Here is a 71,618-nt window from a genome sequence, read left to right as displayed (position 1 = left end):
TATGTGTTAGTGGAAGCATCTGCTAATTCACACATTCATTTAGTCAGCACGTACTTCTTGGGGGCCTACTAAGTGCCTCTCACTAGTGGTGGAGCCAGAAGATCAGAGGAAAACTTCATTCATCTGTACAAAGAAGGTCATTTTTTGCCAGGATTCATGGGGAGGCAGTGAGGTAGCATATGTAATTAATCAGAGCCATTATTCTTACTCTTGGTGGTGGTTTCTCACCAACAGAAATGTTGCTTATGATTTCCTGAAGACCACTGCGAAAATGTGTTTGAGAAACTTCACTGAGTCTCCACTTAGCTCGCTTAGAGATGATTTCAGTTCAGTCGCTCAGTCATGTCTGACTCTTTGCGACCCCATGGACTACAGCATGCCAGGCCTCCCTGTCCATCACCAACTCCTGGAGCTTGCTCAAACTCATGTCCATCGAGTTGGTGATGCCATCCAACAATCTCATCCTTTGTCTTCCACTTCTCCTCCCCCTTTCGATCTTTCCTAGCATCGGGGTCTTTTCAAATGAGTCAGTTCTTTGCATCAGGTGGCCAAAGTATTGGAGTTTCAGCTTCAGCATCACTCCTTCCAATGAATAGTCAGTACTGATTTCCTTTAGGATTGACTAGTTTGATCTCCTTGCAGTCCAAGGGACTCTCAAGAGTCTTCTCCAACACCACAGTTCAAAAGCATCAATTCTTTGGCACTCAGCTTTCTTTATAGTCCAACTCTCACATCCATACATGACTACTGGAAAAACCATAACTTTGACTAGATGGACCTTTGTTGGCATGTACTGTTAAAAGAGAAAAACTGGTTCTGCTCTCATATTTCTCCCCTTATCAGCTCAGCCATTGTCCACTTTCTTTCCTCAAACTGATCATAATTCAGGGCCATCCAAAAGGGTCTAGGCACATGTAACTGTGGACATAAGGCCAATCTGCACACAGATGGTAATTGCAGGGTTTAGGGGTGTCTTTCATAGGGTTTGGGGTGGCAAGACTGAGGTCAGTGCCCTTCTCGTCACCCTATGACAGACTTTCCCTGTCCCCCTGAAGAGGAAGCCCCTCACTCCTCTGGCCCCTCCCCGCCCCCCGACATGTTTATTGTTTTCTCCATCTGACCCTGCCCCTCGGTGTGGTTTCTTTATCTGTCTCCGTGACGTGGTGGTGGTTCCTAAGCCAGCCTTCTAACCCTGGGGTCCTCCACAGCACCTAGCACATAGTAAATGCTCAGTAAATTTGTACTGTATGAAAGATGAGGAAGGAAGGGAGCGAGACATCGCTTCTGCTGATGCTTGTCTTGCCTGAGTAAAGGTCCATATTATGTGTTGTCTTGGGGAGTGTTTTCCATCGCTATTATTCCTTCCTGTTTCTTCTCTCACCTGGGTCTCACTCCACTTCTGACACCTGCTGTTCCATAGACTGGACTTTATACTAAGGTCTCCAGGTAAGAAGTGATGCTTCCACTCCATAAATGCCAAATCATGGCAGCTCGAATGAAATGGTTTGTAGCTCTGCCCCTGGAGGAAGCTCAGAAAGACTGAAATGCTAATTGCATCGTGGGTCCCCTGTTACACGAATAGCATCCTTCCCAGCAGCACTGGAGGCCAAGGGAAGGGGCGTATTGGGCCCTGGAAGGGTGGGGGATGGCTCAGGGATCCTCATGGGCCTGTCACTTGAGAAGTGGGACTGGAAAGGACACAGCAGGTGTGGGCAGCGGAGAGCTGGTGACTGTTGTGAGAATGCAAAAGGGAACCATCTTAGCTTGAAGGACCTCACCTGGAACCTCCCTGGAACTGAAGGCCACTAGCAGTGTTCCTCTGAGGTGGGAAGAATAGAATCTGTTTTTAATACCCCTTACCATCTGTCTGAATGAAGAGGAGGTGGACTTGGAGGGGCTGTCATAAACTCTTCCAGAATCTAGAACATCCCCCTGACCGTTCCTCTGGGACGGCTTCTCTCCACCTCCAGTCATGTGGCTCTGGAGGAAACAGAGGTGACAGGGCCATGTGACTAAGTAAAGCCAATCACAGAACCTCGTGCCCCTGACAGGATAGTTGGCCCAGGGCTGAACATATGATCTGAGTTGGGCTACTCATATCCATCCCAGGAACCCTGATGCTCTCTGTGCTTCTTTCTGTACTGGCTAGATGCTTTAGGGATGTGAAGCCCTGGGGCAGGCAGCTGCAGAGTCCTTCAGCAGGAGTAGAAGCCTGAGGGAAGGAAGCTGTCAGGCTAAGAGAAGCAGAGAGTAGAGAACGAGTAGAGGGCAGGAGAGAAAGACCGACCGACGACTTCTAATTTCTCAGGTCCAGTCGTTGAGATCTTTGCATCTACTCTGGCTCCTGTGTCCCAAATCCACAGTGTCCTTCCAATAAGCCTCCCCTTTCCTTGAAGCCAGTTGGAGTTAGGCTCCTCTCACTTGTGCTTCAGGCTTGAGTCTATATCCTTCCCAATTATGATGCACCTCCTCGACCCAAAGAGAGGCAGCCATTTGTATTAGCTTCACTGAGATGAAATCCTTTATTCTTTACTGAGGATAGGGCTTGCAGAGCACCAAATACAGTTCACCAGCATCCCTGGTGGGATGGCACTGCATATGAGTGTGTTTGGAGTGGGCCTGACTGATTCCTGAAGCAGCCAGCATTTACACTGTAGGAGCCAGGCTGATCCTGTAGTTTCTCTGATTAAAAGCTGAGAAGTATGCTCTCAGGAAGACAGTACCCAGGAGCCAGGTCTCTGAGGGGGCTTATGAGCTCTGTGCCTCCTTGAAAGCTGATAAAGCAGAGGTCCTGAGAAATCTGGGAGAGACAGAAATACACACCAGTCAGCCTGAGCAGTTACCTGCCACCACCTCCATACCCAGAGCAGGCAGCTCTTCCAGTTTTTTTCCCTCCTTTGGGAAGAATCAAGTGGCTCTTTCAGTAGCTTCAGAGATGGGGGTTACGAGAACAAGAAGGGATAAAACATGTGATTAGCATGACAGAGGGGGGTGGGTAGCAAGGAGTGGGAGTTTTGGATTATTGTACAGAAACTAATATATAGAGGATGTATAATCAGCTAAGTCCTAATATATAATACTGGATTCTGTATTCAATACCCTGTGATAAAATCTGTAATGGAAAAGAATATGAAAAAGAATATGTGTACACACACACACACACACACACACACATCAGGTCCCATTGCACCCAGGGATCATGGCATCTGGTCCCATCACTTCATGGCAAATAGATGGAGAAACAGTGGAAACAGTGGCAAATTTTATTTTGGGGGGGCTCCAAAATCACTGCAGATGGTGACCGCAGCCATGGAATTAAAAGATGTTTACTCCTTGGAAGAAAAGTTATAATCTAGACAGCATATTAAAAAGTAGAGACATTACTTTGCCAACAAAGTTCCGTCTAGTCGAGACTATGGTTTTCCAGTGGTCATGTATGGATATGAGAGTTGGACTATAAAGAAAGCTGAGCACTGAAGAATTGATGCTTTTGAACTGTGGTGTTGGAGAAGACTCTTGAGAGTCCCTTGGACTGCAAGGAGATCCAACCCGTCAATCCTAAGGGAAATCAGTCCTGAATATTCATTGGAAGGACTGATGGTGAAGCTGAAACTCCAATACTCTGGCCACCTGATGCAAAGAGCTGACTCCTCTGATGCTAGGAAAGATTGAAGAGAGGAGAAGGGGATGACAGAAGATGAGAAGATGCGCACTCAGCTCAGTGCGCATGAGTTTGAGTAAACTCTGGGGAGTTGGTAATGGACATGGAAGCCTGGCGTGCTGCAGTCCATGGGGCCACAAAGCGTCAGACATGACTGAGAGACTGAACTGAGCTGAACTGATACACACACACACACGCATAAAACAGTGAGAGCAGAAAGTAGCATAATATTGTAAAGTAACAATACTTCAATTAATTTAAAAAGAAAAAAACCAAGAATGGCCCATAGTTCCCCTCACACTCTGCTATTTCATTGCTTCTGACCCCAACTCTTTTCTGTGCAGAGAATCCCTCTTCTTTTCCCCATTGCCCACAGCCCTTTCTTTCTTTCTTTTTTTTAAAAATTAATTTTGTATTGGAGTATAGCCAATTGACAATATTATGATAGTTTCAGGTGGACTGCAAATGAACTCAGCCATACATATACAGGTACCCATTCTTCCTCAGATTCCCCTCCCATCCAGGCTGCCATGTAACAGTGAGCAGAGTTCCCTGTGCTACACAGTAGGTCATTGTTGATTGCCCATTTTAAATATAGCAGTGTACTCAACCCATTGTTGATACTATTCTCAGGCCTTCTAGGGAGACTCCCTTAACCTACACTCACCATCTTTGGCCACTTCAGGCTGGGTTGAGCGACTTACCCTGGTTCTGCAGCCCTCATCACCCCTAATCTGCCCCTGTCCCCCTTTGCACAGCCCCCAGGGGGCCATTTGCATAGAATCCAGTATGATTTGCCTCAACCCAAGCGGGCTTCCTCATGCAATTACTGCAATTCCCTCTCTTCCCCAAAGCCTCCTTTGAGCCCATCGGCCTGCTCTGAACTCCCACAGGGGGCTGACATGAAGCCTCCACCATGTGCCGGGGCTGAGCAGTCACTGTGCTCCTTTATTCACCTTAGCATCCCCAGGTTCCCCAACTCACCAAGTGTGAAGTTTCAGTGAAGTTCTAGGGTAAGCATGTAATTTACGATCCCAACCTGGACACCTTGGAGATAGGAAGGGAGACAGTTAAACTCTATGGTGGGACAGAACACTAGGACTGTCCCTGGTCACCCCGCTCGTCACCTGTTCTATTTCAGGGATTGCTAGAGCTGACTTTCCGTGTTCCTGCATCTGAGGGCTCTGGTTGAAATGAAGCTCTGTGAGGGCTGAGGCCCTTAGTGTTTCCCTCTCCTTGTGACTCCCACCATGCCGGTACAGGATGGTGTCTCCATAGTTATTTCAGGAAGATGAATGTCCCAGACTGCCCTTTACTCTCAGGAGGTTAGTTTTGCGGGAGGCACTGGCCCAGCCAATGCCTGTGCTCAGCCAGTACCCACCCTCATAGTCCCCACAGCTATGGTTATGTTAGAGTTACCCACTCCTATTTTTTTCATTTGTAAGACCTGCTGAATTCTGTACGATTATACTTCGGAACCTCTACCTTAGTATTAGACAGAAGTCATCTTTCCATAAAAATTTCCACTCAATTATGTCCATACTGACTCGACTTCTACCTTTTCTGGAGAAGTTTTACACTCTATTTAGTAGCAGCTGCAATGAGGTGACTGGGCCTGAAGAGGGCTCCCTCCTCTCAGCAGCAGTCGGAAGATCAGTTAGTTCAGTTCAGTTCAGTTGTTCAGTCATGTCTGACTCTTTGCGACCCCATGAATCGTAGCCTGCCAGCCCTCTCTGTCCATCACCAACTCCCGGAGTTCACTCAGACTCATGTCCATCGAGTCGGTGATGCCATCAGCCGTCTCATCCTCTGTCATCCCCTTCTCCTCCTGCCCCCAATCCCTCCCACCATCAGGGTCTTTTCCAGCGAGAACTCTTCTCATGAGGTACTGGAGTTTTAGCTTTAGCATCAGTCCTTCCAAAGAACACCCAGGACTGATCTCCTTCAGAATAGACTGGTTGGATCTCCTTGCAGTCCAAGGGACTCTCAAAGGTTCTTGCAAATTCCAGATTTGCGAACCAGCTCCTAGTGTTGTCCCCTCACCTCTTGGGTGTAGTATTGAGGAGACACTGGGTAGTCAATGCTGTAGATGGTGAAGACAACAGGAGGCAGGGTCTTGGTATTGTTACATGATATCATTTGCTGTAGCGAAAGAAGGAGGTTGGCCCAGGTGATCCTTGGTATGTGGGGAGCTGGGAATTACCCTGTGGCATGACCCTTCACCTGGTCATCCTGGTTGGGCCTGGGGTTGATGTGCCTCTGGATGTTGCTGACCGGGTCACTTGGGCCAACCAGCAATGGGCTCCCGGTACCCACAAAGGCCTGCCATCCATCAGAAGAAGCAATAACCGTTCCATTTATTATTTATTTATGGAGATGCTGAGAGAAAATGGGAAAAATCGGCACCAGGGTCACTCTGAAGTCTCCCCTGTGACTGCCCCCTCCCTGAATGTCTCCCGAGCAGCCCTTCAGCTCTTGCCCTGACTCCACTTTCCTTTTCTCTGGTCACATCACGTTTTTGTTTTTGTTTTCTCTCTCTCTCTCTTTTTTTTTTTTTTAAATTTTTATTTTTACTTTATTTTACTTTACAATACTGTATTGGTTTTGCCATACATTGACATGAATCCACCACAGGGGTACATGAGTTCCCAAACATGAACCCCCCTCCCACCTCCCTCCCCATAACATCTCTCTGGGTCATCACCGTGCACCAGCCCCAAGCATGCTGTATCCTGCGTTGGACATAGACTGGCGATTCGATTCTTACATGATAGTATACATGTTACAATACCATTCTCCCAAATCATCCCACCCTCTCCCTCTCCCTCTGAGTCCAAAAGTCCGTTATACACATCTGTGTCTTTTTTGCTGCCTTGCATACAGGGTCGTCATTGCCATCTTTCTAAATTCCATATATATGTGTTAGTATACTGTATCGGTGTTTTTCTTTCTGGCTTACTTCACTCTGTATAATCGGCTCCAGTTTCATCCATCTCATCAGAACTGATTCAAATGTATTCTTTTTAACGGCTGAGTAATACTCCATTGTGTATATGTACCACAGCTTTCTTATCCATTCATCTGCTGATGGACATCTAGGTTGTTTCCATGTCCTGGCTATTATAAACAGTGCTGCGATGAACTGGGGTACATTGGGGTACATGTGTCTCTTTCAATCCTGGTTTCCTTGGTGTGTATGCCCAGCAGTGGGATTGCTGGGTCATAAGGTAGTTCTATTTACAATTTTTAAAGGAATCTCCACACTGTTCTCCAAAGTGGCTGTACTAGTTTGCATTCCCACCAACAGTGTAGGAGGGTTCCCTTTCTCCACACCCTCTCCAGCATTTATTGCTTGCAGATTTTTGGATCGCAGCCATTCTGACTGGTGTGAAGTGGTACCTCATTGTGGTTTTGATGTGCATTTCTCTAATAATGAGTGATGTTGAGCATCTTTTCATGTGTTTGTTAGCCATCCGTATGTCTTCTTTGGAGAAATGTCTATTTAGTTCTTTGGCCCATTTTTTGATTGGGTCGTGTATTTTTCTGGAATTGAGCTGCATAAGTTGCTTGTATATTTTTGAGATTAGTTGTTTGTCAGTTGTTTCATTTGCTATTATTTTCTCCCATTCAGAAGGCTGTCTTTTCACCTTGCTTATATTTTCCTTTGTTGTGCAGAAGCTTTTAATTTTAATTAGATCCCATTTGTTTATTTTTGCTTTTATTTCCAGAATTCTGGGAGGTGGATCATAGAGGATCCTGCTGTGATTTATGTCGGAGAGTGTTTTGCCTATGTTCTCCTCTAGGAGTTTTATAGTCTCTGGTCTTACATTTAGATCTTTAATCCATTTTGAGTTTATTTTTGTGTGTGGTGTTAGAAAGTGATCTAGTTTCATTCTTTTACAAGTGGTTGACCAGTTTTCCCAGCACCACTTGTTAAAGAGATTGTCTTTACTCCATTGTATATTCTTGCCTCCTTTGTCAAAGATAAGGTGTCCATATGTGTGTGGATTTATCTCTGGGCTTTCTATTTTGTTCCATTGATCTATATGTCTGTCTTTGTGCCAGTACCATACTGTCTTGATGACTGTGGCTTTGTAGTAGAGCCTGAAGTCAGGCAAGTTGATTCCTCCAGTTCCATTCTTCTTTCTCAAGATTGCTTTGGCTATTCAAGGTTTTTTGTATTTCCATCCAAATCTTGATATTATTTTTTCTAGTTCTGTGAAAAATATGGCTGGTAGCTTGGTAGGGATTGCATTGAATTTGTAAATTGCTTTGGGCAGTATACTCATTTTCACTATATTGATTCTTCCGATCCATGAACATGGTATATTTCTCCATCTATTAGTGTCCTCTTTGATTTCTTTCATCAGTGTTTTATAGTTTTCTATATATAGGTCTTTAGTTTCTTTAGGTAGATATATTCCTAAGTATTTTATTCTTTTCGTTGCAATGGTGAATGGAATTTTTTCCTTAATTTCTTTTTCTACTTTCTCGTTATTAGTGTATAGAAATGCAAGGGATTTCTGTGTGTTGATTTTATATCCTGCAACTTTACTATATTCATTGATTAGCTCTAGTAATTTTCTGGTGGAATCTTTAGAGTTTTCTATGTAGAGGATCATGTCATCTGCAAACAGTGAAAGTTTTACTTCTTTTTTTCCAATTTGGATTCCTTTTATTTCTTTTTCTGCTCTGATTGCTGTGGCCAAAACTTCCAGAACTATGTTGAATAGTAGTGGTGAAAGTGGGCACCCTTGTCTTGTTCCTGACTTTAGGGGAAATGCTTTCAATTTTTTACCATTGAGGATAATGTTTGCTGTGGGTTTGTCATATATAGCTTTTATTATGTTGAGGTATGTTCCTTCTATTCCTGCTTTCTGGAGAGTTTTTTTTTTTTTTTTTTTTTTACCATAAATGGATGTTGAATTTTGTCAAAGGCCTTCTCTGCATCTATTGAGATAATCACATGGCTTTTATTTTTCAATTTGTTAATGTGGTGAATTACATCGATTGATTTGTGGATATTGAAGAATCCTTGCATCCCTGGGATAAAGCCCACTTGGTCATGGTGTATGATCTTTTTAATGTGTTGTTGGATTCTGATTGCTAGAATTTTGTTGAGGATTTTTGCATCTATGTTCATCAGTGATATTGGCCTGTAGTTTTCTTTTTTCACATCACGTTTTTGACTTCCTTTCAGTTCTTGAATGCACACTGTATTGTACCTCCGGGCCTGGGCTTGTGCTGGAGCCCTTCCTAGAAGACCCCTCATCCTCTTTGTCTAGCTAATTTCTCTGCATCTTCCAGGTTCCTAGTTAATTGTCACATTGCCAGGAAAGCCTTCACCCCAGATGAGATCAGGTTCCTGTCCTAGTCACTCTCTGCAGGCACTTTCTCAAGTCTAGCTTGTACCAAAACAATAATTCAGTGTGTGTGTGAGTCGTTTCATATACATCTGCCTTAGCAGATGCAAGGGCAAGTTGTATCCTCAGTGTCTTCCTCTAGAGCCAGACACACAGTGGATGCATAATATATGTTTGCTGAATGAATGAAGAACACCCAGAGACATGTATCTGGTGTGTCATCAATGATGGGTCAACCCACACAGTGAAGATGGAGGTCTCCAGGCAGCAGATACTCAGAGTGGTGGTGGGGGAGACACAGGCGGCTCTTGGAGAGCATGTCTCCCAGCACTGCCCCCTCACTGGGCTTAGACACTGAAGCTCTGGCCAGGGGATGCCTGAGCTAGCCCAAGGGACTCCAAAGGACAAGAAAGCTTTTGTCTGAGGATATCATACAGAATCCCATCAAATTTTGCCCTTCCTTTCAAGGCCACTCCTGGGTCCTAGTTTCCTGATTCTCTCTGTCACAGGAGAGAATGTGTGCTTAGTTTGGGTGGTAAGTAGCATTGGTTAGGTGGGGTGTCTCTTTGTATATGTTGCTTTCAGGTCTCAAGACTGAGGCCAACTTCTCTCCACTGCTGGGTAACTTCTCCCTGAGGAGACCAGTTTTCCTGGTTTGTCTAGGACTTTCTCAGTTTTTCAACTGGCGATTCTGTGTACTGAGAACCTCCAAGGTCTTGGGTAGCCCTGATCAGTAGGTAATCTTATCACAACCCTGTTTAGGCTGATGAAATTCCCCCTGATCCTCTTTTTAGCACAACATAGGTTTCTCAGTCCACGGTCCCCACCTCATAGCATAGGGATGCAGCCCTCCTCCAGGCGCCCAGGACTCTTTGGACCCTTTCAGGACCCTGGTCAGAGACCTGGTTAGGTTCCAGGGAGCAACTATGAATCTGTGGGTGATGCGTATCTATGTTTGTGTCTCTGTGTATATGTGTGTTTATATCTGTGTGCCTATAAGTGTGTTTATGTGTGTCTCTATGTGTGGAGCATATGTTTGTTTGTGACTGTGCATGCAGTTATGTGTGTCTGCATGTGTACACATGCACGTGTGGGAGCATCACTTGGGGTGGCCCTCAGAGGGAGAGGCTTACCAGCCCATGAGCATATGCCAGGAGCAGGCTTGGGTCATAGGTGCCCACTTGAGATCTCCCTTGTAATAGGCATGATCCACCCCACCAAACATGACTACACTGCTGTTCTCTGGCCATCTGAAAAGAGAAGGAAGAAGGGGACTGGTTGGAGGAGAGTAATGCCAGGCACTGTCTGAGGGCTGTGCTTCTCTACAAATCAGAGGCACTACTACAGTCCCCATTTTAAAGATGTAGAAACTGAGGCTCTGAGGGATTGAGTACCTGACCCAGGTCAGTCACTGTCTAATAAGTGCCACAGAAGAGGTTCAAAGCTGAGCAGCCTGGCCTGGCTCTGACCACCCAACCTTCTGAAGAGTGCCTGGTCCTCTCCAGCGACCTGACTGCTGAGATACACTCTCAGAGGACAACATGCTTGAGGGGTCAGGCTTCCTCCTTATCTAGCTTGTGATTTTTCAGGAAAGCCAAAGCCAGAGGGCGCTTTGAGTGTGGGGATTCAGGCACACCCACAATTGGCTTCACTTGCTTGTGACCAGTGCTGCCCATGGGGCTCACAACTGAGCGGGCTCCCCATCTCTGCTATCCTTGTCTTGAAATTCCTAATATGTTTGACCAAAAGGTCTCATATGTTCATTTTGCACTGGCTTCTACTAATTCTGTCGCTTGTCCTGGACTCCCTGTGAAATGTTAGTGACAAGGGAAACATTCTTGCCATCTCTATCTGTGTTTCCATATCAAATCCATCAGCAAATCCTGCTGCCTTTTCTTCAAACCCATATCCTGACACCTTCCATTGCTATCATTCTTACTTCCACTCCTCTGGACCAAACTACTGTCCTTGAACTCATGAGCATGGTTGTGTTCCAATAAAACTTTATTGACAAAAACCCAATAGTGGGGCCAGATGTGATCCTTGAGACACAGTTCTCCTAGGCTAGACTGTTTCTCAGGAATATTCTGGATCCGGTGGTCTATAATTTTTCATGCAACTGAAAGCATCTTATAACTAATTTATAGAGAGGGCTTGTCCAGTTCAGACTTATGAGCTCAAGTAGAAAGCAAAAACAGGCTGAGAAATGGCTATGATTCCTCAGGTTATCCAGGATGATTGTGGTCCCTTTGACAGTGAGTCTGTACTGTTAATCTCTTCCTTGAAGCGTGGCTGAAAAGTTAAACTAAAATAAAAGTGATGAGATTCTTGCAAACTTGGAGACAAACACTCTTAATAATGTGAAAAGTGTAAATGCTATGGGCCATGCCACACATCCATGATCTTTTGTGGTCTTCCTTGACACGTCATGTAAGTGCATTGCTGTCCTCAGTTGGAAAGGAGATTGCTAAGAGGAAAAGAGTTCAAATGGCAAAATGAACACTTTAGGGGCAGCCCAGCGACGTGTGAGTGACTTTAGGTAGTGGGATGGATGGCAAAGATCAGGGGCGCCTTCGATGCCAGTCTGTGTCAAAGATCTAGGCTAGAGCATTATTACAATTACAGTTTCAGTATTGGAAGAAATGTGATGCATGCATCAACAAGACACTTTATATCATCCAACAAACATATAAGGAGAGCCCTGTGTGCTGGGGTCTGGGTAGGATGCTGGAAAGTCAAAGTTGAGTAAGACACAGGTGGTCCTTATCTTCAGGGAGCTGGCAGTCTAAGGCAGTTCTCACAAACTCATGGCCTAGAAGGCAAGAAAAATGATAGAAGTGCATCCTGGACAGCCAGCATCACAGGTGCTACCCCTGGGGCAGCCTCTCCTCAGCTCCAGCTAGTGGTTGCCATGCTGGAAAGCAGGCTGATTGGCCCAGTTTAGAGAGAAGTCAGAAGTCTGAATGTTTATGTACAACCATCTGATTTTAAATGTTAGCAACTAACTTCTTTTTAAAAAAATTCCAAAGAGCATAATGAGAGCCAAATCTCCAACAGCTGTGTGCTGGATTCAGGCTTAAGGCTGTGCAGGCTTTTAGTTCTTGGATAGAGGTGGGAGTAGAGAGGGGACAGGGAGGGGGTTCAGTTGAATAGGAGTATGACAGGCTGTGTATTGTTTAACATATGCAGAGCGCATCATGAGAAATGCTAGGCTGGATGAATCATGAGCTGGAATCACGATTGCTGGGAGAAATATCAATAACCTCAGATACGCAGATGATACTACCCTTATGGCAGAAAGCGAAGAGGAACTGAAGAGGCTCTTGATGAAAGTGAAAGAGGAGAGTAAAAAATTTGGCTTAAAGATCAACATTCAAAAAACTAAGATCACAGAATCTGGTCCCAGCACTTCATGGCAAATAGATGGGGAAACAATGGAAAACATGAGAGATTTTATTTTGGGAGCACGAAAATCAATGCAGATGTGACTGCAGCCATGAAATTAAAGGACGTTTGCTCCTTGGAAGAAAAACTATGACCAACTTGGACAGGATATTAAAAAACAGAGATATAACTTTACCGACAAAGGGCCATCTAGTAAAAGCTATGGTTTTTCCAATAGTCATGTATGGATGTGAGAGTTGGACCATAAAGAAAGCTGAGGGCCGAAGAATTGATGTTTTTGAACTGTGGTGTTGGAGAAGACTCTTGAGAGTCCCTTGGACTGCAAGGAGATCCAATCAGTCAATTCTAAAGGAAATCAGTCCTGAATATTCACTGGAAGGACTGATGTTGAAGCTGAAGCTCCAATCTTTTGGCCACCTGATGAGAAGAACTGACTCATTGGAAAAGACCCTGATGCTGGGAAAGACTGAAAGCAGGAGGAGAAGGGGAGATAGAGGATGAGATGGTTGTATGGTGTCACCAACTCGATGGCCATGAGTTTGAGTAAGCTCAGGGAGTTGGTGATGGACAGGGGAGCCTGGCGTGCTGCAGTCCATGGGGTTGGAAAGAGTCGGACACGGCTGAGCGACTGAACTGAACTGAGGAAAGCTCCAGGATGCACATGTCTGGTGAGGTTGCTGCACTGTTTTCCACGTGCTCTGCAAACCTGGAATCATGCTGTTTCATATTCTGTTCTTTTCTCTCAGTGTCCTATTGGAAGGATTTCCCATAACATTAAATACAATTATCAGGTAGTTCGTTGTGTGATGGCCTATTTATGCTGTGGACTCTTTATGCTCAATGAATTTTGGGAAGTCCTAGATATTGCCTTTTGTGGGAGATTCTGAGGATTTCATTCTTGCTTATTTATATTTACTGGTGCTTCTGCTCATTGCTTTAAAATAAACGTTAGAAGCAAAATTGCTGTGACAAAGGTCATAAGTATGTTTAGGACAAAACATCTCCAAAAAGATTTAATAAAGTTATACTCTTAAAGAAGTGTTCAAGACTTACCTTTTCGCTATTTTTCCCTGCCTATTCTCTTACTGAAGTCTACAAATTCCAGCTGATTTCATGGCAGTACCCATGCTGAGACCATCTGTGTCTCCCAATATGAATACAGCAGTGTGGTCTGGTGGGAGCATCTACTAGAGCACCCATTTATTTGCTTATTTATTTTTCTCTTATCTGGGTCTCCCTCAGCCTCTGACCCCTAGCCCCTAGCCAGGCTCTCTATGTCGGATCTCTAGGTGGGACAAAGTGATGGTTTCACTTGCAAGTGTCAAACCATGGCAGCTCAAACCGAATGGTGTGTAGCTCTGCCTCTGAAGGAAGCTCAGACAGGCTGAACGCTCTGTGCATCCTGGGTTCTCCTTTTACACGAATGCTTCCTCCCCAGCAGCACTGGGGGCCAAAGGAAGGGGTGTGCTTTGCCCTGGAGGAGGAGGCTGGCTCAGGGATCCACACGGCCCAACACTTGGCAAATGGGACTGGAAAGGACACAGTTGGTGTGGGTGGCAGAGAGCTGGTGATTGGGGTTGAAGGAAAATAGGAATCATCTCAACTTGAAGGGCCTTACAGAGATCCCCCTATGGCAGAAATTCACTGCCAATGTTCCTCTGAGATGCGGAGGATGGATAGAAGCCATTTTTATTACCCCTTACCATCCCTCTGAAAGCAGGCTTCCCCGATGACTCAAGAGTTAAAGAATTCACCTGAAATGCAGGAAATATGGATTTGATCCCTGGGTTGGGAAGATCCCCGGGAGAAGGAAATGGCCCCTTCCAGTATTCTTGCCTGGAGAATCCCATGGACAGAGGAGCCTGGAGGCAGGGGGGGTGGGGGGCTACAGTTCATGGGGTCGTATAGAGTCAGATGTGACTGAGCATGCAGGCACAACAGCCCTATCCCTCTGGATGGGGAATGGTGGAGTTGGTGGTGCAGTCATAAACACTTCCATGGTCTAGAACATCTTCCTGTCACTGGATCCCCAGTGTCCTTCCAATAAGTCCCCCTTTCCTTGAAGCCAGTTGGAATTGGGCTCCTCTCACTTGTGGTTCAGACTTGGTTCCTGCTCCTTCCTAATCATTATACCCTCCCAGACCCAAACAGAGACACCCATCTGTTTTTGCACCATTAAGAGGGAAACTGTTTATTCTTCTTTTTTAACCATTTATTAATTATTATTATTATTTTTTACTTTATCATGTTGAAACTGTTTATTCTTTACTGAGAACAGGGCCTTGCAGATCATCAGACACAGTTCCTCAGCATCCCTGGATGGGATGGCCCTACCTGGGTGTGTGTGTTTGGAGTGGGCCTGAGTGATTCCTGTAGCAGTGCAGATTTATGCTGCGGGAGCCAGGTCAATCCTGTTTTTACTCCAATCAAAAACTGAGAAATATGCTCTCAGGAAGACGTCACCCAGGACCCAGGTCTCCAAGGGGACCATGTTCTCTGTGCCCCCTTGAAAGCTGCTAAAGCGGAGGCTCTTGGGAATCTGGGGGAGACAGACATACATACCAGTCAGTCTAAGCCCTTACCTGCCATCCCCCTCAATATCCAGAGCAGACAGCTTTTCCATTTTTTCCCTCCTGTGGGGAGAATCAAGTGGCTCTCACAGCAGCTGCAGAAGTGGGGGTTACAGGAACAAGAAGGGCCAAAACATGTGGTTGTCAGGACGAGGGGAGGAGAGGATTGGAAGTTTGGGATTATCAGATTCAAACAAATATAGAGAGGATGGTTAAGCAACAAAGTCCTACTGTATAGCACAGGGAACTGTGTTCAGTAGCCCATGATACACTGTAATGGAAAAGAACATGAAAAAGAATGTGTATATATTTGTACATACATAAAACTGAGTGACTTTGATGTTCTGCAGAAATTAACACATTGTGAAGCAGCTATACTTCAAAATACTTTAAAGAAAAAGAACAAGAATGTCCCATAATTCCCCTCACACTCTTCTGTTTCTTTCCTTCCAACTCCTGCTTGCTCTGTGCTCTGCAGAAAATGCCTATTCTTCTCACCCTTCCCCGCAAGCCATTCTTTTTCTAAAAGATTTTGATTTTGTATCACAGTGTAGCCAGTTAACAGTATTGTGACACTTTCAGGTGGACAGCAAAGGGACTCAGCCATACATCTACATGTATCCATTCTCCCCTGGGCTCCCCTCCCATCCAGGATATTACATAACATCAAGCGGAGTTCCATGTTCAACACAGTAGGTAATTGTTGGTTATCCACTTTAAATAGCAGCGCCCACAACCTGCCCTATATATTGTACTTAGGCCCACTGGGAAGCCTCCTTGGGCCCATACTCATCCTCTTTGGCCACTCCAGACTAGGTTGAGTGATTTCCCCTGGTGCCCCCCTGATCTGTAGCCCTCACCACCCTTAATCTGCCTCCAGATCCCTTTTGCACCAACCATTCCATGCAACGGATTGCATGGAATTCGGTGTAGATATCCCTCAATCCAAGCAGGCTTCTTCACTCATCCATGAGGCTGGGGGTTTAGCATTACTGAAATTCCCTCTCTTCCTCAATGCCTTTTTTTGAGCCTATCAGCCTATTTTGAGAAAGGAAGGAAGACTGTCAATAACTAGGGTGGGCCAGCACACAGGGACCATCCCCAGTCACTCCCCCTTGTCACCTGTCTATTTCGAGGGTTGCTAGAGCTGACTTTCTGTGTTCATCCATCTGAGGGCTTCGGTTGAACTGAAGCTCTTTGAGGTCTGAGGATCTTAGAGTTCCCCTTCCCTTTTTCCTCGACACTGCTGGCATGGGGTGGTGTCTCTCTATTTATTTCAGAATGATGTATCTACCAGACTGCCCTTTACTCTCAAGTGGTTGATTTGTGGGAGGCACTGGCCCAGCCACAGAGCTCAGCAGCATCTTCAATGGTGTAGCTTGACCTGCAGGGGGCGCCCTCCTCCCAGCAGCACCCCAAGGTTTCCAGCAAGTCCTAGATTTGGGAACCAGCCCCCAGGGATGAACCCTCACCTTCTGGATGTAGTATTTAGGGGACACTGGGAAGTCAGTGCCATGGATGGTGAAGATAACAGGAGGCAGGTTCGTGGCACCATTACATGACATCATTTGCTGTAAGAAAAAGAGGGAGAGTGGTTGGCCCAGGTGATCCTTGGTGTTTGGAGAGCCCAAGAATGACCCTGTGGCATGACCCTTCACCTCGCTATCCCCGATGGGACTGGGGTTGATGCGCCTCTGAATGCTGCTGACCACATCAGTTGAGCCAGTCAGCAATGAGCTCCCAGTATCCACAATGGCCTGACAAGCAATAACCTTTCCGTTCATGGAGACGCTGAGAGACAGAGGGACAAAGCAGGCACCAGGGTCACTCTGAAATCTCTTCAATAACTGCCCCCTGCCTGCCTGTCTCCTGAAGAGACATTCAGTTCTTGCCCTGACTCTGTTTACCTTTATTCTGGTCACATCACCTTTTGGACTTCCTTTCAGTTCTTGAATAAACTGGCTGTTTTGTGTCTCAGGACCTGTGCTGGTGCCCTTCCTAGAAGACCCTCATCCCCTTTCTATAGTTAATTTCTCCTTATCTTCCAGGTCCCAGACTGTCACTTTTTCAGGGAAGTCTTCACCCCAGACTAGATTGAGCACCTGTCTTGCTCACTCTCTGTAGGTCCTTCCCCATGTCTAGCATGTACCAAAGTGGTAATTCACTACTGGACTACCGTGTGAGTCATTTCATCTACGTCTCTGTCACTAGATGTGAAGGCGAGTTGTATCCTTAGAGCCTTCCTCAGGTGCCCAGCACACAACGGATGCATGAAGTATGTTTGTTGAATGAGGAACATTCAGAGACCTGTATGCGGTGTCTCACCAATGATGGGTCAGCCCATAGAGTGAAGATGGAGGTTCCTGGGGGCAGTAGGTGTTCTGAGTGGTGGCAGGGGAGACACAGGCTGGCCTGGGAGTGGTTGTCTCCCAGCACCACCTCCTCACCTGGCTCAGACACTGAGGCCCCTGCCAGGGGAGCGTGAGCAGACCCAGGGGCCTCCAAAGGACAGGAAAGCTTTTGTCTGAGGGTATCATGCAGAATCTCATCTATTATTGCCCCTTGTTATCAGGCCACTCCTGGATCCCAGCTTCCTGATTCAGTCACAGCTGCTGCCCCACTGTGTGCCTGGTTTGGGTGGTTGGTAAGTAGCATTGTTTAGGTGGTGTGTCTCTTTTTATGAATTGTTTTAAGTCTCAAGACTGCAGCTAACCTGTCTCCACTGCTGGGTAGCTTCTCCCTGAGTAGATCAGTTTTCCCAGACTTTCAGGACTTTTTCAGTTTTCAGCTGGCAATTCTGTGTACTGAGAGCACTCTAGGTCCTGGGTAGCTCTGGTCAGTAGGTCATCTTAACACAACCCTGTTCAGGCTGGTGAAATTCCCCCTGATCCTCTTTTCACCATACTGTAGGGTCTTCTAACATTGTTCCCCACCTTGCACAGGAATGCATCCCTCCCCCAGCTGCTCAGACATCTCTGGATCCCTTCGGGACCCTGGTCAGAGGCCTGGACAGGAGGTCTGAGGCAATTATGTGTATATGTAGGTGATGTGTGTATCTATATTTGTGTGTTTGTGTTCGTGCATATCTGTGTGCTGTGTGTTTATATCTGCACCTATGAGTGTGTTTATATGTGTCTCGAATGTGTTTTTATGTATGTTTGTGGGTGGAGCCAGTGTCTGTGTGTGACTATGTGTGTCTGTGCGTGCACTTGTGTGTGTCTGTCTGTGTGCATGTGTGGAAGCGTCATTGGGGTGACCCTCAGAGGGAGAGGCTCACCGATCCATCATTATCTGCCAGTAGCGTGGTTGAATCACTGGTATCCACTTAAGATCTCCGTGGAAGTAGGAATTGTTGACTCCACCAAACATTACCATGCTGGCGATATCCGGCTGGCTGAATAGAGAAGGATGAGGGGCTTGTTGGAAGAGAGTAACACCAGGCACTGTCTGTGGGCTGTGCTTCTTCACCCATCAGAGGCACTACTATGGTTTTTTTTTTTTTTCTTGTTCTCTTCTAATCTAGCCATGTAAAGTTATATATTTATTTTTTGTTGTGCATATTGTTTTAGTGAATACAATAAAAGCTCATAAATTGTACATATGCAGAAATTGAGGTTCAGATGGACTGAGTACCTGACCAAGGTTGGTCCCCATATACTGAGTGCCAAGGAAGAAGTTCAAAGTTGGGCAGCCTAACCTGGTTCCACCACCCAATCTTTCCACCCAATCTTATGAGGAAGGCCAGGTCCCCTCCAGCCACCTGAGTGCTCAGATATACCCTCAGAGGTCTCCATGCTGGTGTGGTCTGGCTTTCTCTTTGTCTAATCTATAATTATTCTGGAAAGCCAAGGCCCGAGGGAGCTAAGGGCATGGTTTCAATTTAACTTCACTTGCCTGTGATCAGTGCTGTCCATGGGGCTTACAGCTGAGCAGACCTCCAACTCTACTATCCCTGTCTTAAAATTCCGAATGTTTTGAACAAGGGGTTCCACATTTTCACTTTGGACTGGCTCTTGCAAACTCTGTAGCTTGTCCTGGGCCTCTGGTGAAATGTTACTGAGGAAGGAAACGTTTTCTCCATCCCACTCCTTCCTTCCATATCAAATTTATCAGCAACTCTTGTTACCTTTTCCTCCAATATCCAGTATCCTGACACCTATTGCTTTCTCTTTTATCTCTACCCACCACCCCCCTCCAACCTGGACAAAATTACTGTCCTTGAGCCCAACAGCACGGTTGTGTTTCAGTGAAACTTTATTGACAAAACCCAGTGGTGGGGCCAGATGTGATCCTGGGGCCACAGTTCTCGTAGGCTAGACTATCTCTCAGAAATATTCTGGATCTGGTGGTCTATAACTTTTCATGCAACTGCAAGCATCTTACAGCTAATTTAGAGAGAAGACTTGTCCAGCTCAGACTTACCTGCTCAAGTAGAAGGCAAAGACAGGCTGAGAAATGACTCTTCGGTTATTCAGGTTGTTGAAGACAGGGCTGGTCCTATCAATGGGAAGGCTGGGGTAGGCCAAGCCCAGGATGCTGTCATAAGGCCCATATTCCATGGCCTCACTGGACAGATTTGTGCTCAGGCCAAATGCTTGCCACACGGTAACAAGGTCCCTGACCTGTGGGAAGACAGAGTTCCCACATAAAGGTCTGGGAAGTGGGATTGGGTTGGAGTGCAGATCATTAGCATCTCAGAGAAAAACTGAAGCCTGGCTGTACCCTGGCTGGACCTAAGACGGTTAGACAAAGCTGGGACAGGAATTCAGGTTCCATTTGTGTGATGCTGTATATTTTAACAACATGAGCTTCTCCTGAAAACACCATCTGAGTGAGTCAAATTGACCTCAGCCTTCTGTACAGGTGGGGCAACCAAGACTCAGGACAGGACCGAATGGTTCCTGCCTGAGCATGCAGTGAATAGAGAGCAGGCTAGTCTTCTCTTTGGCATCACTATGATGTGATGACAGAAATGGACGGAATTCATTGCAATGCATTGTGGATTCTGTATCTCTCCAGGAAGACCGAAGCCCATTATACAATGTCACTGGCAGGGTTCTTATGAAAATTCGGCCTGGGAAAGAGGCTTTTGCTGATGTGTATACCTGTGTGTGTATGAGAGGAAGAGAGACAGAGAGACACAGGAAGAGTATACTAGACACTTATGGGGAGGCAGGCCATAGTTTTTATTAGTCTCAAAGGTCCCCTGGAGTGAGATCCCATTTATCAGGCCCCTTCCACAGCTGTGACCCCTGCTTTACCTGCCTGGATACCTGAAGCCCTGTACTGTCCAGGGGCACCAGGTCAGTTTTATGCTCTCCCCCAAACCCATACCTACTTTAGCCCTGAAGGACAGCCAAGCTCCATCACTTGAAAAATGTGTGACCTGGTCAGGGCCCTGACTCACTGCACCTCACGTGCCTTATCCTTATCATGGAGCTAATAATAGTACCTCCTTCCTGGTGTTGTTTCAGGATCAAACAAGTTATTAGCATGAATGTACCCTGTAGAGTCTGAGAATATAAAAGTGGGTGCTTTATTATCCCCTCTTTCTGCTCCAGCAGAATGAACTCTGAGCTGCTCGTGGGTAAAGGAGCTATAAATCCACATGTCAAGCCACTCTCTGAGTTAGTTGTTCTGGGAGTTTGTGTGTCGGCAGGGGAGCTGTCTCAGGGACAGGACCCTCCTGGGCAGATGGCCACTAGGGGATTTGGGGATGGACAGTCTCTGCCAGCTAGTCCTGCATCTGTTTTGCAGGCAGCAGTTGCTCCCAGGGCCAGCCCTGACTAAGCCCCTGGTTCCCACATTACCCAAACAATGTCAGAGCCAAGATAGCCACTCATTCTCCCAGAGCCAAAGCTGAGGTTGATTGTCTTCCTCATGTCCTGGAAGGTGCTGGACTGACTAGGGTTGAATTTGCTATTCGTAGCTGCTGACACAAGAGATGCATATCTGTCAGGTGCCAAGGATAGAGAAGGGGGTGGGAAGGGCAGGACAAGATGGGTGGGGGGAGCAGGTACTCACAGCAGCTGGAACTTTGGCAGTAGACAGAGAGCACCCACAAGTCAGATGAGCCGGTGTCAAAGACAAACTGGGACTGTTGAGGGGGTGTTCCAATGGTGATGTTGCCAATGTAGGCCATCTGCAGGGGCTGGGGAGGGGAAGTTAGTGCAGGCCAGTCTTCCTGATCACCCCTGATTCCCAGAGTACTTCTTCCCTCTGGGCAATCCAGGTCTCCAGAAATCACTTTCCAACCATTCCTCCTCACAGCCTCTGCTCAGATAAGTTGCTGCATTTGAGACGCTCTTCAGTTTCTTCTTCAAGACCCAGACTGAGGGCCTCCTTCTCCAGGTGGGCCTCCTAGGTCACTCCAGGCCACTCCCTCTAAACTCAGACCATGTCCTGTCAGCTATGCGCAGGTGGCCCTTTCATTTGACATGTATTCAATTTTTGTCTCTCTCTCAGCCTGGTCTGTGCATTCTTGAAGAAGAGATAAGACTCTTAACAACAACAACAACAACAACAGAAGCAATAACTATAGTCTTGGACTTTTATGGCCTCACATGTCTTTGGGGCTCAGCAACTTTTTTCTGGTATCATTCCTGGATTTGCAGAGGGTAACCTTTCTCTGCCTGAGGATTCACACTTGTTTGCAGTTGGCTATCTTTTGATTGGGCTAGTCATGGCTCACTCTTCATCTTAACTCAATAGTTCACTTTGTTCAGAAAGAACAATCTCCCCCAATCTAATGTCTTGGCACAGAAATGGATGTTGACCTGCCACCTGGTCATTTCTGGGTCCAGTCACCACAGACCAAGAGTTGAGGATGAGAGTGCCTTTTCCTCTGGGAATGGGGTCCTGTTCCCCACTGTTCCTGCCTCCTGCAGGAGCCCCAGCCCCAACATCCCACCTGGCACCTCCAGATGAGCCCCAGTGCTAGGCCAGAGCACCAGAGGGCGCTGTGGAGCACCATCCTCCCAACACTCACGTTCAAGATGTTCCTCAGGGGATGAGATGAGAAACTCTAGTAAAGACCAGAATTGTCGGACAGACTGTAAGATTTTGCCTGCAGGAAATTTTTTGTCAGGATTTTTACCCTGAAGATTTTATGCAGGGCCTGCTTCTTCTTTACAGGGATTCTTTTATTGAGCATGGGGAAAAGGAAACAAAGAAGGGTTAGCAATCAGCTGTCTGTATTATAGTATGACTGCCACACCTGGCATTGTAATGGCACTGTGTATTTTCCAAGCATTCTTATGAGTGTCATCTTTATACCAGAATGCTGTGCAAAGAAATGTCAAAAACCTAGGTCTGCATACAGTTTCTATTGTGTAATCTTGAGTAAACCAGATGACTATTTGGCGCCTACGTGGATAAAGACACAAATAAATACACCCAGAATAGGAGAGAGAGCAGAGACAAGCCCCTGAGGCAAATTCAGGAGAAATGGGCTTCCACAGCACCACACCTAGAGTTGCACGGGCTGTGCAGTGAACAATTGCAGGGAGTGGTGTTCTTGCATAGATCCTAATGTGACTGGCACCCCCAGAGCTGTGCAACCCTGCAGGCCTACCTCAAGACGCTTTTGCCCCTCAGTGCCCATGACAAGGTTCTCATCAATGGGTGAGAGTTGATCTTTGGACTGCCAGAGAATTACTTTCTCTCCTAACCCTGATGGGTATAAGGATAAGAGGATGACAAGAGAAATCCCAGAAAGAGAGATGATGCCACTAACTGTCCCCATGCTTACTTGACTATGCACTCCAGGAGGGCCACCAGCCCAAGCAGCACAAGCCACTTCATGCTTCATGAAGTGAAGGACCTTCACCAGGTCCTTCATGCTCCAAGGACCCAGGGAAGATTAAGTCCTGAGCTTGCAGTGGTGAATGCAAGCTGCTAATTATATGTGCTCTGACTTGCCCTAATTTGCCCCTTTAGGCCACTAATGGCTCTGATAAGGTCATGTGTGCGTGCTCAGTCATTTCGACTCTTTGCAACCCCATGGACTCTTCAGGCTCCTCTGTCCACGGAATTTTCCAGCCAAGAATGCTGGAGTGGGTTGCCATTTTGTCCTCCAGAGGATCTTCCCGACCCAAGGATCAAACTTGGATCTCTTACATTGCAGGCAGATTCTTTACCACTTCACCACCGGAATTCCCATAAAATGTTTACCTCTGTCAGTCTCTGCACATGGGATTTGGAAAATTCTCAGATTACAGAGATTTCTGCTGTAATCTCTTCCTTGAGGCTTGGCTGAAAAATTCAGCTAAACTAAGAATGGGGAGACTCTTGCCAACTTGGAGACAAAATACTGCTAAGAATGTGATAAACAGAAGTGCTGGGTGCCATACGCTATACATTCGCGATCTCATGCGGTCATTCTAGAAACGCCATGAAATGTGCATGGCTGTGCTCAGTTGGGGAGGAGATTGCTAGGAGGAAAAGAGATCAAACAGCAAAGTGAAGACTTTAGGAGCAGCCCAGTGACATATGCACTTCCCTGGTGGCTTAGACGGTAAAGCGTCTGTCTACAATGCGGGAGAGCTGGGTTCGATCCCTGGGTTGGGAAGATCCCCTGGAGAAGGAAATGGCAATCCACTCCAGTACTATTGCCTGGAAAATCCCATGGACAGAGGATAGGCTACAGTCCACGGGGTCGCAAAGAGTCGGACATGACTGAGCGACTTTCCTTTCCTTCCAGTAACATATGAGTGGCTTTGGGTAGTGGGACATTGGCACAGATCAGGGGCACATTTGCTGCCAGTCTATCTCAAAGATCTAGGCTGGAGCAGTATTGCCATCACATGGTTTTAGTATTGGAAGAAAGGTGATGCAGGCATCCACAAGATACTTTATATCACCCACCAAACATATAAGGAGAGCCCTGTGTGCTGGAGTCTGGGTAGGATGCTAGAAAGTCAAAGTCCAGTAACACACAGGTGATCCGTATCTTCAGGGGCTAGCAGTCTAGGTCCGTTCTCACAGATTTATGGCCTAGGAGGCAAGAGAAATGAATGGAAGGGCTGGGTAGATATTCTGGACACTGGGCAGCACAGGTTCCACTGGGTGAAGCCTTGCCTCTGCTCCAACCAGGGACTGCCACACTGGAAAGCAGGCTGGTTGGCCAAGTTTCCAAGAGAAGTCAGAAGCAAATTTATGTATTATCTCCTGATTTTTAAATGTTAGCAACTAAACTTTTTTTTCCCAGAAACTATAATGTGAACCAGTTCTCCAATAAATGTGCATGCATTGTTCATTTGAAGGGATTCAAAAGCTGGAGGGATTCAGCCTTCAGACTGTGCGGATTTTTATTTCTCGCCTAGAGGTGTGAGTACAGAGAGGACAGAGGGGGGATCCAAGTCAAGTTGGTTGACTGAGTAAGAGACGGAATACATATTAACTATGTCAGTTTTTCTTCCGTTTGTGAAGAAAGATCAGCAGTGTCATATAAACCAGTGAATTTAATAATATCCATTTGCTAAGGACAAATGGATAGAATTCTGTCATGCCTTGAAACATTTTAACTGCTAAACCAAACATAGAAAGATAATTTTGAAGTGTTTTTATCAATCAAAGAGGACCAAAAAAAAAAAAAAAAAAACCAAATCACGCAGAGCTCCTGCTCAGCCTGAGATGAACAGGGCTGCTTGTTAAACTGTTGTTTCAGCCAAAGTAAAGACAATGGTGCCTCATGGCTCCTCCCAGGAGTCCCAGGGCCTGGGTGTTCCTGCTTGAGATCTAGCCAGGTCTGACTGTGACCCTTGGGTAGAATATCAAGAGGCTCCCCCGTCACCAGGTGTGTATAGATAGGGTGCTATGTCTTAACCCATATTTGTGCACATTGTTTACATTTATTATTGGTTGTTCAATCTCCACAGAGTGGATTTGACAGCATCTAACAAATGACACACACATATGCCCTTAACTCAACAATTCTACTTCTAGGGATCTGTTCCAAAGATACGCTGGCAAAAGTAGAAATCACCATATGCACAAGCTATTCACTACAACAACTGTTTTTTTTTTTTTTTTAATTTATTTATTTTAGTTGGGGGCTAATTACTTTATAATATTGTAGTGGTTTTTGCCATACATTGATATGAATCAGCCATGGGTTTACATGTGTTCCCCATCCTGAACCATTTGTAAATGCAAAAGATTACAAACATACCGTAAGTGACCATTTGAGGGGACTGTGGAATAAGGCACAGTGCATCCCAACACCTGGGTAGGATGTGGGTGGAGGGAGGAGTGGGATGGGTAATTTCTTCAGGGTACACTGTTCAGTTTTTTAACAAACCAGGCCAAAAAAGTGCTTATAATTTGTTATTTTTACATACACATAAGTCTATTTTCAATAATAAAGAGGGCAAGAATAAGTCAAAAACTACTAAAAATATAATTTATGGATGAGGGGCAGAGAAGGAAGTAATTTTTCTTATTTTATAGTTTGAATTTGCAACAATGTATATGTGTTACAGGATCAAAAAATAGATAAACACATCAGTAGAAGCTGAGAACAAACTAAGACTAAAGAGCCTAATTGTATCAAGTTGATGACATAATTGCCCAGAACAAAAGATTACCTTAGTAAGTGGCTTTAAAATGCAGAATTTTGACTCTGTATTCAGAGTGGAATGTCTTCTAAGGACAAAGAGAAACAAAAACATGCCCCCGCACCCAAAATAAAACCAAAAACAAAAAAGCAAAGAAATTTGAGACTGTATCCAACACCTTATTGTTGGTGATATTGCTTCTGCTATTGTGAAAGTATTGCATGTGCGTTATAGGTTAAAGCAAGCAAGTAATTGATATGGGGAGGGTGGTGGAAGAGGGGTTCAGGGTTGGGAACTCATGTACACCTGTGGTGGATTCATGTCAATGTATGGCAAAACCAATACAGTATTGTAAAGTAAAAAAATAAAATTTAAATAAAAAAAAGAAAAAAAAAGCTAATATTATTCTAAAGTAAGACAATCAGTGGATAGAGGAAAGAGGTTCAAGTATAAAACAAAAAAGCTTAAGTAAAACCTTGCAGTCTTAAAACTTGAAAGCTTAAGTTTGTAACATTTAATTATTTTCTTTTTTAGTACTTCATCACTCTGATGGTTAAAAAACCTACTAGCAATGGCAGCTTGCTTATAGTGATTATCCTGAGGTCTAACTTGTGACCTCTAAATACCATTTTCCACCAGAGGATCTATGGATTCTTGAGGAGATGGCTGATTTGGACTGGGTCAAGAACTGTACAAGATAAGGCTGGGAATCTTGAAGGGCCAGAAAGTTGAGCCTTCAAAGACCAGCAAGGGCTGGACAAAAAGTTTAGTAATCCATATGAAGAGGCTAAAACTGGGACAATTTTAGCATCAGATCAAACCAGCTGAAATAAATTAAATATATAAAAAGCCAGGAGATCCAAATGCTAATAGATAACATCTAATTTGTCACAGTGACACATTGCTAGGGCACCAATTCACCAATATGGACACTGAGAAAGGGAAGTAATCATCAACATTTATGCTATTTTTGTTTATAGGAAGCATATTTCATGTAACTACAGTTAAAAGAATGATCTTTAATTGAAGAATTTTAGGAATTAAATTCAGAAGGAGTGGTAGAAACATAAATCCTCTGTTTTGCAACATCCTGATGAATCAGTGGATCTAGGCAAAGGTCATCAATGGATGCTAAAACCATAAGATGAAAGGCTGAAGTGTTTTACAATGAATGCATGAGGTTGGCACCATCAGGACCTGCTGCATCTCAGCATCTGTCATAGGAGCAGGGGAAATTATGAGCCTCTTGAAGTGGTGCCATAAGAAATATATGGAAATACATATAAAATATTTCAATAAAACTTGTTGAACTCAAGTCTAGATCTAACTCCCAGTTTTCAGGGAATTACATAGATAAAGGAACAGAGAAGCAATCCTCTAAACTAGCGGTCCCCAGCTTTTTCGACACTAGAGACTGGTTTTCTGGAAGACAATTTTTCTACAGGTGGTGGTGGAGGGGAGTGGTTTCTGGATGATTCAGGGGTATTGCATTTGTTGTGTACTTTATTTCTATTATTACATTGTGATACATAATGAAATAATTATGCAACTCATCTTAATGAAGAGTCAGTGGGAGCCCTGAGCTTGTTTTCCTGGAACAAGAGTGTCCCATCTGGGGGACGGGAGAGTGATGGGGAGCAGCTGTAAATACAGATGAAGTCTCACTCCTGCTGTGCAGCCCGGTTCTCAATAGGTCAAAGACCCCTACTGGTCCTTGGTAGTGGTGTTGCAGACCCTGCTCGAAACCCTTGTAAAATTCTATAAGACAAACAACTCCACCTCCTCCCACCTTTTAAACAAATAAGTGGCATAAAAAAGAAGGGGGAGATTACAGAGAGCAGAGTGTCAGGCCTAGAGTGAGTGGAGGAGGGCAGTGGCCAGTGGCTGGGCACAGAGGGATGAGCCAGAGGGCCAGAGCTAGTGCTGAGCAACCACCAGTACAGGCACAAGTACAGCGGGAACTAGGTACCAGCAGGAGGAGTAAGGAGCGGTAGCCGGTTCAGGCAGGTGACATCACGGACGAGAAGGTATTCACCAAGGAGGTGGACAAGTGGATCGAGCAGCTGTCCGCATCCCAGGTCAAGAGCCTCTGCAAGAAGGCTAAAGAAATGCTGACAAAAAAAAAAAAAAAAGTCCAGTGTACAAGAAGTTTGATGTCCAGTCACCATCTGCAGAGATGTGAATGGGCAATTTCATGATCTCGTGGAACTGTTTAGAATTGGTGGTAAATCACCTGATACAAATTACTTGTTTATGGGTGATTATGCTAACAGGGGGTATTATTTGGTGGAAACAGTTACTCTGCTTGTAGGTCTTGTGATTCCTTATCAGTGAACGTATCACCATTATACAAGGAAATCATGAGAGGAGGAGACAGATTACATAAGTGTGTGGTTTCTATGATGAATATTTCAGGAAATATGGAAATGCACATGTCTGAAAATATTTTACAGATCTTTTTGACCATCTTCCTCTCACTGCCTCAGTGGCTGGGCAGATATTCTGTCTACATGGTGGCCTCTCACCATCCATAGATACAGTGGATCACATCAGAGCTCTTGATCACCTATGAGAAGTTCCCCATGAGGGTCCAATGTATCACTTGGTGTGGTCAGATTCAGAGGGACCATGGAGGTTGGGGTATATCTCCTCAAGGAGCTAACTACACCTTTGGGCAGGATATTTCTGAGACATTTAATCATGCCTATGGCCTCATGTTGGTGTGTAGAGCTCATTGGCTGGTGATGGAGGGATATAACTGGTGCTTTGCCTGAAATGCAGTAACAATTTTCAGTGCTCCAAACTATTGTTATCGTTGTGGTAACCAAGCTGCAATCTTGGAACATGATGGTACTCTAAAATACTCTTTCTTGCAGATTGACCCAGCCCCTCACAGAGGCAGGCCACATGTTGCTCATTTCCCTGTAATGAAAATTTAAACTTGTGCAGCCATGAACCATATATCGATCTAATGGATATAGGAAAAGCGATAGTAACTCCACAAGTGTCAGAGGATAGTTCATGTTCAAAAAAACTTGTTTTCACAGGGACCAAAAAGATGTGCCATATAAAAATACAAAACCTCTTGTCTTCAACAGCTGTGACCACTTTAGAGTGAACCAGTTCATCGCATGCTGAAGCGACATTGTTGGTCAAGAGACTAGTCTCTGGTGTAGCACTATTTGTAGTTCCTTTGCTTTCTCTGAGGGACTGCAGATAAAAAGAGGTAAACATGAACACTTCATGAATACAGTTTAACTTCCATTTAGCTATAGCTTTATTCAGCATGACTGTAGAAAAGAATAGTAGCAAATAATCACTGGAGCTTAATGCACATTTAAAAAAATAAGTACCAAGCCCTCCCCTCTACTCGTGACTTTTGAAACTGTTCTGCTTATTTTCAGGGATAGCATTTAACTTAATATTGTAAAGTAATTAGCCTTCAATTAAAATAAATAAGTTTAAATTTAAAAAATTGTATGATTTGTCTGCCCTCAGCTTATTTTCCCTTTTCAAATCTCAGCTTCATGTTGTTCTTTGTTACTGTCAGAACCTGTTGATTTGCAGTGTTTTCCATGATCAATTTGTGGACCAAGAACTGAAAAAGTAAAATTTGAATTGTATCAATGGGCAAGACTGGTGCTGTTTATTTTTTTAAAAAAATTATTTATTTTAATTGGAGAGTAATTACTTTACAATATTGTATTGGTTTAGGCATACATCAACATGAATCCACCACAGGTGTACGCATGTTCCCCATTCTGAACCCCCCTCCCACCTCCCTCCCTGTACCATCCCTCTGGGTCATCCCAGTGCACCAGTCCCAAGCATCCTGTATCCTGCATTGAACCTGGGCTAGTGATTCGTTTCTTATATGATATTATACATGTTTCAATGCCATTCTCCCAAATCATCCCACCCTCCTCTCTCCCAGAGTCCAAAAGACTGTTCTATACATCTGTGTCCCTTTTGCTGTCTTGCATAGAGGGTTATCATTACCATCTTTCTAAATTCCATATATATGTGTTAGTATACTGTATTGGTGTTTTTCTTTCTGGCTTACTTCACTCTGTATAATAGGCTCCAGTTTCATCCACCTCATTAGAACTGATCCAAACGTATTCTTTTTAATGGCTGAGTAATACTCCATTGTGTATATGTACCACAGCTTTCTTACCCATTCATCTGCTGATGGACATCTAGGTTGCTTCCATGTCCTGGCTATTATAAACAGTGCTGCAATGAACATTGGGGTACACATGTCTCTTGTGAGACAGAAAAAGAGACACAGATATATAGAACAGTCTTTTGGACTCTGTGGGAGAGGGAGAGGGTGGGATGATTTGGGAGAATGGCATTGAAACATGTATAATATCATATATGAAATGAATCGCCAGTCCAGGTTTGATGCATGATACTGGATGCTTGGGGCTGGTGCACTGAGACGACCCAGAGTGATGGTACAGGGAGGCAGGAGAGAGAGGGGTTCAGGATGGGGAATGTGGATTCATGTTGATGTACGGCAAAACCAATACAATATTGTAAAGTAATTAACCTCCAATTAAAATGAATAAATTTATATTAAAAAAAGACCTGTGTAGTTTGGAGGGATTGCATTGTGTCCACCCCCAAATTCAGATGTGGAATGCACAACTCCTGATGTGATGGTATTGGGAGTCAGGGCCTCTGGAAGGTAATTTGGTTGAAATTTTGGTTGGGGGCTTCTCTGGTGGTTCAGATGGTAAAGAATCTTCCTGCAATGCAGGAGACCTAGGTTAAGTTCCTGGGTCAGGAAGATCCCCTGGAGAAGGAAATGGCCATCTACTCCAGTATTCTTGCCTGGAGAAGTCCGTGGACAGAGGGGCCTGGTGGGCTACAGTTCATGGGGTTGCAAAGAGTTGGACATGGCTGAGTGACTAACATACACTTGGTTGAGATGAGGTCTTAATGGTGGGGCCCTCTGATTTGATCAGTGCCTTTATTAGAAGAGCCACCCAAGAGCTTCCTCAATCTCTTCTTCTTTGTCTTTCATTCTTCCTCCCTCTGCCTCCCTCCTTACCTCCTGCCCCGTCCACCACCATGTGTGAGGACACAGTAATATAGGAACTGTCTCTGAGCGCAGAAGAAAGGTCCTAAGAATGCAGTTGGCCAGCACCTTAATCTTGGACATGTAGCCTCCTGGCTACGACAGACTAACTGAATAGTGTTGTAGTTCTTGATGCTATGTGAAGAAATACAGGGTTCTTGTTACTATTCTTTTTTATTTTGTGATGTTTGAAATCTTTTTGCAATCTGCAGTTTACAGATTGTTTGTTCTCCTGTCATATGATCACCATCCACCCCTTCCCTCCTCCCCTACCGCTAAGGTGCTTGGTCATCTGTCAGGGAATGTTTAACAGGAGGATTCCTATGTGCTGTTTCTCATAAATCCTCTGTTCCTTATCAGTTTCTGTTGCCAGAAACCAGTGGAATGGCATGGCGCTCCCAGGACTGAGGTCATAGTATGAGACAGGCTTGAATCTCCTTCAGTAAACATTCTCCTTACGACAACACTGCTTAGTCTCCATCCTCTTTCTTGAGATATGGATTGTCTCCTGACCTTGTGATAATTATTAATCCCTTGTTCCCTTGGTAAGGGTTACTGTATGTTTGGTTTTCTGATCTTTATCATTGTCGAAAGAAATTTCTTATACAACAGCCTATATATACTCACAGAAAGATCATTAAAGCACCTTTGCTCCATCAGAGCTTGGGTCCCTGTGTGTTTCTTTCTCTCTCTCTCACCCTCCCTCTGGCTCTCTCTTTCACTTTCTCATTGTCAACTCCAGACCACCAGGCTCCGTTCCATTAAAGGACCCAAGAGTCATTCAGTTGGGACTTTGATGAGCCAGGTCAGGGCCTGGAGGTAGAGGAATGAGGATACTTTTAGAAAGAACGAACTGGGCATCCTCTCCCCAGTTTCCTTAGTGCCATCTGCAGGTGAGAGCAGGGCCTGGGTAAGGAGGGAGGGAAGGCGTGGAGCTGCAGGGATATTTAGAAGGGAAGAGGAATTCCCAACCCACTAATCAAGAGGAGGGCAGCTTGCTTAGGACCCAGGAGGGAAGGAAGAGGCACTGGGAAAAGAATGGTGCCAACCAGAGGGCCAGACCTGAGTCTTCTGGTTAACCTTGCTGGAGGTCACATCCTTCCTGCTGGAATTCCTGCTCTGGACATGGAAGGGATAGAGCTGACTTCACTGCTAACTCTTTTTCAGGAAACCCCTGGCTGAGGGGTGTTGGTAGGGCTAAGAGAAGTCTGGATGCAAAGGATATGTTCCCTCCTGGATGCTCAAAACAGAGCTTGTAGCTTTGAAGTCCTTGAGAGGAGATGCAACCAGTCATGTTCTTTGAGTACTTTGCTTTATGGATCTGGTTGGGGGAAAAGGACAGACAAACAGGGCAAGGCTGGGCATCCCTGTGTCCAAAGTACTTATGAATGGACTTCCAGACCCAAGACTACAGGGTCAGGTGCTGATGCTGATCTCAGGCCTTTGGAGAAGGAGTAGAGAAAAGAGATTTTGTCCAGAGAGCAGAGCCATCAGGGGGCCACAGGATCACACAGGGCAAAATGAGACAAGAGCGATTGCTTGTTTCTTTGCTCTATCTGTTCCCTGGAGTTTCCACCCTTGAGGACAAGCATACAGAGATGGTCAGTCACTGGTGGTGCCCCTGAGACCTGATGCCCCTGGTAATAACTATCTTGCCTACATGGCCCCAAGGCCCAGAGCTGACTCAGCCCTGTGTCTGCTCCAGGGTTTCTCTTCTGGGAAGGATGAGATGGCTCATTGGTGGTATCTCACTAGTGAAGTATGTGATGAGGTCAGTGTGGGTGACATGTGGCTGAGTTCCAAGTGTGGAAGGAAGATTGGAGGTGGAAAAGTAGCCATTTATTAAGCTTGGTTACCTTGGGCCTTTGCAGTGGGTGTTTCCCTTTCTGTAATGTTCTTCTCCCAACTCTTTACATGGCTGGTTCCTTCTCAATATTCAACATCATCTCAAATGTCTTTCCCCTCAGGGAAGCCTTCCCTTGCCACTCCACTGTCCCAAGCACAGGGCCTGATTCATTCAAGGAGACCTTAGACACTGATTGCATTTCCCTACATGCTTTTCAGGAGCACCTTGAGAGTTTGAGATTGTCCCCAATTTACAGATGAGGAAACTGAAATGAGAGTGGTTAAGCATCTCCTCTCACACGCTAGTAAAGTAATGCTCAAAATTCTCTAAGCCAGACTTCAGCAATATGTGAACCTTGAACTTCCAGATGTTCAAGCTGGTTTTAGAAAAGGCAGAGGAACCAGAGATCAAATTGCCAACATCCACTGGATCATGGAAAAAGCAAGAGAGTTCCAGAAAAACATCTATTTCTGCTTTATTGACTATGCCAAAGCCTTTGACTGTGTGGATCACAATAAACTGTGGAAAATTCTGAAAGAGATGGCAATACCAGACCACCTGACCTGCCTCTTGAGAAATGCAGGTCAGGAGGCAACAGTTAGAACTGGACATGGAACAACAGACTGGTTCCAAATCGGGAAAGGAGTACGTCAAGGCTGTATATAGTCACCCTGCTTATTTAACTTCTATGCAGAGTACATCATGATAAACGCTGGGCTGGAAGAAGCACAAGCTGGAATCAGGATTGCCTGGAGAAATATCAATCACCTCAGATATGCAGATGACACCACCCTTATGGCAGAAAGTGAAGAGGAGCTAAAAAGCCTCTTGATGAAAGTGAAAGAGGAGAGTGAAACAGTTGGCTTAAAGCTCAACATTCAGAAAACGAAGATCATGGCATCTGGTCCCATCACTTCATGGGAAATAGATGGGAAACAGTGGAAACAGTGTCAGACTTTATTTTGGGGGCTCCAAAATCACTGCAGATGGTGACTGCAGCCATGAAATTAAAAGACGCTTACTCCTTGGAAGAAAAGTTATGACCAACCTAGATAGCATATTCTAAAGCAGAGACATTACTTTGCCAACAAAGGTCCGTCTAGTCAAGGCTATGGTTTTTCCAGTGGTCATGTATGGATGTGAGAGTTGGACTGTGAAGAAAGCTGAGCGCTGAAGAATTGATGCTTTTGAACTGTGGTGTTGGAGAAGACTCTTGAGAGTCCCTTGGACTGCAAGGAGATCCAACCAGTCAATTCTGAAGGAGGTCAGCCCTGGGATTTCTTTGGAAGGACTGATGCTAAAGCTGAAACTCCAATACTTTGGCCACCTCATGTGAAGAGTTGACTCATTGGAAAAGACTCTGATGCTGGGAGGGATTGGGGGCAGGAAGAAAAGGGGACGACAGAGGATGAGATGGCTGGATGGCATCATCGACTCAATGGATGTGGGTTTGAGTGAACTCCGGGAGTTGGTGATGGACAGGGAGGCCTTGTGTGCTGTGATTCATGGGGTTGCCGAGTCGGACACGACTGAGGGACTGAACTGAACTGAACTGAAGCATCTCCCTGGAGGCCATAGGGCCTGTGAGTCATAGATCCAAGATTTGAATCCAGGTTTGTCTGACTGCTAATTCCAGCTGTTCCTAGTCCTGGGCTTGGGGGACCAGCCAGTGATGCAGAGAAGACAAGAGGGTAGGGGATAGAGGGGGAAACTGAGGAAGGATCTCATCTGTTAGGATATTCATTCTTTCAGTGAACACTTCTTCAAAGCGCTCAAAGCCTAACACGGAAAATGCTCCCTGCATAGGTGGAGCCTGGAGTGTAGGAACGCCATTCAGACTGTGCCCACAATACAGACACTGTGCCCAGGGGGAAGATGGCCTGAAGCCCAGTTCATAATCTTTTTCCATGAACCTGTTCCCTCCACAGCTTGTATCCTTGAAGTGCCAGCTTTTCCTATGTGGACTAGCAAGGGCCTTATAGTCCAGGAATCCAAATGTCAGAACAGAAATGTGAGCAGCCTGTAATGGAGACATGTTTCTGGAGTCCTGGGAAGCTGAAGACTAATGTTGCCTTTGATAGCTTGCGGTGAACGGTGCCACCAGATTCATGGTCTCCAAAGGAGAAGATTTAACTCCAGGACCAAAGATAGTCAATCACTCAGAGCTTTGTGTACATTTTTATTAAAAGTGGAAGTGACAGAGAAAGCTTCTGACAGAGACATGAGAAGAGGGCAGGAAAGTACCTGCCTCACTAGTTTATTAAGCGGGGCCATGTATACTTCTCCTGGTGGTTCAGATGGTAAAGAATCTGCCTGCAATGCAGGAGACCTGGGTTTGATCCCTGGGTTGGGAAGATCCCCTGGAGAAGGAAATGGCAACCCACTCCCATATTCTTGCCTGGAAAATCCCATGGATGGTGGAGCCTGGCAGGCTACAGTCCATGGCATGACAAAGAGTAGGACATGACTGAGCAGCTTCACTCACTCACTATATGCTTCTCAACTGGTTACTGAGAATAGATAAAAAGAATACCTCAAGGTTGTAAGAGTTCCACCAGACCCTTTCCCAAGGCATATATCCTGAGATAACTTTGGCACAAGATTAACCAAGGAGATAGGCTTCTGGGCCTGGCCTCTTAGAGAGATATACTGTTGGCTGTGTAATCAGGGGGACAAGTCTTGAGAAATTGGTTTCCAGGCAAGATATGTTACAATTATGATCATTAACACAGAGCCTCAGGAAAGCATTTCCATGAGTAAGACTTTGTGCTCTGTGATCATTAGTTCCAGACCTAAAGAAAGATCAGTTCTCAGGTAAGATACATTGTTGCACAATGTATATTTAAGGAAAGCATGGGCATGAATGTTCATCTCCTTCTTAAAGGGCCCTAAGCTTTAACTCTCTCACCTTGGGTGAAATGTTGGAAGGCTTCCTGGTGGAGGTGGCTACTGAGCTGTGTCTCCATGGATAAAGGACATTGCTGAGTGAGTGTGGGCAGAGGGAATGTCTATCAAAGAGGCAGCACCGACATCCTACTGAACTCGGGATTGTCAGTCACTTCAGAAGCTTAGCCCTAAGGGATACATTATTTCAATCAGTCTGGGCAGTATGGGTGGTACAAAGAACGCACAGTTTAAAAACAGGAACTCCGGACTTCTCTGGTCTCCAGTAGTTAAGTCTCTTAACTTTCACAGCTGCAGAAATGGGTTCAATGCTGGTCACAGACTAAAATTCTGCATGCCAAGTGGTGGGTCCCCAAAGTGAAATCTTTCTGTCCATCACAGGTTGTTTGGGGCTCTGACTGGAGACTTCTTCTCCTGCGGATGCAGACTGATGGAGGCTTCACCATCTGCAGTGTCCCTGCTTGCTGTGGCAGGGGGGAGGGCGTGTGCCAATGTATGTACTGACTATTGTGAATGAAAAGTGTGGCCTGCCATATCAGTAAACCAAGGATGTTAGAGCCATCCAGCTATCACATAGCTGCCTATAAAGGTCATCCCCCAGAAGGAATTCAGGATGGCAAAGGATGCCCTCCATCAAGCCCCCAGCTACTGAAGCCACCTGCCCCCCTGCCAGCTGTGTATCTAGAGGGGCCTCAGGATGAGAAGAAAGTGAATACACTCCCTGGACAGCTAAGGTGCATATCAAAGAAATGATTTCAGTGAACCCAGGCTCTTGCATCTTCCCATACATTGATAAATGCTTAAATTCCTTGATCTGAGATATTTGACCTCTAATGAACAGCAATCTTTTAATGTTCTGACTATCTGGTTTTTGTTGCAAAAACTCCTCTATCTCTTGCCTCCTCCTTTACCTTTTCAGATAAATCCCTTAGAGATATCTGAAAGGATGCCCCCGAGCTTGAAGTCCTCAGAAAGTTTGCCAAATAAAACAGAATTGTCAGCTTTTAGTTTGTGCTGTTTTTTTTTTTTCCTAGTGACACTATCAAAGCATTTGCCATGAGTGAGCTGTGTCACCGCTACCTGCTTTATATCACAAGCCACAGGGCTACAGTGAATTATGAGGGAGTTATGGATGTGTAATACAGCCTGAATTTAGGACAAAGACTTGAAACTCTGGACAACAGCTCTAATGATACACCGGCCCATGTAGAAGATGGGATCCAAGACCACCTCCCAGGGTGGTATGGGGAGGGCTTGGCAGTCAAGCCTAATTTTCAAGAGTGTGGGATTTGTGCTGTGTGTGATGGAGATCTCAGAGATTTTAGATTGTGCGAATGGAGGAGAGGAATGAAAAGTGAAGACTAGACAGCAATGAATAGAAGAAAAATGTTAAGAGGAAGGAAGTACATTAAGAGAACCCGGAAGCTCTAGAAACTGGATGGGGAAGACTTTGGACACTGAGTGAAGAGGTCACGACCACTAGCTTCCATCTGGCTGGGAAGCGGGAATGTGGGCAGATAGTTTGGAGGCTTGTTTACACTGGAGAATCAAGATTTTGGTGGGGGCATAAGGACCAACCTTCAAGTCTCTAAAAGTTTTTCTCAAAAAAGGGACTAACTCTCTGGTAAATTTTCAGAGCAGAATGTGGACAAAAGTAAATGTAGGGAAGTCAGCTTTAACTTTAATTTGGTAGCAGCTTCTGTTGTTAACTTACCATTGTTATTCGAACTGTACTAGGCACCTTGGTCCACCTTATGTTTGTGGACCTTTGTTCAGATTGGTCTGGAGCCTGTTTCAGAAAGCCACATCCATTAGTATACTGTATTGGTGTTTTTCTTTCTGGCTTACTTCACTCTGTATAATAGGCTCCAGTTTCACCCACCTCATTAGAACTGATTCAAATGTATTCTTTTTAATGGCTGAGTAATACTCCATTGTGTATATGGACCAAAAAAAAAAAAAAAAAAGGTGGTGGTGGGGGGGGGACATGAAATACTTAAAAAAAAAAAAAAAGAAAGCCACATCCTTTGCTGTCTTCTAGGACCTGTTCTCTCAAAGTTCAGGGTTGTCAGGCAGCACTTTACAATAATAGATCTTCAAAAGCTGTGAGAGTGCGTGAGTTAGTGCTACCTACCACTGGTCTGGTGATTTTTCTAGCACCTCCGGAAACTTTCGTGTTTATTTCTTGTTAAACTCTTACAACCACCTGATGAGGTTGGTAGAGTTAGTCCCTTGTTACCAAGGAGAAAAGAATTCAGAGGCTGAATAATTTGCCCAAGGTCACATAGATAGTAAAAGTCAACCTGGGATTTAAATGAAGAATATTGGACTCTCAAGCCCTGAACTGTTTCCACTGCCTTTCACACTGTTTTAACTATTAAGCACTGGGGGCCATGAAGGCATCTTCAGTTCTAATCCCAACTCCAGAATATCCATAGAAAGAAACCTAAGAAATTCTCTCTTCTGGGGCACACATGCCAACTTTTCGGATTGTCGAGGCAGGTCAATTCGATAGTGCTTTGGGCCAAGTGAGAAGTACATGATGGGTGGTTTGCTTTTGGCATATGCTGTGGGAAGTTAGGCGACTGAATGTCTGGGTACTTGACTGTGTGGCTGGAATTATCCTGGGAAGAGAAACTTGATCAGGTCAACATATATTTCCTCATTAAACAGCAAGCTTAGAGAGGTTTCTAAGACAACTGCAGATGTTTTCGTCACAAGGGGAGAAATGGGTCCAGTTCCATATAACACTCAGAGATTGAACTGTGCAGGTTCCCATAGTAACGGCTTCTTGTGCTACCCTAGGAGATGTGGGAAACTGAGAAGAAATCAAAGGCCTTTACAACTCTCTTTGCAGTGTGATTTTAGGCTTGAAGTAGTTGGCAAGGACAGGTTGGCTGGTAAGGATGAGGAGGGGAGTAATCAGAGCCTGTGCTTTAGCTCCTTGTGGAACCAGGAAAACAGAAGCCCTGGCTCAGTCAGAATTCCCTGTTATGGTTCAGAAGTAGCAGTTATTTGCTTGACTCAGTACTAAGCCCCGTGGGTGTCAGGAGTCCCCTGAAATCATCAGATTGTCCCCCAGGAGGCAGAATAATTAATATTTGGCTTGCTCACCCAGGCCCCTTGTCAATCTCAGGCACACATGCAATCCCCAGGTGGGGATTCATCACGACACCCATTTTCTGGATGAGGAAACTGAGGTTATGGGACATGATCAAGGTCACACAGGCAAAGAGCTGAGGAGCCAAAGTGCAAACCCAAAGCGTAAGTCCTCAAATAACGTCTTTCTCCTCTGTACCCAACGTGGGGTAAGAGGGTGGGGCAATGGGGGCGGGACAAGGCCACATGATCAAGTAAAGCCGTAGTACCACTTGCCCTGCCAGGCTGGTTGGTCCAGCCTGGATATATGACCTAAGGTCATATATATCAATATATATATATATATATATGAAAGTGAAAGTGAAGTTGCTCAGTCATGTCCGACTCTTTGCTACCCGTGGACTGTAGCCCACCAAGCTCCTCCGTCCATGGGATTCTCCAGGCAAGAATACTGGAGTGAGTTGCCATTTCTTTCTCCAGGGGATATTCCCGACCCAGGGATCGAACCCAGGTATCTCTCATTGCAGGCAGACGCCTTAACCTCTGTGCCACCAGGGAAGCCCATATATATATATATATATATATATATATATATATATATATATATATATCAGAGCCCTCTGTGGTAACCAGATTTTTCGGAACTTCTTTCCTTCTGGGTTAGATACTTTATGGATACAGAACCCTGTGGCAGGCACCTTCAGATTCCCTCACTAGGTGTGGTAGCCTGAGGGAAAAACGTCTTCAGGCTTAGATTATCAAAGATGAAAGAATGGAAAGAACAAGAGAGAGAAAGAGTGAGCTTGATGGCTTCTGATTTCTTGGATCCAATCACCGATCTTTGGATTTACTCTGGTTCCTGCGTCCCAGATCCCCAGGGTCCTTCCAATAATCTCTTTCCTTGAAGCCAGTTGGAATTGGGCTCCTCTCACTTGTGGTTGAGACCTGATTCTAGATTCTTCCTGGTTATGATGCACCTCCTTGACCTCGAAGAGAGGTATCCATTCATATCAGCACCGTTGAGATGAAATCCTTTTCTCTTTACTGAGAATAGGACTTTGCAGAGCAACAAACACAGTTTCATCACCTACTCCCTTGGGCTGGAGTGCCCTTGGTGTGAGTGAGTGTGTGTTTGGAGTGGGCCTGATTGACTCCTGAAGCAGCCCAGCATTTACACTGCAAGGAGCCAGGCCAACCCTGTTGTTTTTCTGATTGAAGACAGAGAAATACAACCTCAGGAAGACATCACCCAGCACCCACGTCTCTGGCCCTTTAAAGCCTTCTGAGCCTCCTTCAAAGCTGCTAATGCAGAGGTTCTCATAAATCTGGGGGAGGCAGAAATACACACCAGTCAGCCTGAGCCCTTACCTGTCACTGCCTTCAACATCCAGAGCTGGCAGTTTCTTGCTTTTATTTCCCTCCTTTGTTGAGAATCAAGTGGGTCTTTCCACAGCTCTCTGCAGGTGCAGAAATGGGGGCCCATCCCAGAACAAGAGGGCTCAGTTAGAGTGGTTTTCATAAGGAAAGGGACAGAAGGAGGGGAGAACTGGGGCTTTGGATCAACAAATGCAAACTAATATACAGAGGATGGATAAACAACAAAGTATTACTGTATAGCATAAGGAGCTATATTCAGTATCCTATGATAAACCATAGTGGATAAGAATATGAAAAAAATGTAAATATATACATGTAACTGAATTTGCTGCATAGCAAAAATTAACATAACATTGTAAATCAACTATATTTCAATAAAATTTGTGAGAAAAAAAAAAAAGAACACAAATGGCTGGTAATTCCCCTCATACTCTACTGCTTCATTCCTTCCCACCCCTGCTCTTTGTCTTCTCTGGAGAGAATGCTTGTTCTTCTCCCCCTTCCCTATAACCTGGTGTTTTATTTTTAAAATTTTTATTCTGTATGGCAGTATAGTCGATTAAGAATACTGTGATAGTTTCAGGTGGACAGCAAAAGGGACTCAGCCATACACATACAGATATCCATTCTCCTCCCAAATCCCCTCCCATCCAGGCTGCCACATCACACTGGGCAGAGCGACACAGGTGCCTCACAGGAGGTCATTGTTGGCTAGCCATTTTCAATAGCAGTGCCCACACCTGGTTCTTTGTACTGTGCTCAGGCCTCTAGGAAGCCGCCCTGGCCACTCCAGGTTGGGCTGGATGACTTACTATGGTGCTCCCCTGGTGTATCCCCCACCCACTAATCTGACCCAGCACTCCTTTGCAGATCCCTCAAGAGGGTGTATTTGCATGACATCAATGTAGATTTGACTGTACCCGAGTGGTCCTCCTCATGCCTCCATGACACTGGGGCTTTAGAATTCCTGAAATGCCCTCTCTTCCTCAAAGCCTTCTTTGGCCTATCAGTCTTCTCTGAACTCCCGCAGGGAGCTGACATGAAGCCTCCACCCTGTGCCAGGGCTGAGCAGTCACTGTGCACCCTTTATTCACCTTAGCATCCAACCTCCCCACAGAGGGGTCGGTGCCCCAACTCACAGAGGGGGCCCTGGGGCTTAGCAAGGGGAAGTTGTAGCAAGGACCAGGGTAACCAGATAATTTATCATCTAAACCAGGACACTTTTGAGAAGGAAAGGGAGACTAGGGAGGGACAGCACACTGGGACTGTCCTCAGTCACCCCCCTGCCTTTGTCACATGACCTATTGCAGGGATTGCTAGAGCTGACTTTCCTTGTTCATGCATCTGAGGGTTCTGGTTGCACTGAAGGTCTTTGAGGGCAGAGGCCCTTAGTGTTCCCCTCTCCCTGTGCCCATCGCCAGGCCTGGATGGGGTAGTGTCTCCACATTTATATCAGGAGGATGGATGTCCCAGACTGTCCATTATGCTCAAGTGGATGATTTTGTGGGAGGCAGTGGCCCAACCACAGGGGCTCAGCAGTATCTGCAATGGCGTGGCTTGGCCTGCAGAGGCTGCCCTCCTCCCAGCAGCAGCCCAAGGGTTCCTGCAAGTTCCACATCTGAGAACCAGCCCCCAGGATTGGCCCCCACCTCCTGAATGTAAGCTTGAGCGGGCACGGGGTAGTCAGTTCCACTGATGGTGAAGATGATAGGAGGCAACTTACTGATGACATCACATGAACCTGCGTCTGTTAGAGGAATAGGGAGAGAGATTGGCTTCAGCTGGTCCTTGGGGTGGAGAGCCAGAGAGGGACCCTGTGGCATGACCCTTCACCTCGGGTTTCCCACTGAGCCTGGGGTGAGTGAACCTCCAGATTTTAGTGACCATGTTACTTGGGCCAACCAGTATTGTCGTCCTGGTGTCCACAATGGCCTGACATCCACAGGAACAACCAATCATCATCCCGTTCATGGAGATGCTGGGAGACAGTGGGACAAAGCGGGCACCAGGGCCACTATGCAGCCTCCCCTACAACTACTGCCTCCCTGAATGTCTCCTGAATAGTTAGGGCTTCAGCTCTTGCCCTGACTCTGTTTTCCTTTGCTCTGATCATGTCACCTTCTTTGACTTCCTTGCACTTCTTGATGCACCAAGGTCTTTCATGCCTCAGGGCCTGGCCATGTACCATTGCCTTTCCCACACAACCACCATACCCTTTGTTGCATTAATTTGTCCTCATCTTCCAGGTTTAGGCTTAATTGTCACTTTGTCAGGGAATCTTCCCACCAGATTAGATAATGTTCCTGTCTTGCTCACTCTCTGTAGACTCTTCCTTGTGTCTAGCAAGTACCAAAGTGGTAATTCACTATGTATGTGGCTCGTTTCATGTATGACTGCTTTACTAGATGAAAGGACAAGTTTGACCCCAGTGCCTCTCAGGATACAGCAGATGTATGATGTATTTTTTTTTGAATGATTGTATTAAGAAATGAATGAAGAACAGTCAGAAACCTGTATCTGGTGTTGACCATTAATAGTTCAACCCACACAGAGAAGATGGAGGTTCTCTGGGGAAGCAGATGTTCAGAGAGAGGGTGGGGGAGATACAGGCTCCCCACGAGACGTTGTCTCCTAGCAGCACCCCACCTGGCTCAGACTGAGGCTGCGGCTAGAGGATGCCCAAGTTAGCTCATGGGATGCAAAATGGCACATCAGCTTTGTCTGAGGGTATCACATAGAATGCCATTGATTATTGCCCGTTGTTCTCAGGCCACACCTGGATCCTAGCTTCCTGATTCTCTTGGTCACAGCCTCGCCCCACTGAAACCAACCTGTCTCCACTGCTGTGTAGCTTCTTTCTGAGGAGGCCAAGTTTCTCAGTTTGTCTAGGACTTGCTCTGTTTTTCAAGTGGCAGTTCTGTGTGCTAAGAAGTACTACCCTCCCAGGTAGCCCTGGTCATGTGGACATCCTAACACAACCCTGTTCAGACTGGTGAGATTCTCCCTGATCAACTTTTCATCACAGTGTAGGGTCCTAAACCCTGCTCCCCACCTCACAGCACAGCAGGTTCTCCCCTCCTCCCTCCGCCAGCTGCACAGGCCTGTCTGGACCCTTTCAGGACCCTGGCCAGCGGCCTGGTCAGGAGGCCTGGGGTGATTTTAAACCCATGGATGGTCTCCATATCTGTGTTTGCTTGTTTGTGGGTGTGTCTATGTCTCCCTCTGTCTGTGTGTGTGTGTCTGTGTGCCTCTGTGTGTTTACATGTGTGTATTTATATGTGTTTCCATATGTGTTTTTATGTGTCTTTCTGGGTGTGTATGTCTGTGCGTCACTGTGTGTCTGTGCGTGCACTTCTGTGTATCTGCCTCTGTCCTTGTGCACATGTGGGAGCATCACTTGGGGGTGGTCCTCAGAGGGAGAGGCTTACTGCTCCACGGCTATCTGCCAGAAGCTGGCTTGTGACACTGGCTTCCAGTTGAGCTCTCCCTTGTGGTGGGGGTGGTTCAACCCACCAAACATCATCATGCTGCCGTTCTCTTTCCAGCTGTCGAGGGAAGGAAAGAGCGGAGCACCATGAGGACAGCAACACCAGGAACTATTTGAGGGCTGTGCTTATCCACCCATCAGAGGCACTACTGTGGCCCCCATTTACAGATGGAGAAATTGAGGCTCAGAGGGATCGAGTACCTGACTCAGGTCTGTCACCATCTAATGAGTGCCACCGAAGAGGTGGGAATCTGAGCAACTTGACCACCAGCCTTCTGAGGAGAGCCTGGTCCCCTCCAGTGACCTGAGTTCTTACAGACACCCTCAGAGGAACCATGCTGGAGGGGTCTAGTACCCCTCCTTGTTTTGCCTGTCATTTTTCAGGAAGACCAAGGCCCCAGGGTGGTAAGGACTCAGGTTCAGGGTCAACCAGGTTTGGCTTCATCTGCCTGTGACCTATGCTGTCTATGAAGCCCCGCACTCAGCAGAGCCCCACCTCTGCTCTCCCTGCCTTGAAATTCCTAGTATGTTTTGAACAAGGGGTCCCACATGTTTATTTTGCACTGACTCCATGCAAATTCTGTCACTGGTCCTGGGCTCCTGGTGAACTGTGAGTGAGGAAGAGAACATTCTCGCCGTCTTTCACCTATCTTCCAAATCAAATCCACCAGCAAACCGAGTTACCTGTTTCTCCAACCCTTTTCCTGGCACCTTCTATTGCTCTTCCTCTTCCCCGAGCCCTTCTGGACCAAACTGCTCCCCTTGAGCCCACGAGCATAGCTGTGTTTCAAAAAACTTTTCTTGACAAGAACAAGTGATGGGGCCAGGCGGGTCCCTAGGGCAGCATTTCTCCTTGCATAGACTATCACTCAGGAGTATTCTGGATCAGGTTGTCTATAACATTTCACGCAACTGAAAGAATCTTACTGTTAACTTGGAGACACGGCTTGTCTAGCTCAGACTTATGTGCTCAAGTAGAAGACAAAGACAGGCTCAGAAATGACTCCTTGTTTTTTCAGGTTGTCTAAGATGGGGGCACTTCCTTTGACAGCTATGTTAGGGTAGCCCAAGCCCAGGACACCATCAACAGGTTGGGATTCCACGGGTCTGTTGTACACCTTGCTCAGGCCAAATGTCTGATTCACGATGACAAGGTTCCCGATCTGTGGGAGAGGAGCGTTCCTATGTAAAGTCTTGGAAAGTGGGACTGGGTGGAGATGCCATTAGCACTGCAGAGAAGAACTGAGGCCTGACTGTGTCCTGCATTGACTTCAGACTGAGACCAAGCTGGGACAGGAATTTGGGTTCCATTGGTGTGAGGATGTGGATTTTAATCAACACCAACTACTCCTGCAAACACCATCTGCGTGAGTCAAATTGGCCTCAAACCTTCTGTACAGATGGGGCAACCAAAGACTCAGGACAAAACCCAGTGGCTCCCACCCAAGGACAAAATGTATAAAGACAAGGGTAGCCTTCTCTTTGGCATCACTATGATCTGATGACAGAAATGGACCTAATTCATTCATTGTAATGTATTGTGCGGAGAAGGCAATGGTAACCCACTCCAGTGCTTTTGCGCAGAAAATCCTATGGACAGAGGAACCTGGTAGGCTGCAGTCCATGGGGTCGCTAAGAGTAGGATATGATTGAGCGTCTTCACTTTCACTTTTCACTTTTCACTTTCATGCATTGAAGAAGGAAATGGCAACCCACTCCAGTGTTCTTGCCTGGAGAATCCCAGGGATGGGGGAGCCTGGTGGGCTGCTGTCTAATGGGGTTGCACGGAGTCCGACATGACTGAAGTGACTTAGCAGCAATGTATTGTGGGTTTTGTATCTGCCCAGGAAGACAGAAGCCCATTATACAATGTTCTTGTATACAGGCATTATTCTTATGAAAATGCTGCCTGGGAAACATGCTTTTGGAGAGGTTTGGGCCTCTGTGTGTGTGTGTGTGTGTGTGTGTGTGTGTGTGTGAATGTGTGTGTGTATGCGGGAGAGAGATAGAGAGTGAGTGAGTGACAGATAGAGAGGGAAGATAGTCAGGTACTTTGGGGGAGACAGGCCATAGTTTTTACTAACTCTCAATAGTCCCCCAGAGTGAGAACCATTTATTAGGCCCCATCCGCATATGTGGCTCCCTATTTCCCTGTGTGGATAACTGAAGCCCTGAGCTGCCCCCAGTGGCCCCAGATCAGTTTTATCCACTCCTGAAACACTCCACACCTGCTTGACTGGCCTGACTGGCCAGCCCAGCTCCATTGCTTACCAGATGTGTGACTTTGGCAAGGTCCTTGCTCTTTGAACTTTAGTTCTCTTACCTGCCTGTATCATGGAGCTAATCACAGCACCTGCTATGTGGGATTGTTGTAGGATTAAACAAGTTATTACCATGAATGTGCCCAGCATAGTCTAAGAATAAATGTGGGTGCTTTTCCCCTTCTCTCCCTGCTTCCCGCAAAATGAACCTTGAGCTGCTTATGAGCAAAGGAGCCGCAAGTCCATACCCTAAGCCACTCTCTGTGTTGGCCTTTCTGGGAGGTTGTGTGTCAACAGAGGTGTTATTTCTCCAGGGACAGGTCTGAGGGGCAGACAGCCAGTCACTAAGGGACTTTCAGAAGGAAGGGCTTTGCCATCTGGTCCTGTGTCTGTTTTGTGAGCAGTAGTCACTCTCAAAGCCTGTCCTGACTCAGCTCCTTGTTCGCAACTTACCCGAATGGTGTCATAGCCAAGAACTCCCTTCATCCACACAAAGCCGTGGATGAGGTTGATAGACTGGTTTGAGGGGTGGAAGGCATTGGATGCATTAGGGTTGAAGTGAAGTAGTGCAGCTGGAGACAAAAGAGATGAGCGTGTCAGGTGCCAAGGATGCAGAGGAGGTGGGACGGGGAGTCTGGGATGGTCGGGGCTGGGGTGGTATTTACAGCGACATGGACTGTCACAGTAGACGGAGGCCACTCACATGTCAGATGAGCCAGTGTCAAAGATGACCCGGAACTCTTGAGGAGGTATTCCAATGGTGATTTTTCCAAGCTAGGTGAACTACAGGGGTCGGAGGTTGGTGGTTAGGGCAGACCTGACTGCCTGGCCAGCTGTGATTCCTGGAGTACTGCCTCCTGTTGGGTTTCCCATGTCTTGTAAAATCACTTTCCAACCCTCCACCTCCCCACCTGCCCCCCATCTCACAGCCTCTGCTCAGACTAGTGCATTCAGTTGACAAACACTCCAGTCTCCTCCCCATGTTCAGCATGAACACAGCCTTGTCCAGGTGGCCCTCCTGGAGGTCTGCCTGGGCCACTTTCTCTAAACTGAGACTGTATCCTGTCAATACTGTGCAGGTGGCCCTTTCATTTCACATCTATCTACTCTTTGCCTATGTCTCAGGGTGGCCTGCATATTCTGGAAGGAGATAGGAGACATTTTTCAAATCAATAGCTATAGCATTAGACTTTTATATGTCACATGCTGTGTGCATGCTAAGGTGATTTAGTCAAGTCCAACTCCTTGCAACTCTATGGACCATAGCCTGCCAGGCTTCTCTGTCCATGAAATTCTTCAGGAAAAAATACTGGAGTGGGTTGCCTTGCCCAGGGGATCTTCCCAACCCAGGGATCAAACCTACATCTCTTATGTCTTATGTCTTATAGCACCATGGTTCAGTATTTTTTTTTTTTTTTTTTTACTGGTGTCATTCTTGGATCTGCAAAGGTTGAACTTCCTCTGCCCGGGGTTTCATAGTTGATTTGCAGTTAGCTTTCCTTTTGATCAGACATGGCTCACCCTTCATTTGTAACTCAATGGATCACTTGGTTCAGAAATAACAGTCTCCTTGAAACTAATGCCACAACTTTGACACAGAAATGGATGTTTAACTCCACCTGGTCATTGTTTGTCCCAGTAAACACAGACCAAGATTTGAGGATGAGAGTGTCTTCTCCTCTGGGGATGGGGTCCCTGTTTCCCACTGTCTCTACCTCCTGCAGGAGCCCCAAACATCCCACCTGAAAAATCCAGGTGAACCTCAGTGCTAGGCCAGAGCACCAGGGGGTGGAGTGGAGCACCATCCTCCCCAAATACATCCTGCAAGTTTTTCAGAGGGTGAGAAGTGAATTTTGGGTTATTGGTGGAATTTTGGGGCAGTCTGTAAGCGTGTTTCTCCAGGAAAATTTTCAACACTTTTTTTCTGGGAGAGTGTCTTGCATGGTCTTCATCTTTGTTAGCAGGATTCTTTCACCAAGCATGGGGAAAAGGAAGCAAAGAAGGGGCAGCAGTCAGCTGTCTGTGTTATACTATGACTGTCATACCTGGTATTGTAATGGTAGTGAATTTTCCATTTTTATGAACAATTCAAGCTTCAGTTTTACCAGTGGTAAAAGGTAGAATGTAATAATCTCTACCCCACCAATATAGAATGTTTGGTGATTAAGTGAAATGAAGGATGTAATATACTTGATATATATGAAGTCTCAACAGTGACTTACCATAGCTGTGGCCATCCTACTGTACCTTTCTTAAAGAAACACAGGGAATAAGGTAGAAGTGGGTTTATCATCCTCTTTTCTACAAGGGAGGAATTTGAAATGCAAGGAGTTTGTGACTTGGCTGTGGTCACACTGCTATTTAGAGGTATAACAGCCTAGAAGTAGTACTTCTGATCTTTCTCTGGGGCTCAAGCAGAAGACAGGAGTAGGAGAGGAAGCCAGAAGATGGGAAATAAATTAGGGAAATTAAGAAGCTAGAGAAGTAAGGAAGAATCAGAATAGAAAAAAGAAATCAGAGAGTTCTCCATGCACAGAGACATCCAGAGAGATAGAGAGATAGACACTGAGATGATGACACAGACACATATACACAGAAATGGAGAAAGGGCAGAGAGAAGATATCTAGAAACAAATGCAAGAGAAATGCTGTTCCACAGGATCACACTTACAGTCGCACAGGTTGTGCACTGAGCAATTCCAAGGAGTGCCCTTTCCACATGTGTCATGATGTGACTGCATCCCCAGAGTTGTGCAATTCTGCAAGCCTACCCCAAGAACCTTGGGCCCCAGCTGCCAATGGCAAGGTTTTATCAATAAGTGAAATTTGAACTGTAAGACTGTCAGGGAATGATTACATTCTCTTCAAACCCTGATGGGTAAAAGAATAAGAGAACAAGGAAAAAAAATCCCAGAGAAAGAGACGATGCTACTTATAGTCCCCATACTTACATGACTATGCACTCTGAGAGGGCAACCAGCCCAAGGAGCCCAAGCCACTTCATGGTTCTTTCAAGGGTCCAAAGTGCTCAGAAACAATTGGGTTCTTAGCATGCAGAGGTTGCCAGGAGCCCCTAGCTATATGTGCTCTGACCTGCCCAAATTGTCCCCTCTAGGCCACTAATAGGGACTTCCCTGGTGGCTCAGAGGTTAAAGTGTCTGCTTCCATTGCGGGATACCTGGGTTCAATCCCTGGGTCGGGAAGATCTCCTGGAGAAGGAAATGGTAACCCACTCCAGTATTCTTGCCTGGAGAATCCCATGGACGGAGAAGCCAGGTAGGTTACAGTCCACAGGGTCGAAAAGAGTCGGACACGACTGGACGACTTCACTATTCTATTCACTAGGCCACTAATGGATCTGATAAGATATACCCATCTCTTCATAAAATCTTTACCTCCATCAGTGTCCAAGGGGAGTTGATTTGGAAAATTCTCAGAATACAGAGTTTCTACTGTAATCTCTTCCTTGTGGCTTAGCTGAAAAAAACAAACTGAACTAAGAATGGGGAGACTTTTGCCAATTTGGAGACAAAACACTGTTGCTGAGTGCTGTGCTAAGTCACTTCAGTCGAGTCTGACACTTTGTGACCCTATGCTAACAAGGTGATAAAAATAAATGCCAGGGGCCAAGCTAGAGATTCCTGAGCTCATGTGGTCTTCCTAGACATGTCATGAGATGTACATTGCAGTCTTCAGTTGGAGAGGAGTTTGCTAGGAGGATGAGAGGTCAAATGGCAAAGTGAAGACTTCAGGGGCAGGCCAGCAACATGTGAGTGACTTCAGTTAGTGGGACAGATAGCACAGGTCAGAGGCACCTTTGATGCCAATCTGTGTCAAAGAGCTAGACTAGAGCAGTATTACAGTTGTATGGTTTCATAATGGAAAATGTGTGATATGTGCACCCACAAGATGCTTTATGTTATCCAACAAACTTATAAGGAGAACCTTGTGTGCTGGGGTCTGAGTTACATGCTAGAAATTCAAAGTGGAATAACACTCCTGCATGCACGCTCAGTCACTTCAGTTGTGTCCGACCCTTTGTGACCTTATTGGTTGAAGCCCACCAGGTTCCTCTGTCCATGGGATTCTCAAGGCAAGAATGCTGGAGTGGGTTGCCAAGCCCTCCTCTAGGGATATTCCTGACCCAGGCATCAAACCTGAGTCTCGGGCATTGGTGGATGGAATCTTAACGGCTGAGATACCAAGGAAGACCAAATAAACCATATGCCCAAGCTTTTCACTGCAACTTTGTTTTTAAAAGCAAAAAGATTTGAAGGTTATCAGAAATGACCATCCACAGAGGTGTGTGGAATAAGACACAGAGCATCCCAATAACTGGGTATAAGATGGATGGAGGGAAGAGCGGAATGGATGAGATGAACTCAATTCTAGATCTAACTTCCAGTTTTCAGGGAAATATACAGATAAAGGAATAGAGAAGCAGTCCTCTAAACCAGCAGTCTCCAAAATTTGTGGCACCAAAGACTGGTTTCCTGGAAGACAATTTTCCCGAAAATCAGGGTTGGGGGGATGGTTTCAGGATGATTCAAGGGTACTGCATCTATTGTGGATTTTGTCTATTATTATTACATAGTGATATATAATGAGATAATTATACAAGTCACTGTAATGCAAAAAGAGTGGGAACCCTGAGCTTATTTTCCAGGAATGAGACTGTCCCATCTCTGAGTGATGGGAAGCGCTGGAGAGCAGCTGTAGATACTGATGAAGCCTCACTCACTGGCCTGCTGCTCACCTCCTGCCATGTGGCCTGGTTCCTAACAGACCAAGGACTGGTACTGGTCTTGGTACCAGTGTTGTGGAGCCCTGCTCTAAACCCAATACTTGGGACATTCTGTAAGACAAACCACCCCGCCTCCTCCCACTTTTTAAATAAATGCCACAAAAAGCTAGGGAGTGGGAGATTGATATCTAGTTAAAGTCTGAGAACAATCAAGTGCAACATATGTTTGCATTGTCTAGTCCATGATTGGAATCAGTAAACTGTTAAAATACATTTGTTTTTAGAGGATTAGGGAAATTTGAACATGAACTGGATATTAGATGTTCATTTTGTTTGGAACAAAAGAGCACTGTAGCTATACATATTTTGTTAAATGGCAATATCTTCCTTAAAATACTTAAAATAAAATGAATATTTATTCATTCAAGAATTAATAAATAGCAAAGAATAATTATAAATGAGGATCTGTCTTGATTTAAGAAACAGATCTGTGTAGTTGCTATGGATTGAATAGTTTATACCCTCAGGATCAGTTGTGGAATCCCTACCTCACAATGTGATGGTATTAGGAGGCAGGGCCTTTGGGAGATAATTTTGTTGAAAAGCCTCACTCACAGCAGGCCAGTGAGTGAGGCTTCATCTGTATTTACAGCTGCTCCCTATTGCTCTCCCATCACCCAGAGATGGGACAGTCTCATTCCAGGAAAATAAGCTCAGGGCTCCCACTCTTTTCGCATTACAGTGACTTATTTAGTTATTTCATTATATATTGCAATGCAAAAGTAATAGACATAAAATCCACAATAGATGTCATGCCCTTGAATCATCCTGAAACTATCCCTCCCACTCTGGTTTTTGGAAAAATTGTCTTCCAGGAAACCAGTCCCTGGTGCCAAAAATGTTGGAGACTGCTGGTTTAGAGGACTGCTCAACAACTTTCTTGATGGTGGGGCCCTCATGATTTCATTAGTGTCTTTAGAAGAAGAGTCTCCTAAGAGATTCCTTAATCTCTTCCTCTCTCTCAATCTCCTCTTTTATTCTCCCTCTCTCTGCCCCCTTCTTGCCTCCCGACCCCTCCACCCCCATGTGTGAGGACATAGCAAGATGAGAACTGTCTGCAGGCCAAGAAGAAAGTCCCCCCTGGGAACCTAATTGGCCAGCACCTTGATCTTGGACGTGTAGCTTCCAGTCTATGACAGACTGACAGAGTAGTGTTGTAGTTCTTAATGCTGAGTGATGAAATAACAGGGTTCATGCTACTATTCTTTTTTATTTTTGCAGTGTTTGAAATCTTTTTGTAATAAGAAGTTTACAAATTGTCCGTTTTGAAGTTTCTGCCTCTAGTAATACCTTGAATAGCACAAGAAAGGCAGACTTGGGAAGGCCACCACTGGCTGAGTGGTTACAGACACAGAGCTCGTTAGGCCAGCTGTTCTCCTGTCACAGGATCACTGCTTCCCTACTCACTCCCACCCCACCCCTGCCCTCCCCCAGCTGAGGTGGATGTCATCCAACTGTAGACTCTGATGAGCCAGGTCAGGGCCTGGAGGTAGAAGGAACTTGGACATTATTAGAAAGAATGAACTGGGCATCCTTCTCCTTGGTTTTCCCTTCTTTAGTGCCATCTTCAGGTGAGGGGTAGGGCCTGGGTAGGGAGGGAGCCACAAGTGGGACTGCAGGGATATTTGGAAGGGAAGGTAGGAGGAATTCATAACCCAGTAACCAAGAGGTAGGCATCTTGCTCAGGACCCAGGAGGGAAGGAAGAAGCACTGGGAAAAAAAATGGTGCCTACCAGAGGACCAGACCTATCTAGGTCTTCCGGTTAGCCATGCTGGAGGTCACATCCTTCCTGCTGGAATTCCTGCTCTGGACATGGAGGGGATAGAACTGACTTCACTCTTAATGAGTCACGGGGAGAAAGACAGCTTCCCCCATGGGTCCTTTGATTCTGCTCTTACTGTGGGCATCATCCCAGGCTGGGCAGTACCATGGCAGGTCATCCAAAGCATTTAAAATACTTCCTATTTATCCAAGCATCCTGGCATGTAATTGCACCCAGAGTTCCTTTCTGAGAGGTGATTCATCAGCCCAATGTGGGTTTCTGCTGAGGAATCTCCAACCTTCCCAGTTGGTAACTTCTGTCTTATAACTATCTGATATCATCCCACAGAACCCGGGTGGTGGAAAGATCCAAGGTCCTCAGTCTCACAGCAGCTGTGTTCCAAGTGGTCTGTCACTCCCTGTTCTGAGCTCATCATCACCAGACACTGCGAGGGGATCATGGCATCATGATGAATAGATGTGGCCTCTGTGTCCTTGGCAACATGCATCTCTGAGCCACTTGTCCACAGATTGACACTGAGTTTCAGTCTGGAACAAGTGTTCTGGAGCAAGTCCAGTCTCCCTCATCCAAGAGATGGGAAACAGAACCCTGGCATGTATGACTTACCCAAAGGCTGCAGGTATGGTAGTGAAGCACAGGGACCAGGGCCTCTGGTTCTCAGAGTGGGAGAGGTCTGAGAAGGGAAAGATCAGAGAAAGCTCAATTGTATCCACTCCTGGATAGCTCTCAGGGTCTGAATGAGCCAGAGCGGAAGTTCTTTCCTGTGCCTCTCAAATTCAGCTCAGCTTTTATCAGCAGACTTACCATCTTGTAGCAGCAGAAAAACAATATTGGGAGCTGGGTCTGCTGGGTTCCAGGCACAGCGGGGGCAGCCCCAGCTGGAGTGGCCCCTCGAGGTAGTTGTGCAATGTTGCTAGACTCACTGCCAGTTCATTAGCTCCAGTGCTCCTGCTCCTCGTTCATACAACACAGACCCTTTGGAGACTGGGTAACAAGGACCTTCTTTCACAGTGAGGAGCTTTATCTGCTTAGCTCTCTGGAAACTTTGATGCAGAGTCTTACTGTTTCCTTGGGAACCCTGGGCTGAGCAAGAATAGTGATGCTCAGACAAGCCTGGATCAAGGGATGTGTTCCCTCTTTGGTGCTCAAAAAATACCTTAGAGCTTTGAAGGTCTTGAGGGAGGATGCAACCAGTCATGTTCTTTGGGGACTTTGTCTTATGGATCTGCTTGGAGACAAAGGACAGACACACTGGTCAAAGCTAGGCATCCCTGGGTCTGAGCTGATTGTGAGTTGGACTTAGGACTTATGACAGTCCATAATCCAAATGTCAGAAAGAAATGTGAGCAGCCTGTAATGGAGACCTGCTCCCAGTGTCCTGGGGAGCTGGTGCCTAATGTTGCCTTGGGTGGAACTTTAGGAAGACTTCGTGGTGAAGATGGCAACTGAGCTGTGTCTCCATGGCTCCATGGATAAAGGACATTGCTGAATGAGTGTGGGGAGGAGGGAATGCCTATCAAAAACAGCAGCATTGACATTGTACTAAACTCCAGGGATCATCAGTCACCTAGGAAACTTAACCTGAAGGTATGAATTAAATCAGTCAGTGTGGAAAGTGTGGGCAATACAAGCAATGTACAATTTAAAAATAAGAGTCTGGGGCTTTTCTGGCCATCCAGTGATTAAGACTCTGCACTTTCACAGCAGGGGAATGGGTTCAGTTCTGGTTTGGGAGCCAAGATTCTTCATACCACGTTGTGGGCCACCAAAGATAAATCTCTCTGTTTATCACTAGTTGTCTGGGACTGTGATTGGAGACTTCTCCTGGGGATGCAGACTGGTGGAGTCTTCATCATCTGCAGTGTCACTAGTGGCCATGGTTGGGGAAATGGCATGCGCTAATTCATGTACTGACTATCGCAAATGGAAACTGTGGCCTGCCGTATCATTAAACAAAGGATTAACAGCCATCCAGGCATCACATTTCATACTGTTCATGGGGTTCTCAAGGCAAGAATACTGAAGTGGTTTGCCATTCCCTTCTGCAGTGGACCACGTTCTGTCAGACCTCTCCACCATGACCTGCCCGTCTTGGGTTGCCCTGCGGGCAAGGCTTAGTTTCATTGAGTTAGACAAGGCTGTGGTCCTAGTGTGATCAGATTGACTAGTTTTCTGTGAGTATGGTTTCAGTGTGTCTGCCCTTTGATGCCCTCTTGCAACACCTACCATCTTGGGTTTCTTTTCCCTTGGGTGTGGGGTATCTCTTCACGGCTGCTCCAGCAAAACCCAGCTGTGGATATGACTGGTGAAAGAAGCAAGGTTCGATGCTATAAAGAGCAATATTGCATAAGAACCTGGAATGTCAGGTCCATGAATCAAGGCAAATTGGAAGTGGTCAAACAAGTGATGGCAAGGGTGAACGTCAACATCCTAGGAATCAGCGAACTAAAATGGACTGGAATGGGTGAATTTAACTCAAATGACCATTATATCTACTACTGTGGGCAGGAATCCTTCAGAAGAAATGGAGTAGCCATCATGGTCCACAAAAGAGTCCGAATTGCAGTACTTGGATGCAATCTCAAAAACGACAGAATGATCTCTGTTTGTTTCCAAGGCAAACCATTCAACATCACGGTAATCCAAGTCTATGTCCAAACCAGTAACGCCGAAGAAGCTGAAGTTGAATGGTTTTACGAAGACCTACAAGACCTTTTAGAACTAACACCTAAAAAAGATGTCCTTTTCATTATAGGGGACTGGAATGCAAAAGTAGGAAGTCAAGAAACACCTGGAGTAACAGGAAAATTTGGCCTTGGAATGCAGAATGAAGCAGGGCAAAGGCTAATAGAGTTTTGCCAAGAAAATGCACTGGTCATAGCAAACACCCTCTTCCAACAACACAAGAGAAGACTCTACACATGGGCATCACCAGATGGTCAACACCGAAATCAGATTGATTATTTTCTTTGCAGCCAAAGATGGAGAAGCTCTATACAGTCAACAAAAACAAGACCAGGAGCTGACTGCGGCTCAGATCATGAACTCCTTATTGCCAAATTCAGACTTAAATTGAAAAAGTAGGGAAAACCACTAGACCATTCAGGTATGACCTAAATCAAATCCCTTATGATTATACAGTAGAAGTGAGAAATAGATTTAAGGGCCTAGATCTGATAGATAGAGTGCCTGATGAACTATGGAATGAGGTTCGTGACATTGTACAGGAGACAGGGATCAAGACCATCCCCATGGAAAAGAAATGCAAAAAAGCAAAATGGCTGTCTGGGGAGGCCTTACAAATAGCTGTGAAAAGAAGAGAGGGAAAAAGCAAAGGAGAAAAGGAAAGATATAAGCATCTGAGTGCAGAATTCCAAAGAATAGCAAGAAGAGATAAGAAAGCCTTCTTCAGCGATCAATGCAAAGAAATAGAGGAAAAGAACAGAATGGGAAAGACTAGAGATCTCTTCAAGAAAATTAGAGATACCAAGGGAACATTTCATGCAAAGATGGGCTCAATAAAGGACAGAAATGATATGGACTTAACAGAAGTAGAAGATATTAAGAAGAGGTGGCACGAATACACAGAAGAACTGTACAAAAAATATCTTCACGACCCAGATAATCACGATGGTGTGATCACTCACCTAGAGCCAAACATCCTGGAATGTGAAGTCAAGTGGGCCTTAAAAAGCATCAGTACGAACAAAGCTAGTGGAGGTGATGGAATTCCAGTTGAGCTGTTTCAAATCCTGGAAGATGATGCTGTGAAAGTGCTACACTCAATATGCCAACAAATTTGGAAAACTCAGCAGTGGCCACAAGACTGGAAAAGGTCAGTTTTCATTCCAATTCCAAAAAAAGGCAATACCAAAGAAAGCTCAAACTACCACACAATTGCACTTATCTCACATGTTAGTAAAGTAATGCTCAAAATTCTTCAAGCCAGGCTTCAGCAATACGTGAACCATGAACTCCCTGATGTTCAAGCTGGTTTTAGAAAAAACAGAGGAACTGGAGATCAAATTGCCAACATCCACTGGATCATGGAAAAAGCAAAAGAGTTCCAGAAAAACATCTATTTCTGCTTTATTGACTATGCCAAAGCCTTTGACTGTGTGGATCACAATAAACTGTGGAAAATTCTGAGAGAGATGGGAATACCAGACCACCTGACCTGCCTCTTGAGAAATCTGTATGCAGATCAGGAAGCAACAGTTAGAACTGCACATGGAACAACAGACTGGTTCCAAATAGGAAAAGGAGTATGTCAAGGCTGTATACTGTCACCCTGCTTATTTAACTTCTATGCAGAGTACATCATGAGAAACGCTGGGCTGGAAGAAACACAAGCTGGAATCAAGATTGCCTGGAGAAATATCAATCACCTCAGATATGCAGATGACACCACCCTTATGGCAGAAAGTGAAGAGGAGCTAAAAAGCCTCTTGATGAAAGTGAAAAGGAGAGTGAAAAGTTGACTTAAAGCTCAACATTCAGAAAACGAAGATCATGGCATCTGGTCCCATCACTTCATGGGAAATAGATGGGAAACAGTGGAAACAGTGTCAGACTTTATTTTGGGAGCTCCAAAATCACTGCAGATGGTGACTGCAGCCATGAAATTAAAAGACGCTTACTCCTTGGAAGGAAAGTTATGACCAACCTAGATAGCATATTAAAAAGCAGAGACATTACTTTGCCGACTAAGGTCCATCTAGTCAAGGCTATGGTTTTTCCAGTAGTCATGTATGGATGTGAGAGTTGGACTGTGAAGAAGGCTGAGTGCCGAAGAATTGATGCTTTTGAACTGTGGTGTAGGAGAAGACTCTTGAGAGTCCCTTGGACTGCAAGGAGATCCAACCAGTCCATTCTGAAGGAGATCAGCCCTGGGATTTCTTTGGAAGGAATGATGCTAAAGCTGAAACTCCAGTACTTTGGCCACCTCATGCAAAGAGTTGACTCATTGGAAAAGACTCTGATGCTGGGAGGGATTGGGGGCAGGAGGAGAAGGGGACAACAGAGGACGAGATGGCTGGATGGTATCACTGACTCAGTGGACGTGAGTCTGAGTGAACTCCGGGAGTTGGTGATGGACAGGGAGGCCTGGCATGCTGCCATTCATGGGGTCGCAAATAGTCAGACACGACTGAGTGACTGAACTGAACTGAAGGCATCACATTATAGCTGCTTCTCAATGGTCAGGCCAAAAGAAATTCAGGAGGGCAAAAGGTGCCCTCCATTAAGCCCTCAACTACTGAAGCCAACCCCCCCCCCCCTGCCCCCAACCATCAGTTGTGTATGTAGAGGGGACTTAGGATGAGAAGAAAGTGGATACTTCTCCTGATAGCTAAGCTGCATATGAAAGGAATGATTTCAGTAGGCTTGGCATCTTCCCATACATTGAAAAATGCTTAACTTCCTTAACTTGCAAATCTGACTGCCTTTAATGAATGGTAACCTGTTGATGTTCTGATATCTGTTTTTCTTGCAAAAACTCCTATATATCCTGCCTCCTCCTTTACCCCTTCAGATAAATCCCTTAGAGCTATCTGAAAGGCTGCCCCAGGCTTGAAATCCTCAGAAAGTTTTCCAAATAAAACAGAATTGTCAACTCTTAGTTTGTGCTTTTTTTGTTTTCCAGTGGACACTATCAAATCATTTGCCAGAAGTGACCTGTGTCACTTCTACCTGCTTTATGCGGGTGTAAACAAGCCACAGGGCCACAGTGAATTTTGAGGGAATATGGAAGTGTAAGCCAGCATGAGTTCAGGACAAAGACTTGATAATTTGAACAACAGCACCAATGATGCATAGGACAGTGTAGAAGAGGGTAACCAAAACCACCTCCCAGGGTGGTGTGGGGAGGGCTTGGCAGTCAAATCTAATTTTAAGAGTGTGGGATTTATATTGTCTGCAGTGGGGAACTTTGAGTAGGTTAGTGAGTTGTTAGAGAATGGAGGAGAAGAATGAACGGTGAAGGTGCAATAGTAGTGAATAGAAGAAATGGAAGATGTTAAGAATATTAAGATAAGCTATAGAATCAGGGTGGGGAAGCCACTGGACACTTAGTGAAGGTCATGGCCACAAGCTTCCAATCCTCCATTTGGTTGGAGAGTGGGAAGGTTGACAGATATTTTGGAGGGTTTACACTGTAGAACAACTTCCCTGATAGCTCAGTTGATAAAGAATCCACCTGCAATGCAGGAGACCCTGGTTTGATTCCTGGGTGGGGAAGATCCAGTGGAGAAGGGATAGGCTACCCATTTCAGTATTCTTGGGCTTCCCTTATGGTTCAGCTGGTAAAGAATCTGCCTGCAGTGTGGGAGATCTGGGTTCAATCTCTGGGTTGGGAAGATTCTCTAGAGAGGAGAAAGGTTACCCATTCCAATATTCTGGTCTGGAGAATTTCATGGATGGTATAGTTGTAAAGAGTCGGACACAACTGAGTGACTTTCACTTTACACTGAAGAATCAAGACTTTGGTGGGGGCATAAGGACCAACCTTCAAATCTCTAAAAGTATTCCACAGAAAACGGATTACATTTATTTCATGGTGAATTTTCAGAGTAGAATGACAACTTGTTGTTCAGTCACTAAGTCATGTTGGACTTTTTGTGACCCAATGGGCTGAAGCATGCGAGGCTTCCCTGTCCTTCACCGTCTCTCAGAGTTTGCTCAAACTATGTCCATTGTGTTGATGATGGCATCCAGCCGTCTCATTCTCTGTCATCCTTCTCCTCCTGCTTTCAATCTTTCCCAGCATCAGTTAGAATAGGAAACAGGAGTCCAAAATGGCGGTGGCTAAAAGACAAGGAAGGGAAAAGCCCACAACATAGAACAAGGGAAGGTCAAGGGAAGGTCTGATGACGGGAGTGAAGACTTCAGGTAGAACAAACAGCACTCCTGGCTAGCCCAGTTTGCATAGGGCAGGCCCAGGGGGAGGAAAACACTTACAAAAGGAGTTGCCACAACGCGCTCCCCCCCCGCCCTGCTGTGGGTGCGCTCTTTCTCTTTCTCTCTCTCTCTCCAGCGCGCTGGCGTGCTCCTCCACTCTCTTCTCTTCATGTCTTTGGGCTGGCATGCCCTCACGCTTCGAGGATGGATTCTCCTGCTATCTTTTAAATGAAATACAGCTGAAACAATGATTTGTCTAAGAGCTTTAACACGGTTTGTCTAAGACCCGAGAGCTGTGACGCGCTGAGGGCTTTAACGTCCATCACTCCAAACCTTTGTTGCAACGAGACAGAACTGAGGAGCATACACTCGCCTAACATCTATGGTGCTGTGACTTGGGTTTAACCTGGCTGAAACAACCTCGGCGCAGAAGAGGCCAAGCACAGCAGGAGACCAACTCAGCGAAACCTCCCGTGTGGAAGCAGAAAGTGAAGAAAACCCAGCGCGAGGGAAGTGCCAAGAGGCCCATCATGCTGGAGACCAGGACAGTGAAAAACAAACTCAGCAGAAAGCTCACGCGGCTCAGCCTCAGATTCCAGAAGACCTCTGGTTAAGGTAGGAGGTCCTCGCTCCTATGGCTGGAGGGACATGCCTAACAAAATCTTAATTCCTTTACAATCTTTCCTATCTTGTTTCCTTGAATTCCCCACGAACAGGTGGGTGGCAGTGGGTGCAATTGAGGGACTCTGGAGAGGCTACTCTTTGGTATGTCCCAAAGGCACTATCTGCTGGGCCCCAGTAGCTGTTACGCAAGCTGGTGGGGGTTCTTCTGTCCTTACTTTTCTCTGTGCCAAGAATCAGGCCAATGAAAACTGTAAGCACAGGTCAGGAATTTAGTAGAATTTCTGGCAGGCTATAAAGGGGATTCCTTGGCATGTTTTCCCCACTGCTTTTTCCTCCTGTCCTTCGGCTCTCTCCTGGGACTCAAGCCTAGCCAAAACTTAGGATGCCTGGCTTCAGGACCTAATGAAGCTCAGGCTCTGATATCTCATTGCAAAAATTCATTGAAAGACAAAGCAATAAGTAAGAGGTGGATTTGTTAGGATTCGGGGAGAAGCTACACTCTTCAGGATGTGGGCCATTGCTGAGGGCAAGGGCTCCGGCCATGGAATGATGCCTGGCTAGGTTTTGCTGGCGGGGTGAATTCATATGCTAATGAGTGGGAGCATCATCCCAGCCATTGGGGAACCACCCACTCCTTCATCTTTTGACAGTGCCTTGGATCTGTCCTGCCACCTCTTGGTGTGTCTGTTGCCTTACAGATTGCGAATTAAGGTTTACTTGAATTTGACTTGTCATCTTGGACCCAATTTATTTTAACTGGTTTACATTATGCCCTTGTGCTATGTCATTCTTTCAAAGGTTGTGCTCTGCCTCCTTCCCTCCTGTTTCATGCTCCTTTCTTCAGCCCCATCCAGGCCCACGCTGTTGCCTCTACAATCTTCTGGAGGGACAACCAGAAAATAGCTGGCCTTGGGAGGGAAATACTGTATAATATCCAACTTAATCCTACCTAGCACTGGTCACGCTGGAGATCTTGGGGATGCCAAACTCCAGTCTGGGTTTCCCAGGAGATCAACCTGCTTTGACCTGCCTAGGGATCTGGTCCTCAAAAGGTTGTCACTCCTCAACCTGCTCAGGGATCCGCCAGTCCCAGGGGTCCCAGGAGGTTGTCGTGCCTCGACCTGCCCAAGAACCCAGTTCTCGGGAGGCCATCACACCTCGACCTACCTGGGGATCTGCACCCTGAACTGGGGATGCCTGGCTCTCAGGTTGCAACAGTACTGGGTAGGATAAGGTTCAGAAAGACTCACCCCTAAGGAAGTCCACCCATGGAAATTGAAGGAGGCCTATTAGTTTTATTCTTTTTCTTTTCCTCCCTGTCATGACTGTCTTTCAGATGGGAAATAACCAATCCACTTCCCACAGACGCCCTTGAGATGCATCCTTGATAACCAGAAGCTGTTCAATCCTCTAACTTTGAGGAGGAATCCCTTAAAATTCTTTTGTGCCACTACGTGGCCACAATATCCACTGGGGGATGAGGAACACTGGCCTGAGAATGGGAATTTAAATTACAATACCATCCTGCAGCTACAATTATTCTGCAACAGACAAGGAAAATAGACAGAGGTCCCCTATGTCCAAAATTTTCTTTCGACTAAGAGATATTGAAGAAGGAATTCATAGGGCCTGGACTGCATCTTAGGCCTATTCATGCTAATCATGCTCAGTCACCTTTCCAATGGACTCTGAACTCTGTGCTTAGTGCCTATGAAAACAACAACAGAAGGATAAGACCCCCTCCAGACAGGGGAACCTTGAGGATCCTATCTAGGTTACTCATTACCTAAGAGAAAACATACACTAATCACCCCTTCCTCCAGACAGGCCATAAATTTTTCTGTATCTATCAGAGTGTAACCTCAGGTTTACTGGTTATTGGCTAATTGTTTGACTGTTTGAGCACATGAGCACATAGCATGTGAATGATGGGGTTATTGGGATTGTATTTTCCTCGGTTTATGTAAGTCTCAAGGAATTTGGAGTGGTGGGTTCAGACACGTACACATGGGGTATAAAAGATTTTCACAAATGCTGGTCAGGGTCCTTGGCTAAGAGGAGACTCTGCCTTGGGCCTGTCAGTGTAATAAACTGCACTCCACTATCTGCACTGTCCTTCTGAGTGAGTTTGTTTCCTGGAATGTGTGGGTACAACAATATGAGGGACCTATGTTTTAAGTATGGGATTGTTGTACTCCCTAAAAGTGAGCCTACTAGGCAGATGGTGTTGGGCACAGGTAACCAAGAGAAGGAACCCCCCATATAGGCTACCTCCTATGCCCCCCAAAAGACTGGAGCCTCCCACAGCTCCCGAGTTGTCTGGTGCTTCTTCCTTGTATCCAAACTTGCCCCCATATCCCAGAGCACCCCCTCCACAAAAGCCAGCTCGAGTATGTCCCTTAGTTGAAATTGGAGGAGAATTTGGACCACCTCAGGTCCATAAGCCCTTCTCCCTTTTAGAACTAAGACAGATCAAACAAGACCTGGGAAGCTATACAGATGACCCAGGCAAATATAACGTTCCAACATATTACCTTGGCCTTTGACTTGACGTGGAAGGACATCATGGCCATATTTAGTCAAACTTTATCTGACCTTGAACATACTAAGGTTTTAAAGGAAGCCCAAAAGTATGCAATGGGGCTTCACATGTCAAGTGATAGATACCCAGTAGGGGAAACTGCAGTCCCCTCCTCCTATCTTAATTGGAATTATAATGACCCTGAGCACATCTGAGAAAGGGATCATTTTCTAATCTGTGTAAAGGCAGGACTGAAAGCAGCCCAACAAAAAGTAATTAGCTATGCCTGGGTCTCAGCAATAACTCAGGAGCCCAGTGAGAACCCCATCGCCTTTCTGGAAAGGCTAAAAGAGGCCCTCCAAAAGTTTACCAATCTGGACTTAGACTCTTATGAGGGACAGGTGATTTTAAAGGACAAATTCCTGTCCCAATGTGCATCTGATATCAGAATTAAGTTACAACAGCTACAGCAGCAGGACCCTGCTTCCTCTTTAGATGAGATGGTCCAGACAGCCACCAATACCTTTTATAACAGAGAACAGGAGAAGGAGGCCAAGGCCCAGGAGAGGGAGAGAAGGAAAGAGACAAGGCATGCCTAGATGTTGGCCACCCTTCAGGGAAGCCCTATGGCAAACCCCAGTCCTTGTAGGACAAGGCACAAGGCAAATGCCTAATCTGTAGACAAGAGGGGCATTGGGCCAAAGAGTGTCCAAATTGGGACAAGTCTCCTAAAATGGCTTGCTACAAATGCTATCAACTGGGACATTGGGCTGCACTCTGCCTTCAGGACCCAAGAGCCTGAAGTTCAAGTGCCAAGCCTTCCTTCACAATGGTTCAACAGGACTGAAGCGGCCCGCTCCAGCTAGCCTGCCTGTCACAGATAATCATCATGGGGCTGGAGCCAAGGGTGCAACTGGATGTGGCAGGTAGGTCCAAGAATTTCTTGGTTGACACGGGGGCTACCTACTCTGTCTTGATCTCCTACTCTGGAGCCTTCTCCTCCTAAACCTGTACCATTTTGGGTGCTATAGGAAAAACAACTACTAAAAGATTCACCCAAGCTCTTCTTTGTTGCTGGGACAGACAAATATTTTCCCACCAGTTTTTGGTGGTCCCTGAGTGTCCTACTCCCTTAATGGGAAGAGACATACTCTCTAAACCGGGGACCACCCTTGTGATGGGAAGCTTTTCAGCCCCTAGAACTCTACAGCTCCTGGTTACTACTGAAGAACCCATTACACATTCTCCAATAGGGAGGGTCCAAAAACTATGGGAAGACAAAATTAACCCACAGGTGTGGGACCAGGGGATTCCTGGATGAGCCCACCAAGCTGAACCAGTCATCATTGTCCTCTGAGATCCCACTCAGTTTCCTAACTGGAAACAACATCCCCTTAAAAGAGAAGCTCAGGAAGGACTACAGCTTTTAATAAATAAATTCCTTGCTTGTGGGCTACTGGTCCCCACCAGTTCACTATGTAACACCCCAATCCTCTCAGTAAAGAAAAAGGACAGAACCTGGAGAATGGTTCAAGATCTCCGGATCATAAATGAAGCTGTAGTCCCCCTCCATCCCACAGTACCCAATCCTTATGTAATCTTGGGAGAAATCCTACCCAGTGCGAAATGGTTTACAATCTTGGATCTCAAGGATGCATTTTTTTTTTTTTTTTTGCATACCACTGGCTAAAGAATCCTAATATCTTTTTGCCTTTGAGTGGGAGGCCCCAGGAGAAAAACACCAACAGATGACTTGGACAGTATTACCTCCGGGGTTCAGAGATAGCCCCCACCTGTTTGGACAGGCCCTTAGCCGGGATCTCCTAGATCTGGAGCTGGGACCTAATGGGAAAATATTACAATATGTAGATAACCTACTATTCTGCTCTCTAGATGAGAAAAAGTGCCCAACAACATGCAATTCAGGTTCTAAACTTTTTGGCAGAAAGGGGATATAAAGTCTCCCATGCTAAGGCACAAATGGTCGAGACAAAAGTCACTTACCTGGGAGTTCAGATCACACACGGGTCTAGGAAGCTGTCCTCTGATCTAGTACAAGGACTCCTCCAGTTCCCCTCCCCCACGACTCAGAAACAATTGCGAGCTTTCCTGGGCCTAACTGGGTATTGTAGAATCTGGATACCCAACTATGGTCTAATTGCCCAGCCCTTATATGGAAGCTTGCTTCCCTGATGGCTCAGACAGTAAAGCGTCTGCCCACAATGCGGGAGACCCGGGTTCAATTCCTGGGTCGGGAAGATCCCCTGGAGAAGGAAATGGTAATCCACTCCAGCACTCTTGCCTGGAAAATCCCGTGGACAGAGGAGCCTGATAGGCTACAGTCCATGGGGTCGCAAAGAGTAGGACACGACTGAGCGACTTCACTTATATGAAAGCTTAAAGGGGCAGGATGTATCAATCCCACTGACGTAGGGAACTCTTCAAAAGAAGGCAGAGGCTACACTACAACAGGCCTTAACTCAGGTACCTGCCTTGAGGTTACCAGGCCCATAAAAAGGATTCCAACTTTATGTCCATGAAAGAGAGGGAATAGCCTTGGGAGTGTTAACTCAAAGGTTGGGATATGAGCCTCAGCCTGTAGCTTACTTATCCAAGAGGCTTGACCCAACTGCCCGAGGCTGGCCCCCCTGCCTTCGAAATCTTGCAGCTATAGCAATCATGATAGAAGATGCTTTAAAACTCTCCTTTGGGGGCAAATTAACTATTTTTACCAGCCACCAAGTAAAACAACTCCTAAATGGGAGAGGCCATTTATGGATGTCTGATTCATGAGGTCACAAAGAGTTGAACATGATTGAGCGACTGAACTGAACTGAACTGATCAAAGAATCCTCAGATATCAAGTAATGCTGATGGAAAATCCAGGCCTCACTATATCCCCTTGTGAGGTTCTTAACCCAGCCACCCTCCTGCCTACCCCCGAGGGCTCTCTCCTCTTTCACTCTTGTCTAGAATCCTTGGACCACTGGACAAAACCCCGAGAGGGATTGTCAGAAGATCCTGTGACCAATCCTGAGGAAATCTGGTACAATGATGGAAGCAGCTTTTTCTTAGCTGGAAAAAGAAGAGCCGGATATGCAGTAGTTTCCGATTTTGAGATCATAGAGGCTAAGCCTCTGCCACTAGCAGTCAAGGTACCAGGACATGACTCCTGGATTCACCACTCATGAGTCAAGCCATGGAAGAAAACAGAAGAGGACACTCAATACACCTGTGAACCCCTAGGAGATCTCAGATACCTATTCAAAACTACAAATGAGTGCCATTCTAATGAACAACCCCAAAATCTGGTTTCTGGGGATAAGATTTCTCAGGATACCTCTAAACAGCCAATACAGCTTGATAGGGGCTGTACTCCAAAACAGGCAGGAGATAAATCTTCTGATCCCTGAACAAGGAAGGACTTGAGCCATCCTGGCGAAGTAAATTTGGAATTGGCTAATGCCCCTACTAGTCCTTGTTAAGCCACATTGATGCTGGTTATGATTGTTTCATGTATTGTCAATTGTCTAAGCTGTTTTGTCTCTGTCCAGGTCAACAAGCTACAACATACAGTGCCAGTTCAACAAACATGCAAAACTACAGCCGACCGTGGAAAATATCACTCACTCTTAGATGGACACCACTATGAAGACTCTGAGGCCTGAGACTAGCAAGAGGGGGAGGCCCAATACCCCTCACCATCCCAATTCAACAGGAAGTAGCCAGAAAGACCTCGACGCCCCTATTCTCAGAGAACTGGACTTCCCATCTCTTGAGGGGGGAATGTTAGGTAGTTAAATAGGAAACAGGAGTCCAAAATGGCGGTGGCTAAAAGACAAGGAAGGGAAAAGCCTGCAAAAATAGAACAAAGGAAGGTCCAAGGACCATAGTGAAGACCTCAGGTAGAACAAATAACACTCCTGGCTAGCCCAATTTGCATAGGGCAGACCCAGGGGGAGGAAAAAACATACAAAAGTAGGAGCCAAAGCGCGCTCACTCTCTCTCTCTCCCCTGCCTGCATGCACTCTCTCTCTCTCTCTCTCTCTCTCTCTCTCTCTCTCTCTCTCTCTCTCGCACGCTGGCGCACTCCTCCACTCTCTTCTCTTCATGTCTTTGGGTTGGCATGCCCTCACGCTTCGAGGAGGGATTCTCCTGCTATCTTCTAAATAAAATATGGCTGTACCACTGATTTGTCTAAGAGCTATAACACAGTTTGTCTAAGACTCAAGAGCTGCGACGTGCCAAGGGCTTTAATGTCCATCGCTCCAAATCTTTGTTGTGACGAGACGGAACTGAGGAGATACGCTCACCTGGAAGACTACATTTACTTTATGGTGAATTTTCAGAGTAGAACGACAACTTGTTGTTCAGTCACTAAGTCATGTTGGACTATTTGTGACCCAGTGGACTTCAGAGTGCGAGGCTTCCCTGTCCTTCACTATTTCTCAGAGTTTGCTCAAAATATATCCATTGTGTTGATGATGCCATCCAGCCATCTCATCCTCTGTCATCCTTCTCCTCCTGCTTTCAATCTTTCCCAGCATCAGGGTCTTTTCCAATCAGTCAGTTCTTCACATCAGATGGCCAGAATATTGGAGCTTTAGCTTCAGCATCAGTCCTTCCAATAAATATTCAGGACTGAGTTCCTTCAGGATTGACTGGTTTGATCTCCTTGCAGTCTAAGGGACTCTCAAGAGTCTTCTCCAGGACCACAGTTTGAAACAATTAATTCTTTCGTGCTCAGCCTTCTTTTATAGTCCAATTTTCATATCCATACATGACTACTGGAAAAACCATAGCTTTGACTATACAGATCTTTGTTGAGAAAGCGATCTCTACTTTTTAATATGCTGCCTAAGTTTGTCATAGTTTTCCTTCCAAAGAGCAGGTGTCTTTTAATTTTGTGGCTGCAACCACCATCCACAGAGACTTTGGGGCCCATGAAAATAAAATATGCCACCGTTTCCATTTTTTTACCCATCTATTTGCCATGAAGTGATGGGACCAGAGGCCATGATCTTAGTTTTTTGAATGTTGAGTTTTAAGCCAGCTTTTTCACTTTCCTCTTTCACCTTCATCATGAGGTTAAGTGGGGGGAAGTCAGATTTAACTTGATAACAACTTCTGATGTTAACTTACCATGTTATTCAAACTGTTTGCCAAGTACCTTGCCTGACTGCGGTATGGATGATGTTTGAAAATGGTGATTTACTTCTTGCTCTCAGTTTCTAGGGAAGAAGGAATGAAAAAGTAATACTCTTGGCTAAGAGGGGGTGGTGAACCAAAGGTTTGTGGTATTCTACAACTATGCTGAAGAAAGCTTCCAGCTCCCACCCTTCCTTGTGTTTTGTAGGCAGTTAAATGAAGTTAAAAGAAGAGGTAAGCAAAGGAGTAAGTGCCTGGTTGGAAAGGAGGCAGAAGCTCTCTCTGGGGAAAGACGGGTAGTCCACACTGAGACTGGTTCCCCTCCTGTGAGGTCTGTAGGAAGGGGCAGAACTTCTGACTGGACATCAGTGTGCACCATAACCTGATGGCTGAATATGTGGCCTTCATAGGAAATGGTGTGATCCCCTAGGTCTGGCCCTTGCTCCACCTGGGCCTTGGGAGGGGCTCCTCTGTGACCTGCCCAGGCACAGAGAGCACTGACTGTCCCCATGCAGTTGAGAGAACTGGTGTATGATGGGGACAGAATAATGTCTGCACAAACACCCCCACACTTCATTTTCCTTTTGACACCACATAGTTTGGAAATATCAAAGGAGTTTGTGGAGGAGGGAAAAGAGAGGGATATAAGTTCTCTCTGGTCTGGAGGGGAGAGAATATTGAACTTGAGCAAAAGATGAAGGTATATGATATGAATTATAAAATGAGAGTGAGCAGAGTATAGCACTTAGGAACTCAATGCTGGAGCCAGAGGACTTGCGTTCAAACCACAGTTTGGACATCTGTGTGATTCTTGGACAAGTTACTCTGTTGGTGCCTCAGGTTCCCCATGTTTAAATAGGGGATAATAACAGAGCCAGGTGAGTTAAAGTGTGTAGGGTGCTTCTATTCATGGTGAGTGCTATATCAGTTTTTTTAAAGTTGTCGATTATTAATAAAAAACACAATGTGAGAGCTGTGAGTGAAGTTTTGTTTGGAGCAAAATGAGGACTATCGCCTTGGAGACAGACTCTCACATAGGTCTGAGGAACTTTGCCAAAGAAATGTGTGTGTGTGTGTGTGTGTGTGTGTGTGTGTGTGTGTGCATGCGTGCATGTGTGTGTGAGCCCAGTGCATATCTTTTTTTGATGAAGGGGGTACATGCAGTTAAGTACACGTTTGGCAGAGGCTTGCTGCTAGTCGTGAGGAACAGATGTCTCCATTTTGTAGATATAAGAAAGTACAAGATACCAGGCTCATAAACTCTTTTCTTGAAAGTGTTTCTTCCAGTTTTCCCAGAGCACTAAGAGCCTTATTCCTGATCTCTGCCCTGAAGACCTTGCAGGTGGTGTTGAAAATCACTGATGCCAGCGACTGGTGACTCCATCTGTACTGTGCCCGATGGTAAGGGACAAATTCTTACCTGTTCCACCTGCTAGATGTGAGGAGCTTGTCTGGGCCTTGGGGGCTGCCTCAAGGTCATGTCTTGGTTTGAGAGACGATTGGTCCATCTCTGGCTTTGCAGGCCAAAGTCTCTGTAGGTCAAAGGAGAGTGAGAAACACACTTCAGACAGCAGGAGGGCCATCTCATAAGGGGAGAGTGGCCCCAGGGTATGAGTTTGTTGCCTTTATGCTCATGCTTGTGCTAAGTCACTTCAGTCGAGTCCAACTCTTTGTGACCCCATGGACTGTAGCCCTCCAGGCTCCTCTCTCCTTGGGATTTCCCAAGCAAGAATACTGGAGTTGGTTGCGATTTTCTCTTCCAGAGGATCTTCCTGACCCAGGGATCAAATCCATCTCTTTTATGTCTCTTGTATTGGCAGGCGAGTTCTTAACAACTACCGCCACCTGGAAAGCCCTTAGTGACATTTTAGGGATTGGAAGTGAGGCATGCTGGAGTGGAGTGTCAGCTTTTTGCCAGCTGTGTGATTGCCGTGCAGGGCCATCCAGCTGTGAATAAAGGTGCAGCTTTGTGGGCCTCCAGGCCTGAGCAGGACAAGTGGAGGAGAGCTGACCTCCAGCTGCTCTGGGGGCTGCCTCAGGACCGCTGCTTGGAGTCAAGCCTGTTTTTTCCCTTCTGACATCTAGCTGGCCTGAAGGTTGTATAGTTTTATTGACTTCCTAGAGCCTTATGACAGCTGATGCCATGGTCAACACGGATGAAAGTGTGAGGGGCTGTGGTGTGATACCAAAGGGACCCAACTAAATATTGAGCCTGGCTTGTCTTGGCTGAGCACTTTATCAACAATCCCACCAGTCTCTGCATTTTGCTCTTAAAAGCGCAGTTTGTGTGTGTGTGTGTGTGTGTGTGTGTGTGTGTGTGTGTGTGTGTGTTTGTGTGTATAAGGGGGATTAAATGCTAGGGTGAAATGGTCTCCATTGGGGTGAAATGTACTCCTGCTTCCAGCTGGTGGCTCATCCCGGTTCATCAGAAATGGTTTCCTAACAACAGAAACAGATTCAAAGTCTTCAAACAATCTTACGGTTACCAATGCAGAAATGAGGGAGAGAGATAAATTGAGAGTTTGGGATTAACATATACATGCAACTATACAAGGAACTACTGCATAGCACGGTGAACTCTACTTAATATTCTATAGTAGCCTGTATGGGGAAAGAATCTATAAAAGAATGGATACATGAATTGCACAAGGGAATCACTTTTCCATGCAGCTAAAACTAATACAGTATTGTAAATCAACTATACTCCAATATACAATAAAAATTAAATAAAAAGGAAAGTTTACCTCTAGAGACCCGTAGGGCCCTTTAGACTTGTAGGATTCTGGATATGATGCTGGAGAGGGCAGAGCGGGTGCAGAAATCTCGACATAATCTGAGGTTGTGTTTTCTTGGCTTTGGTGTGCTTTGGCTTCTAGTGGGCGCCTTTGACTCAACTTTGGAAGATTCTAATACAAGGGCCCATAGACATGGGGTTAGTTGAAGGCTCAGAGAACAAAACTTTCTTGATTGAGCAGACCTAACTGCTGGCCATTGTGTGGGAGCCAGGAGGAAGGACCAGGACTGAGAAACAGCTAGATGGATCTGACTTGTGTCCTGAAAACAAACAAACAAACAAACAAAAAAACCCACCATAAAACAAAAAGCGAAGTCTTCACTGAAGACCTCCTGAGGACTGAACTGGAGATGATACATACCACATGGCCCAGCTTGTTGTGAAAACTGCTTTTCCAACTCAGGTCCCAAATCTCTGTCATTTCCTAGCCGTAAAATATCTTGTCTTTGTTGCCTCACATTTTGACTCACCTTGTTCACCTTCCCTGCTTCTGTAATGGCCAATAGGCACATGAAGATATTCAATATCATTTGACATTAGGGAAATGTGAATCAAAATGACAATAAGATAGCACTTCATACTCATTAGAATAACTATTGGTAAAAGACACCTGAAATATTGACAAACGTGGAGAAATTGGAACCCCTCTTTATATTGCTGGTGGGAATGTAAAGTGTGCAGCTGCTGTGGAAAACAGTATGGCAGTTCCTCAAAAAATTAAATATAGAATTATGATATGATCTAGGAATCCCAATTTTGGGTATATATCCTAAAGAAGTATAAGCAGAGACTCGAACAGATATCTGTACTCCAATGTTGTTGGCAGCATTCTTTACAAAAACCGGAATGCAGAAGCAACCCAAGTGTCCACCAGTAGATGAATCTGTAAACTAAATGTGATACATGCACACCATAGAATATTATTCTGCTTTACAAAGAAAGGAAACTTTTGACAACATGGATAAAATCTGAAGGAATAATGCTAAGTGAAACAACTCCATGACAAGTTTCTTCTTATTATGTAAGGTTCCTGGAGTAGTTAAATTCATGGAGACAGAAAGAAGAATGATGACTGCCAAGGGCTTGGGAAAGGGAGGAACTGGAGTTAATGTTTGATGGGTACAAAGTTTCAGTCTGGGACAATAAAACAGTTCTGGGGGTAGATGGCTGTGATGGTTGTACAATAGTATGAATGTATTTAATTGCACAGAATTGTACACATGAAATGGTACATTTTATGCTATGTATGTTTTGTCATAATCACTAAATAGATAAGGATTAAAAGAATAGTGTGGTGTATCTCTTACATACTTTGACTTCTAGAATATTTGTGTCTGTATATTTAAAGTGGACTTCTTGTAGATAGCATGGATATGAGTTTTGCATTTTGTAAAATCCAATTTTACAATTTCTGCCTTTTAATTGTGGTGT

The 71,618-nt window shown here is 45.6% G+C and overlaps 1 protein-coding gene, 1 long non-coding RNA gene and 2 pseudogenes across 2 annotated transcripts; 2 read left to right on the top strand and 2 right to left on the bottom strand.

Annotated features, from left to right (window-relative positions):
- Positions 1-14,815: 14,815 nt before the first annotated feature.
- On the bottom strand, positions 14,816-22,839 carry LOC101108616 (pepsin F-like). The gene is made up of 9 exons (XM_015102950.3): positions 22,750-22,839; positions 21,988-22,023; positions 21,024-21,141; positions 20,810-20,928; positions 19,422-19,621; positions 18,277-18,393; positions 16,658-16,790; positions 16,472-16,570; positions 14,816-14,968 (listed from the first exon to the last, which is right to left on the bottom strand). Exons 1-9 carry the CDS (start codon positions 22,837-22,839, stop codon positions 14,816-14,818), a joined length of 1,065 nt encoding a protein of 354 aa, XP_014958436.3.
- Positions 22,840-26,217: 3,378 nt separating this feature from the next.
- Positions 26,218-28,494, top strand: LOC121817532 (serine/threonine-protein phosphatase 2A catalytic subunit alpha isoform-like; annotated as a pseudogene).
- A 10,007-nt stretch (positions 28,495-38,501) lies between these two features.
- LOC101108093 (pregnancy-associated glycoprotein 2-like) lies at positions 38,502-48,619 on the bottom strand (annotated as a pseudogene).
- A 10,245-nt stretch (positions 48,620-58,864) lies between these two features.
- On the top strand, positions 58,865-66,437 carry LOC132658369 (uncharacterized). Its single transcript, XR_009597940.1, has 3 exons — positions 58,865-59,715; positions 63,033-63,171; positions 65,800-66,437. It is a non-coding gene; the product is annotated as an uncharacterized LOC132658369 (long non-coding RNA).
- Positions 66,438-71,618: the final 5,181 nt, after the last annotated feature.

The sequence above is a fragment of the Ovis aries genome, chromosome 21, assembly GCF_016772045.2.
Source record: "Ovis aries strain OAR_USU_Benz2616 breed Rambouillet chromosome 21, ARS-UI_Ramb_v3.0, whole genome shotgun sequence".
NCBI classification, from domain to species: domain Eukaryota; kingdom Metazoa; phylum Chordata; class Mammalia; order Artiodactyla; family Bovidae; genus Ovis; species Ovis aries.
Note: the sequence above shows the minus strand (reverse complement) of the source record. Positions and strands in the feature narration are given on the sequence as shown.

Excerpts from the sequence above, each read along its gene's own strand:
- LOC101108616 (XM_015102950.3), bottom strand. The coding sequence starts at position 22,839 with ATGAAGGACCTGGTGAAGGTCCTTCACTTCATGAAGCATGAAGTGGCT. Across the intron at positions 18,394-19,421 it reads TTTGCCTTCTACTTGAGCAG|CCAGCCGGATATCGCCAGCA; the intron begins GTAAGTCTGAGC and ends TTCTCTATTCAG. Across the intron at positions 16,791-18,276 it reads TGGCAGATAATGATGGATCG|CGTCTCCATGAACGGAAAGG; the intron begins GTGAGCCTCTCC and ends TCTGTCTCTCAG.